The sequence below is a fragment of the Zea mays genome, chromosome 8 (assembly GCF_902167145.1).
Source record: "Zea mays cultivar B73 chromosome 8, Zm-B73-REFERENCE-NAM-5.0, whole genome shotgun sequence".
NCBI lineage: Eukaryota > Viridiplantae > Streptophyta > Magnoliopsida > Poales > Poaceae > Zea > Zea mays.
In genome coordinates, this window is record NC_050103.1 from 156007164 (window position 1) to 156079048 (window position 71885).

The 71885-nt window shown below is 47.9% G+C and overlaps 4 protein-coding genes and 1 pseudogene across 4 annotated transcripts in view; 3 read left to right on the plus strand and 2 right to left on the minus strand.

Annotated features, from left to right (window-relative positions):
* Positions 1–33312: 33312 nt before the first annotated feature.
* LOC109941927 (uncharacterized) lies at positions 33313–45188 on the plus strand (annotated as a pseudogene).
* A 112-nt stretch (positions 45189–45300) lies between these two features.
* On the plus strand, positions 45301–56218 carry LOC103636195 (LEAF RUST 10 DISEASE-RESISTANCE LOCUS RECEPTOR-LIKE PROTEIN KINASE-like 2.3). The gene is made up of 3 exons (XM_008658546.2): positions 45301–46313; positions 54648–54677; positions 54972–56218. Exons 1-3 carry the CDS (start codon positions 45440–45442, stop codon positions 56018–56020), a joined length of 1953 nt encoding a protein of 650 aa, XP_008656768.1. The 5' UTR covers positions 45301–45439; the 3' UTR covers positions 56021–56218.
* Positions 56219–68952: 12734 nt separating this feature from the next.
* On the minus strand, positions 68953–69628 carry LOC100273085 (nonspecific lipid-transfer protein AKCS9). The gene has a single exon (NM_001147534.1). It carries the CDS (start codon positions 69543–69545, stop codon positions 69243–69245), a length of 303 nt encoding a protein of 100 aa, NP_001141006.1. The 5' UTR covers positions 69546–69628; the 3' UTR covers positions 68953–69242.
* Positions 69629–69915: 287 nt separating this feature from the next.
* Positions 69916–71885, plus strand: part of LOC100279514 (Reticulon-like protein B9) — a 2626-nt gene continuing 656 nt past the window's right edge. The window contains exons 1-3 of the mRNA NM_001152513.1: positions 69916–70418; positions 70545–70725; positions 71604–71745. Of these exons, the coding sequence (NP_001145985.1) occupies positions 70313–70418; positions 70545–70725; positions 71604–71745 (429 nt within the window). The 5' untranslated portion in view covers positions 69916–70312. The remainder of the gene's footprint in view (positions 70419–70544; positions 70726–71603; positions 71746–71885) is intronic.
* The window catches only part of LOC100194310 (uncharacterized), a 13504-nt gene continuing 11841 nt past the window's right edge, over positions 70223–71885 (minus strand). The window contains exons 13-14 of the mRNA XM_023300731.2: positions 71588–71742; positions 70223–70738 (exon numbers count right to left, since the gene is read on the minus strand). The gene's annotated coding sequence lies outside the window, so the exon portion shown is untranslated. The remainder of the gene's footprint in view (positions 70739–71587; positions 71743–71885) is intronic.

The following is a 71885-nucleotide window of genomic DNA, read 5'->3' on the forward strand; positions in this document are numbered from 1 at the left end:
CCGTAGATCATGAAGCAGTCGTGGACCTCGGGGAACTCTTCTGCCTTGTGGCCCTCCTTCTTGTCGTTGTTGTGGGCTGTGCCACCTTCCGCTGGGGGCCCGGCCTTGTGGAAGTAGCGCCGAAGCATGACACACTCCTCAAGGGTGTGCTTGACGGGACCTTGATGATAGGGGCACGACTCCTTGAGCATCTTGTCGAACAAGTTGGCGCCTCCGGGAGGCTTCCGAGGGTTCCTGCGCTCAGCGGCGGCGACAAGATCTGCGTCGGTGGCGTCGCGTTTCGCTTGCGACTTCTTCTTGCCCTTCTTCTTGGTGCCGCGCTGAGCGGACGCCTCGGGGACATCTTCCGGTTGGCGCCCCTGAGGCTGCTTGTCCTTCCGGAAGATGGCCTCGACCGCCTCCTGACCAGAGGCGAACTTGGTGGCGATGTCCATCAGCTCGCTCACCCTGGTGGGAGTCTTGCGACCTAGCTTGCTCACCAGGTCGCAGCAAGTGGTGCCGGCGAGGAACGCGCCGATGACATCCGAGTCGGTGATGTTGGGCAGCTCGGTGCGCTGCTTCGAAAATCGCTGGATGTAGTCCCGGAGGGATTCTCCCGGCTGCTGGCGGCAGCTTCGGAGATCCCAGGAGTTCCCAGGGCGCACGTATGTGCCCTGGAAGTTGCCGGTGAAGGCTTTGACCATGTCATCCCAGTTGGAGATCTGCGCAAGAGGCAGATGCTCCAGCCAGGCTCGGGCGACGTCAGAGAGGAACAGGGGGAGGTTGCGGATGATGAGATTGTCATCGTCCATTCCACCCAGCTAGCAGGCCAGCCGGTAGTCCGTGAGCCACAGTTCCAGCCTTGTCTCCCCCGAGTACTTGGTGATGCTAGTCGAGGTTCGGAACTGGGTCGGGAACGGCGCCCGTCGTATGGCCCGGCTGAAGGCTTGCGGACCGGGTGGTTCGGGCGAGGGGCTCCGATCCTCCCCGCTGTCGTAGCGTCCCCCACGCCTGGGGTGGTAACCTCGGCGCACCTTATCGTCGAGGTGGGCTCAACGGTCGCGGCGGTGGTGCTCGTTGCCGAGGCGACCCGGGGCCGTAGGTGCCGTGTTCCGCGTGCGCCCGGTGTGGACCGAGGCTTCCCGCATGAATCGGGAAGTCGCGGCGCGATGCTCCGGGGGTACCCCTGCCTTCGGGAGGTAGAGCTTTCGGCCCATCGGACCGCGGCATCCTCCAGGAGATTCTTGAGCTCTCCCTAGATACGCCGCCCCTCGGTGGTGGATGGTTCCGGCATCGCTCGGAGTAGTATTGCTGCTGCAGCCAGGTTCTGGCCGACCCCACTGGAAGCCGGGGGCAGCCTTGCCCTGGCATCATTGACGATGCGGTGCTGGACGTCCTGGGCTAGATGACGCGCTTCTCCGGCTGGTGCTCGGCCTGCCCCCTCCTGCCCGATAGTCTGCCAGAGCTGCACAAGTTGTCCTGCTTCCTCGTCGAGCCTGGCCTGCATCTCGCGGATTTGCTCGAGCTGTGCGTCCTGACCCCCTGCAGGGATTGGGACCACAGCTAGCTCCCGGAGGATGTCAATGCGAGGCGTAGGCCTAGGGGGATCGCCGTCCTCCGGCATACCAAGGTGGTTGCCTTCGTCGAGACCCCCTAGATCGACGTGGAAACATTCGCGACTTGGGCCACAGTCCTCGTCGCCGAGGCTGTGGCTACTATCGGAGCAATCAGAGAGGCAGTAGTCACATGCGGTCATGAAGTCCCGCATGGCACTGGGGTTATCGAGCCCGGAGAAATCCCAACCAGAGTCGGGCTCGTCATCTTCCTCGGAACCCAGGGGACCGTAGGTCGAGACGGCCGTCAGTCGGTCCCAGGTTGACCGCATATGATACCCCGGAAGGTTCGGATATGCCTTTATGAAAGCATCCACCGAAGCGGGGTCGCTTGGTGGGTCGAAGCTAAATCTAAAAGGCACAGGATGGGAAACGGACGGTACCTCTTGAACGACGGATGGTGACGAAGTCGCGTCGGGGACGGACTGCACCGTTATCTCAGGTACGAGGCTAACACCCAGCAAGTCCTTTGCGAGCGTGCTGGCGTCGTCCGTCTGCTTGGGGTTGGCGTGTTGCGGGGAAACGGCGCTCGTCTTTGTCTCAGACGCGAGGTCAACGCCCGACGTGTCCCCCGTTGGAGCGCTAGCGCCATCGACTCGCTCGACAGCCGACGAAGTGCCACCTCCTGCTTGGCCATGCCTGCCCCGCCTCCTCCTCCGTCGGCGGGGAAGGTGACGGGACAAACCCGGATGTTGCTCTTCCGCCACGTGGGGAAGATGTCGTCGATTCCGCCGCTGACAGGCGGGCTGATGGCCGCCATTGTCGTTGTCGCGCGGCGGAGGAAGGAGTATCATGTCGTAGCTGCCGTCGAGGGACATGAACTCAAGGCTCCCGAAACGGAGCACCATCCCAGGCTGGAGAGGTTGCTGGAGACTACCCATCTGGAGCTTGACGGGAAGCTGTTCGTCAACACGCAGCAGGCCCCTACCTGGCACGCCAACTTTCGGCGTTTCGACCTCGGGGGGTCCCTGGACCGACGAGTAAATTGTTGATGCGTGTCCCAGCCCAGATGGATCGGCGCGAGATGGAACACAAGGGGGGAAAACAGTAAGGGGAAACCGTGGCCTCGTGTTGTCTTGCGCCCAGGGTGGATGCGCTTGCAGTAGGGGTTACAAGCGTTCGCGAGGGAGAGAGAGAGAGAGACTGTCTGCCAGCCCGTTCTCCCGCGCGGCCACCTTCTCGTACGAGAGCCCTGGACCTTCCTTTTATAGATGTAAGGAGAGGGCCCAGGTGTACAAATGGGGGGTGTAGCAATGTGCTAACGTGTCTAGCAAAGGGGAGCCAGAGCCCTATGTACATGCCGTCGTGGCTGTCGGAGAGGTGTTGCTGCCCTGTTCATGTGATGTCGTGGCTGTCGGAGGAGCGCTTGAGCTCTGTGGAAGTACAGTTGTCGGGGCTGTCAGAGCCTTGCTGATGTCTCCTTGCTTCCGTAGGGGGTTGAGAACCGCCATCGTCATGGAGCACGCGGGGTGCCATCATTACATGTTTTACCGGGGCGAGCCAGATGGGACACCGGTCTTGTTCCCCGTAGCCTGAGCTAGCTAGGGGTAGGGTAATGATGGCCCCCCTATGATGTGGTCGGTCCGAGCCCGAGGTCGGGCGAGGTGGTGGCTCCTCCGAGGTCGAGGCTGAGTCCGAGCCCTAAGGTCGGGCGAGGCGGAGACCGTCTTCCAGAGTTGAGGCTGAGTCCGAGCCTTGTGGTCGGGCGAGGCAGAGACCGTCGTCCGAGGTCGAGGTTGAGTCCGAACCCTGGGGTCGGGCGAGGCGGAGACCGTCGTTCGAGGTCGAGGTTGAGTCTGAGCCCTGGGGTCGGGCGAGGCGGAGACCGTCTTCCGGCGTCGAGGTTGAGTTCGAGCCCTGAGGTCGGGCGAGGCGGAGACCGTCTTCCGGCATTGAGGTTGAGTCCGAGCCCTGGGGTCGGGCGAGGCGGAGTCCGTCTTCCGAAGTCGAGGCTGAGTCCGAGCCCTAGGGTCGGGCGAGGTGGAGTCCGTCTTCCGAGGTCGAGGTTGAGTCCGAGCCCTGGGGTCGGGCGAGGCGGAGCTTCCTATGGCGCCCAAGGCTGGACTTAGCTATTGTCGGCCTCACTCTGGCGAGTGGCACAGCAGTCGGAGCAGGGCAGGCGATGCTGTTTTCCTGTCAGGTCAGTCAATGGAGTGGCGAAGTGACTGCGGTCACTACGGCCTTATCGACGGAGGAGCGTGCGTCAGGATAAGGTGTCAGGCGATCCTTGCATTGATTGCTCCTGCGATACGGTCGGTTGGCGTGACGATCTGGCCAAAGTTGCTTCTCCGCGAAGCCTGCCCGAGCTGGGCCTCGGGCGAGTCGAAGGTGCGCCCGTTGCTTGAGGATACCCTCGGGCGAGGCGTGAATCTGCCTTGGTCTACTGTCCCTGCCCGAGGCTGGGCTCGGTCGAGACGAGATCGTGTCCCTTGAGTGGACGGAGCCTTGACCGGAATCGCCCCCATCAGGCCTTTGCAGCTTTGTGCTGATGGGGTTTACCAGCTGAGATTAGGAGTCTTGGGGGTACCCCTAATTATGGTCCCCGACAGAATCCAACGGTTTGGTGACATGGCAGGCGCACCGGACTGTCCGGTGCGCCATGCGACAGCAGCCTTCACCAAACGGCTAGTTTGGTGGTTGGGGCTATAAATACCCCCAACCACCCACCATTCATTGCATCCAAGTTTTCTGACTTCCCACACCTTACAAGAGCTATAGCATTCAATACAAGACACACCAAAGAGATCAAACCCTCTCCCAAGTCCATAGATCATTCCAAATCAAATAGTGACTAGTGAGAGAGTGACTTGTGTTTATTTGAGCTCTTGCGCTTGGATTGCTTCTTTTTCTCATTCTTTTTTGTGATAAACTCAATTGTAACCGAGGCAAGAGACACCAATTGTGTGGTGGTCCTTGCGGGGACTTTGTGTCCCATTTGATTGAGAAGAGAAGCTCACTCGGTCTAAGTGACCGTTTGAGAGAGGGAAAGGGTTGAAAGAGACCCGGTCTTTGTGACCACCTCAACGGGGAGTAGGTTTGCAAGAACCGAACCTCGGTAAAACAAATCCTTGTGTCTCACTCCTTATTTGCTTGGAATTTGTTTTTGCCCTCTCTCTTGGACTCGTTCATATTTCTAACGATAACCCGGCTTGTAGTTGTGCTTAAGTTTATAAATTTCAGATTCGCCCTATTCACCCCCCTCTAGGCGACTTTCAATTGGTATCAGAGCCCGATGCTTCATTAGAGCCTAACCGCTCGAAGTGATGTCGGGAGATCACGCCAAGAAGATGGTGATCGGCGGTGAGAAGTCCACTACAAGCCACGAGAAGGCTCCATCAAGGGAGTCTGCCAACAAGAAGAAGGATGGATCCCCTTCACGCATTAGATCGCACAAGAGTGGCGAGAAGAAGAAGAAAATGAAGAAAGTGGTCTACTACGAGACCGACTCTTCCTCGCCCTCTACATCCGGATCCGACGCCGCGTTCGTCACTTCTAAGCTCCAAGAGCGCAAGAAGTATAGTAAGATCACCCTACGCTATCCTCGCATTCCTAAGCATACTCCATTACTTTCTGTCCCATTAGGCAAACCACCGACGTTTGACGGTGAAGATTATTCTAGGTGGAGTGATATGATGAGATATCACCTAACCTCACTCCACAAAAGCATATGGGATGTTGTTGAGTTTGTTGTACAGGTACCATCCGTAGGGGATGAAGATTATGATAAGGACGAGGTGGCCCAAATCGTGCACTTCAACTCCCAAGCCACCACTATACTCCTCACCTCTCTAAGTCGAGAGGAGTATAACAAGGTGCAAGGATTGAAGAGCGCCAAGGAGTTTTGGGACGTACTCAAGACCGCGCACGAAGGAGACGAGGTGACCAAGATCACCAAGCGGGAGACGATCGAGGGGGAGCTTGGTCGCTTTCGGCTTCGCCAAGGGGAGGAGCCACAAGAGATGTACAACCGTCTCAAGACCTTGGTGAATCAAGTGCGCAACCTCGGGAGCAAAAAATGGGATGACCATGAAATGGTCAAGGTTATTCTTAGATCACTCGTTTTTCTTAACCCTACGCAAGTACAATTAATACGTGGTGATCCTAGATACACACTAATGTCTCTCGAGGAAGTAATAGGAAAATTTGTGAGCTTTGAATTGATGATCAAAGGCTCAAAGAAAATCATCGAGCAAGACGGCCCCTCCACGCCCGAAGCACAACTGGTCGCATTCAAGGCGACGGAGGAGAAGAAGGAAGAGTCTACATCAAGTAGACTCCCCATCGACGCCTCCAAGCTCGACAACGAGGAAATGGCGCTCATCATCAAGAGCTTCCGCCAAATCCTCAAGCAAAGGAGAGGGAAGGACTACAAGTCCCGCTCCAAGAAAGTGTGCTACAAGTGTGGTAAGCCCGATCACTTTATTGCAAAATGTCCAATATCAAGTGACAGTGACAGGAGCGATGACAAGAAGGGAAAGAGGAGAGAAAATAAGAGATACTACAAGAAGAAGGGCGGCGATGCCCATGTGTGCCGCGAATGGAACTCCGACGAGAGCTCCTCCGACTCCTCCTCTGACGAGGACGCCACCAACATCACCGTCACCAAAGGACTCCTCTTCCCCAACGTCGGCCACAAGTGCCTCATGGCAAAGGATGGCAAAAGGACGAAGGTAAAATCAAGATCCTCCACTAAATATGCATCCTCTAGTGATGAAGATGATTCTAGTGATGAGGAAGATAATCAAGGACTGGACATCATCTAATGTTAGTTTACTTGCTAAGATTAAAGAATTGAATGTCTCTCTTGCTAGCCTTAGAAATGAGAATGAAAAATTAATTGCTAAGGCTAAAGACTTAGATGTTTGCAACGTTAACATTTCCAATCTTAGAAGTGAAAATGACATTCTACATGCTAAGATTGTTGAACTAAAATCTTGCAAACCCTCTACATCTACTGTTGAGCATGTTTCCATTTGCACTAGATGTAGAGATATTAATGTTGATGTTATTCATGATCACCTAGCTTTAATTAAGAAACAAAATGATCACATAGCTCAACTTAATGCCAAAATTAATGAGCATGACTTAGAAAATGAAAATTTTAAATTTGCTAGAAGCATGCTCTATAGTGGGAGACGCCCTGGCATCAAGGATGCATTGGCTTCCAAAAGGGGGACAATGTCAAAATTAATGCCCCTCCTAAAAGATTGTCTAATTTTGTTAAGGGCAAGGCTCCCATGCCTCAGGATAACGAGGGTTACATTTTGTACCCTGTCGGTTATCCCGAGCATAAAATTAGGAGAATTCACTCTAGGAAGTCTCACTCTGGCCCTAATCATGCTTTTATGTATAAGGGTGAGACATCTAGCTCTAGGCAATCAACCCATGCTAAATTGCATAAGAAGAGAACTCCTATTGCATCAAATGATTCTAACATTTCATTTAAAACTCTTGATGCATCATATGTTTCAACTAACAAATCCGGCAAGGTAGTTGCCAAGTATGTTGGGGGCAAACACAAGGGATCAAAGACTTGTGTTTGGGTACCCAAAGTTCTTGTATCTAATGTCAAAGGACCCAAAACCGTTTGGGTACCTAAAATCAAGAACTAAATTTGTTTTGTAGGTTTATGCATCCGGGGGCTCAAGTTGGATCATCTACAGCGGGTGCACAAACCACATGACAGGGGAGAAGAAAATGTTCACCTCCTATGAGAAAAACCAAGATCCCCAAAGAGCGATCACATTCGGGGATGGAAATCAAGGTTTGGTCAAAGGATTGGGTAAAATTGCTATATCACCTGACCATTCCATTTCAAATGTTTTTCTTGTAGATTCTTTAGATTACAACTTGCTTTCAGTTTCGCAATTATGTAAAATGGGTTACAACTGTCTTTTTACGGATATAGGTGTTACTGTCTTTAGAAGAAGTGATGATTCAGTAGCATTTAAGGGAGTGTTAGAGGGTCAGCTATACTTAGTAGATTTTGATAGAGCTGAACTCGACACTTGCTTAATTGCTAAGACTAACATGGGCTAGCTCTGGCATCGCCGACTAGCACATGTTGGAATGAAGAATCTTGACAAACTTCTAAAGGGAGAACACATTTTGGGACTAACAAATGTTCATTTTGAGAAAGACAAGATTTGTAGCGCATGTCAGGCAGGGAAGCAAGTTGGTGTTCATCATCCACACAAGAACATCATGACGACTGACAGGCCACTCGAGCTCCTACACATGGATCTTTTCGGCCCGATTGCTTACATAAGCATTGGCGGGAGTAAGTACTGTCTAGTTATTATGGATGACTATTCTCGCTTCACTTGGGTGTTCTTTTTGCAGGAAAAATCTCATACCTAAGAAACCTTAAAGGGATTCTTGAGACGAGCTCAAAATGAGTTCGGCTTAAGGATCAAGAAGATAAGAAGCGATAATGGGACAGAGTTCAAGAACTCACAAATCGAAGGTTTTCTTGAGGAGGAGGGCATCAAGCATGAGTTCTCTTCTCCCTACACGCCACAACAAAATGATGTATTGGAGAGGAAGAATAGAACTCTATTGGACATGACAAGAACCATGCTTGATGAGTACAAGACTTCGGATCGGTTTTGGGCCGAGGCGGTCAATACCACCTGCTATGCCATCAACCGGTTGTATCTACACCGAATCCTCAAGAAGACATCATACGAACTCCTAACCGGTAAAAAGCCCAATGTTTCATATTTTAGAGTCTTTGGTAGCAAATGTTTTATTCTTGTTAAAAGAGGTAGAAAATCTAAATTTGCTCCTAAGGTTGTAGAAGGCTTTTTACTAGGATATGATTCAAACACAAGGGCATATAGAGTCTTTAACAAGTCCTCTGGACTAGTTGAAGTTTCTTGTGACATTGTGTTTGATGAGACTAACGGCTCTCAAGTAGAGCAAGTTGATCCTGATGAGCTAGATGATGAAGAGGCTCTGTGCGTCGCGCTAAGGAACATGTCCATTGGGGATGTGTGCCCTAAGGAATCCGAAGAGCCTCCACAAGCACAAGATCAACCATCTTCCTCCATGCAAGCATCTCCACCAACTCAAGATGAGGATGAAGCTCAAAATGATGAAGGAGAAGATCAAGAAGTTGAGCCACCTCAAGAGGAGAGCAATGATCAAGGGGGAGATGCCCATGATCAAGATGAGGAAGATGAACAAGTTCCAAGACCGTCACACCCAAGAGTCCACCAAGCAATCCAACGAGATCACCCCGTGAACACCATCCTCAGCGATATTCAAAAGGGGGTAACAACTCGATCTCGTGTTGCTCATTTTTGTGAACATTACTCTTTTGTTTCCTCTATTGAGCCACACAAGGTAGAGGAAGCACTTCAAGATTCGGATTGGGTGGTGGCGATGCAAGAGGAGCTCAACAACTTCACTAGAAATGAGGTATGGCATTTAGTTCCACGTCCTAACCAAAATGTTGTAGGAACCAAGTGGGTTTTCCGCAACGAGCAAGACAAACATGGTGTGGTGACAAGGAACAAAGCCCGACTTGTGGCCAATGGATACTCACAAGTCGAAGGTTTGGATTTCGGTGAAACCTATGCACCTGTAGCTAGGCTTGAGTCAATTCGCGTTTTACTTTCCTATGCTACTTACCATGGCTTTAAGCTTTACCAAATGGATGTGAAGAGTGCCTTCCTCAGTGGACCAATCAAGGAGGAGGTCTATGTTGAGCAACCTCCCGGCTTTGAAGATAGTGAGTACCCTAACTATGTATATAAACTCTCTAAGGCGCTTTATGGGCTCAAGCAAGCCCCAAGAGCATGGTATGAATGCCTAATAGATTTCCTTATCACTAATGGCTTCAAAGTCGGAAAGGCTGATCCTACTTTATTTACTAAAACTCTTGAAAATGATTTGTTTGTATGCCAAATTTATGTTGATGATATTATATTTGGGTCTACTAACGAATCTACATGTGAGGAATTTAGTAGGATCATGACACAGAAATTCGAGATGTCTATGATGGGGAAGTTGAAGTACTTCTTGGGATTTCAAATAAAGCAACTCCATGAGGGCACCTTCATTAGCCAAACGAAGTATATTCAAGACATTCTAACCAAGTTTGGGATGAAGGACGCCAAGCCCATCAAGACACCCATGGGAACCAATGGGCATCTCGACCTCGACATGGGAGGTAAATCTGTAGATCAAAAGGTATACCGGTCGATGATAGGTTCTTTACTCTATTTATGTGCTTCACGACCGGATATAATGCTTTCTGTATGCATGTGTGCAAGATTCCAAGCCGACCCTAAGGAAGCTCACCTTAGGGCCGTAAAACGAATCTTGAGATATTTAGTTTATACTCCTAAGTTTGGGCTTTCGTACCCTAGGGGATCCACATTTGATTTAATTGGTTATTCGGATGCCGATTGGGCGGGGTGTAAAATTAATAGAAAGAGCACATCGGGGACTTGCCAGTTCTTGGGAAGGTCTCTGGTGTCTTGGGCCTAAAGAAGCAAAATTCTGTAGCTCTTTCTACCGCCGAAGCCGAGTATATTGCCACAGGCCATTGTTGTGCGCAATTACTTTGGATGAGGCAAACCCTTAGGACTATAGTTACAAATTAACCAAAGTTCCTCTTCTATGTGATAATGAGAGTGCAATCCGCATGGCGGATAATCCCGTTGAACATAGCCGCACTAAACACATAGCCATTCAGTATCATTTTCTAAGGGATCACCAACAAAAGGGGGATATCGAGATTGCATATATTAACACCAAAGAACAATTAGCCGATATATTTACCAAGCCACTAGATGAACAAACATTTAACAAACTTAGGCATGAGCTAAATATTCTTGATTCTCGGAATTTCTTTTGATGTTTTGCACACATAGCTCATTGATATACCTTTGATCATATCTCTTTCATATGCTATGACTAATGTGTTTTCAAGTGTATTTCAAACTAAGACATAGATTGAAAGGGAAATTGGAGTCTTCGGCGAAGACAAAGGCTTCCACTCCACTTCATCGAAATTATTCATCCTTCGCCGTCGCTCCGCAACACTCTCCAACTTTGGTATAATCTTCACTCATATATTATTTACCATAGGGAGAGAAAGTAATAAGGGCTCATATTTCACTCTAGTATCCGTTTTTGGCGATTCATGCCAAGGGGGAGAAAGTATTAGCCCAAAGCAAAAGGACCGCACCACCACCAATTTTGAAAAATTTGAGTTAAGAAAAGATTCTTCAATTGGTGATTTTTCAATCGGTATCTTATTTTTGATAGAATTTCAAATTGGAACAACCTCTTCAAAACTAATATCAAAAACCCTCTTGAACACTAAGAGTAGGATTTAATTGAGGGGGAGTTTTGTTTAGTCAAAGGGAAAAGCATTTGAAACAGGGGGAGAAAATTTCAAATCTTGAAAATGCTTTTCGAAATCTTATTCATTTACCTTTGACTATTTGCAAAAAGGACTTTGAAAAGAATTTACAAAAGAATTTGCAAAAACAAAACATGTGGTGCAAGCATGGTCCAAAATGTTAAAAATAAAGAAACAATCCATGCATATCTTATGAGAATTTATATTGGTTCAATTCTAAGTAACCTTTGCACTTACATTATGCAAACTAGTTCAATTATGTACTTCTATATTTGCTTTGGTTTGTGTTGGCATCAATCACCAAAAAGGGGGAGATTGAAAGGGAAATAGGCTTACACCTTTTCCTAAATTGATTTTGGTGGTTGAATTGCCCAACATAAATAATTAGACTAACTAGTTTGCTATAGATTATGAGTTCTACAGGTGCCAAAGGTTCACAACAAACCAATAAAAAGACCGAGAAAGGATTCAAAAATAGAGAGCTAAAGTCAGCCGAAGTGTGCCCTGGTATGGCGCACCGGACTCTCTGGTGTGCCACCGGACAGCGTCCGGTGCACCAGGGACTCCAACTCCGAACTACTCACCTTCGGGAATTATGGAGGCCGCTCCGCTATAATTCACTGGACTGTCTGGTGTAGCACCGGACAGTGTCCGGTGGCGCACCGGACTGTCCGGTGTGCTAGCGGAGCAACGGCTACTTCGCGCCAACGGTCGTCTGCAGAAGGCATTAAATGCGCTACAGTGCGCGCCAGAGTCAGAGCAGAGCCAGATGGCGCACCGGACACTGAACAGTGCCTGTCCGGTGCACCACCGGACTGTCCGGTGGCCCAGAAGACAGAAGCTCCAACGGTCGGAATCCAATGGTTTGGTGACGTGGCAGGCGCACCGGACAGTGTCCGGTGGCGCACCGGACTGTCCGGTGCGCCATGCGACAGCAGCCTTCACCAAACGGCTAGTTTGGTGGTTGGGGCTATAAATACCCCAACCACCCACCATTCATTGCATCCAAGTTTTCTGACTTCCCACACCTTACAAGAGCTATAACATTCAATACAAGACACACCAAAGAGATCAAACTCTCTCCCAAGTCCATAGATCATTCCAAATCAAATAGTGACTAGTGAAAGAGTGACTTGTGTTCATTTGAGCTCTTGCGCTTGGATTGCTTCTTTTTCTCATTCTTTCTTGTGATAAACTCAATTATAACCGAGGCAAGAGACACCAATTGTGTGGTGGTCCTTGCGGGGACTTTGTGTCCCGTTTGATTGAGAAGAGAAGCTCACTCGGTCTAAGTGACCGTTTGAGAGAGGGAAAGGGTTGAAAGAGACCCAGTCTTTGTGACCACCTCAACAGGGAGTAGGTTTGCAAGAACCGAACCTCGGTAAAACAAATCCTTGTGTCTCACTCCTTATTTGCTTGGAATTTGTTTTTGCCCTCTCTCTTGGACTCGTTCATATTTCTAACGCTAACCCGGCTTGTAGTTGTGCTTAAGTTTATAAATTTCAGATTCGCCCTATTCACCCCCCCCTCTAGGCGACTTTCAATGAATATGATGTTCCGACGGCTGCAATGTGCGCGATGGCGATAGGTGATGTGCGACCACAGGAACAACAAGAGTAAGATCAGCCATCTTCCTCCACAATGGTGCATCCCCCAACTCAAGACGATGAACATGTACCTCAAGAAGAGGGACAGGATCAAGGGGGAGCACAAGAAGAACAAGTGATGGAGGAAGAAGCACCACGGGTTCCTCCAACTCAAATCCGAGCAACGATCCAAAGAAATCACCCCGTCGATCAGATTCTGGGTGACATAAGCAAGGGAGTAACAACTCGCTCACGTTTAGCTAATTTTTGTGAGCATTACTCGTTTGTCTCTTCTATTGAGCCTTTCAAGGTAGAAGAGGCCTTGCAGGATCCGGACTGGGTGTTGGCCATGCAGGAAGAGCTCAACAACTTCAAGAGAAATGAAGTTTGGAGCCTGGTGCCACGTCCAAAGCAAAATGTTGTGGGAACCAAGTGGGTGTTCCGCAACAAGCAAGACGAGCACGGGGTGGTGACAAGAAACAAGGCTCGACTTGTGGCAAAAGGTTATGCCCAAGTCGCAGGTTTGGATTTCGAGGAGACTTTTGCTCCTGTGGCTAAGCTAGAGTCAATTCGAATTTTATTAGCCTATGCCGCTCACCACTCTTTCAGGTTGTTTCAAATGGATGTAAAGAGCGCTTTCCTCAACGGGCCAATCAAGGAGGAAGTATACGTGGAACAACCCCCTGGCTTTGAGGATGACAGGTACCCCGACCATGTGTTCAAGCTCTCTAAGGTGCTCTATGGACTTATACAAGCCCCAAGAGCATGGTATGAATGCCTTGGAGATTTCTTAATTGCTAATGCTTTCAAGGTTGGGAAAGTCGATCCCACTCTTTTTACTAAGACTTGTGATGGTGATCTTTTTGTGTGCCAAATTTATGTCGATGACATAATATTTGGTTCTACTAATCAAAAGTCTTGTGAGTAGTTTAGCAGGGTGATGACACAAGTGTTCGAGATGTCGATGATGGGCGAGTTGATGACATAATCTTTGGCTCGACAAATGACTATCATTGCAAGGAATTTGGTGAGTTGATGTCGAAGGAGTTCGAGATGTCAATGATTGGTGAGCTGACGTACTTCCTCGGCTTTCAAGTCAAGCAAATGAAAGATGGTAACTTTCTCTCACAAGATAAGTATACCAAAGACTTGTTGAAAAGGTTCAACATGGAGAAGTGCAAACCAATCAAGACACCTATGCCAACAAATGGACATCTCGACCTAGATGAGGGAGGTAACCCGGTTAATCAAACTCTCTACCGCTCTATGATTGGTAGTTTATTGTATCTTACCGCATCTAGGCCCGATATCATGTTTAGTGTCTGCATGTGTGCTAGATTTCAATCTAATCCTAAGAAAGCTCATATTCGCGCTGTTAAAAGAATTCTTAAGTATCTCAGGCACACCCCAAGCGTTGGTATGTGGTATCCCAAAGGAGCTACTTTTGACTTAATTGGCTATTCCGATTTGGATTATGCCGGTTGCAAAATTGATAGAAAAAGTACTTCTGGGGGATGCCATCTGCTTGGGAGATTGAAAGGGAAATGTGCCCTTAGGCTATTTCTATAATGTTTTGGTGATTAAGTGTCCAACACATAGTAAGTGAGTTGTTATGTGCCAAACAAGCAAAAAGTGCAAATCATATAACAAGGTATGTTTCTAGACTTAGTAATTGGTTTTTGTATACTAATGTATTTGTCTAAGTGTTAGAAACAGAGCAGAGAAGAAAAGAAGCGAATTGCAAAAGACTTGGCTGTGTGCAGCCGAAGTCCAGCTCGGCCTGGCACACCGGACTGTCCGGTGGTGCACCGGACAGTGTCCGGTGCGCCAGGCTGGTCTCCAGCGAAATGGCCGCTCTCGGGACTCGACGGCGGCGTATGGCTAAAAATCACCAGACCGACCAGTGGTGCACCGAACTGTCCGGTGAGTCATCCGCGGCGAACCCGTCACCCTCGGGAAAAGCAAAGGGGCGACGTGGCTATAATTCACCGGACTGTCCGGTGAGCCAACGGTCGGACGCGCAATCTTCGCACGACATGTGGACTGCTCCAACGGTCGGCTGGTGCACCGGACTGTGTCCGGTGCGCCAATCAGCCCAGTGGAGCAACAGTCGGATATGCCAAATTTGGAAGGAGATCAAGCACTGGACCATCTACAGGACCTATCCGGTGGCGCACCGGACTGTCCGTTGCACCACTCGATAGAAGGCAAGGATGGCCTTCCAAGTTTGTCTTCAACGGCTCCTAGCTGCCTTGGGGCTATAAAAGGGACCCCTAGGCGCATGGAGGAGTCACTCAAGCATTCACTAAGCATCCTAAGACTCCAAGACTGCAACTTCACGCATTCGATTCCCTGTGTTAGTGATTTGAGCTCCATTTGAATTGTGAACTCTGTGTGTTGTGTTTCAAGCTCAAGTCGTGACTTGTGTGCGTGGTTGTGCTGCGTATTTGAGTCTTGTGTGTGTTGCTCTTCCCAACCTTACTCTTGTGTGTTCTTTGTGATCAATATTGTAAGGGCGAGAGGCTCCAACTTGTGGAGATTCCTCGCAAATGGGAAGAAGACTATAAGGAAGAAAGTCGTGGTATTCAAGTTGATCATTGGATCACTTGAAAGGGGTTGAGTGCAACCCTCGTCCATTGGGACGCCACAACATGGAAGTAGGCAAGTGTTACTTGGCCGAACCACGGGATAAAATTGCGTGTCTCTTGTATTGCTTTCTCTATGATTGTTTTGTTCACAAGAACTCGCCTCAAAGCTACTTAGTCGCACTAACTCTTTCATAACTAAGTTTTGTGGCTATTTAGTGTTTGATTTTACAGGATCACCTATTCATCCCCCCTCTAGGTGCTCTCAGAGATCACTATTATCATGGACATCCAAAAAGCAAAATAGTGTTGCCTTGTCAATCGCCGAAGCGGAATACATTGTCGTGGGTGCTTGTTGCACACAAATTTTATATATGAAACAAACTCTTCTAGACTATGGCGTAGTTCTAGAAAAGGTACCTTTGTTGTGTGACAATGAGAGTGTTGTTAAAATTGCCAATAATCCTGTACAACACTCTCGCACCAAGCACATTGATATCCGTCATCACTTCCTTAGAGATCATGTTGCGAAAGGAGATATCATTTTAGAAGGAGTGAGGTCGGAAGATCAATTAGCGGATATTTTCACTAAGCCACTTGATAAGACCCGCTTTTGCATGTTGAGGAATGAATTAAATATACTTGATCTCAGAAATTTTATTTAAGATGTCAAATGGTGTTGTCAAGCTTGCATTGCATATTTAAATTTCTTGTATTGCATCTAGGGCTTGTCTAACCTAGTTGAGATAACCGCCAACAAAGCGAGTGAAAAAGCTTAACTCGGGCTCAAACTTGACAAGTCTTAGTTTTAAGCTTTTAGTACTTGAATTCTTACTTACTATGCAGTTGTTGGTTCTTGAGATATGCATGAGGCACTACACTTAGGGGGAGTATTCAAAACTCAAATATCTCATGAAAACCCCTAGTACAACGCCAAAATACAAATCTCATCATTTGCCTATTTTCTCTAAAAATTATCTAGCCTATGGCAAAATATTTTGAAAATTATGAGAAAATATATGAGGGTGTCAATACCTGTCCCAACAAGTGTTATTTTGTGTGATTATAAGTTGGGATTTGGTTTGGTTGAAAACTAGATAGAAAATTTGAAAAATTTCAAAATTTCCCTCTGTCTGGCTCACCGGACAATCCGGTGTGCACCAGACACTGCACTGTGCACTGTCCAGTGCATCGGCAGCCGCACGCGCAGATCCCCTTCTCCTGTGCGCTGTCCGGTGTGCACCGGACAGGCACTGTAGATTGTCCGGTGCGCCCATAATCGATTTTTAAAAATCTTTTCCCTGCCCGAGCCCGAGGCCAGGCTCACTCTTCTTTGCTCTGCTCACTCTGTCTGTCTCTGGCGATCCAGTCTCCTCTCCAGCGACTTCCTCTCGCCGGCGGCGATCCTCCAGCGATCTCTAGCTTCTGCTCTTCCTCTGGTGAGCAGCCCTAGCTCCTCCCCTTCCCTTTCCTCTGTCTCTCAAATTTAGTGGAGCTCCTGCCCTTTCAAGCCCACCCCTTGTTGCTCAATCCAAATTCTTTATATTCCTATGAATCCAAGTGGTGGGATGTGTTCTTTTGTGTCTCTTGAACATCTCTGCAGGTTCCTAGCTCCTTCGGGAGGGTTTCCCCACCTCCAATAGCCATTTCATTCAAAACCTAAATCCCCGCACATCACATGTTCGATGAAATGCACCAACCACTCAAAATTGCTCCGATTGAACCCAAACTTTTCAGGCACCATCACAACACCTCCAGTAACATATTCCTGACGATGATGATGATGATGATGATGATGATGATGATGATGACTTTGGGGTTCCACCTCTGTTTCCGCCTCCTATGCTTCCACGCACTCATGATCATGAGGCTAGGAGTTCCAGTGGTGCTGCCCCTGCTGCCCCTCCTGCCATTGACCCTGCTCTTGTTGTGATCCTCCAGACTCTTACTCAGCAGCAGGCTCACTTGGCAGCGGTCCAGCAACAGATGTCCGAGAGAATGCTCTCGATGTTTCAGACGATTCAGGACAGGCAGGATACTCTGCAGTAGCAACTTCTCTAGGACCGGGCTGAGAATAGGGCATTCATGACTCTCATGCTTCAGCATACCGGTGTTCCAATTCCCCCAGTGCAGTCAGCACCGCCTCCACCACTTCAGGCTCCTATTGTGCTAGCTATTCAGCTAGGACCCTCTCTTCCTACAGCTAGTCCTTCTTCCTCTCCGCTCCGGTCGGTCACCCTGATTTTCACGTCACTGGTCATCAGCTCTGTCAGCCCTCAATCGCTAGTGCCACCAGCTCCTGCTGTTACCACTGCTGATGTGGCAGTGTCTGTGACTTCTTCAGCTCCGGCAGCTCCTGCAGTGCAGCCTCCGCCTGAGTCAGTACCAGCTCCAGCTTCTACGGCAGATCCTGGATCCGAGACTGACTCTGACCCATAGCTGGCATTCGCTCTACTGCCACGACCGCGACCGGATGCGCCCCCGCCACCTCCTCCCTCTTCTGATGTGTAGGTTCGGGTTCCCTTTTGCTGTTTGACGCCAAAGGGGGAGAGATATGAGTTGTGAGAGCTAGGGGGAGTTAGAGAGTTAGTAGAGAGTCATTTTGATGTAATATATGTGCTTGTTACTCTATATACTAGCTCCACTTTTGTATGGTGCTTTTGGCTCACAAACTCTATTATATACTCTCGATGCTTATGTTGACTGTGTGTGTATTATGTTTTCACCTTATATGTTATCACCAGTCTTCCAGTTCTTGTTCATCGATTTGATTTTACTTTTATATGAACTAGAAACTTACAATGTGTATGCGCTCATTCTTATTATTATGGTACACACTCTCTCTGTCAAAGATTACTGAGTATAACTAACCATCTTCTCTATTGACAGAAATATCAAACAAACTACTCTCACAAATCATGTAGGGTTGTCATCAATCACCAAAAAGGGGGAGATTGAAAGCATCTAGGCCCCTGGTTGGTTTTAGTGATTAATGACAACATAATGTTATATGTGACTAACATGTGTTTTGCAGAGACAAATGGTAAGTTAGGTCGCATTACAGGTAGAAGTACTACAATGGTGAAAACAATCCTGAAGATAAGAACTCGAAGCGACGGCTAAAACGACGAAACAAAAATGAAGGACTACGTAGTCCGAGTGTCAAGGAGTTGTGGACACTCGTGATTTAGTTAGGTCTTTTATTTTGTTTTAGCCATACTATAAAGAGGGGTTGTCGATGAGTAGTTTGACCAAGAGAGTTCTAGTGTAGTGTTGGTGCATATTCACACTCATATATAGTGCTAGGTGACACTCCAGAACATACTCACAAGTTAGAACGAAAACCGATTTGAAAAACAGCAGAAAATAGAAAATAGGGTTTCTGACTTTGGGGCACCGGACTGTCCGGTGTGCACCGGACTGTCCGGTGCGCCCTCTGCCAGGTGGGGACCAGGCTGGCCCAGGGGAAGGGTTTCCCCACGCAGAAACCCGAGAGCGCAAGGTTCCCGAGTGAAATTTTAGTGGCGCACCGGACAGCGCACCGGACAGTGCACCGGACTGTCCGGTGTGCCATCAGCCCAATGGCTAGCTATCAGAACTAGCCGTTGGAGTCGACCGTTGGCGCACCGGTGGCGCACCGGTGGCACACCGGACTGTCCGGTGCGCCCATGCGTAGAACAGTGCTGATAACGACTAGTTGGTGGGTGAGGGCTATTTATACCCCCTCCACCCGCCATATTCAATGTCTTGCTGCCCACATTAATTCCTGCACATTGGTAGAGCATTGCAAGCACCAAAAGCCTAGTGAGGAGATTAGAGAATCTTAATCTCGCATTTGGACCTCATTAGCGCTAGCGAGAGGCACCTAGAGCACACACCACTTGCATTAGGCTTCTCTTGGTCAAGCGAAAGTCTACGGCTTGTTACTCTTGGTGATCGGCGTCACCTAGATGGCTTGGTGGCGTTGGGAGCTTGGTGATCACCATGAAGATCTTGTTGGTGACCCGACTCAAGTTTGTAAGCGGCCGTGAGGGATCCACCGCGCCGAAGTGGCAAAGGATCATCTCGTAGTGAGCACTTGGTTCTTGCGAGGACTAAGTGGGAGCGATACCCTTGCGCGGGTGCTCCAACGAGGACTAGTGGAGAGTGCCAACTCTTCGATACCTCGGGAAAAATTGGAGGAGTCTTCTAACCCTTGCTTTACATTCCGCACTTAATTCAAGAATTTTACATTGTGTATTTGTTTAGCAAGTATTTGAAGTATTGTCTTAGCATTGTTGTATTTATAGTATTATTCTCTTAGTGCTAATTGTTGGGGTGAAGTTGGGCTCTTGCTTAGGTTTTAGTTAGTGTTGATTTTTAGAAAAGCCCAATTCACCCCCCCTCTTGGGCATCGTGATCCTTTCAACTACTCAAGTTCATCCAAAATTGCAAATAGAAGCAGCCTCGATACTGTGATGTGGTGACAAATACAAACCTAGGTCGACCTTACTGAATTTCTCTTATCTTGATTTATATTTTAGCACAGTGTTGGGGCGAAGGCGAAGACGCCACCCTTCGCTCGATGCCTTCGCCGTAGTCGTTGGTCCAACGGAGACAAGACAACGGGCAGGGACACCCTTCGCCCCACACGACATCGGACGAAGACCCGTGACGAGGTCGTCCCACCTTGCGACCTCGTCCAGCATGGAGGCCCACGTGTAATCCGGCCCATTGTAATAGGCCCTGCGTGGCCGCTGCGCGTTACGGGCCTAATTTGTAAAGGCATCCCTGTAATTACAGTCTGTAACCCCGCTTTATGGGAATATTCCGGGGATAACCTAGGTGTCTGAGGGCACATGCGTCCTTAACACAGGACGCTGGGCACTCAGATACTATAAATACCCCCGCACAGTGCCCTTGAGAGGCTAGATTAACAGAGCTTTTGCCATCTCGTGCGAGAACCCTGTTTACGTCAACTTTCACCCCCGTTGGATCCCCTTGCACCTGGTAGCAAGTTCCAACATTTGGCGCCCATCGTTCGTGCTACGAAAAAACCACCAGCGATGGCACCCAAGAAAGCTAACTCGAAGGCTGACGAGGCTGCGAAGGCAGCACTGCTTGCCGCAGAAAAGGGCAAGGCCCTCGCCCTCACCCACTCCACCCACCAAGAGGCTACTCAAGACGATGTTCTCCACACATGCGAAGACGACGCTCTCCGCACCTGCGGCCTTGAAGGACAATCGCAGCCTCCCCAAGGCTTCGCCCCACCGGAGGGCGCGGACCTCACCGAGGACGGTGAAGTCCTCGGCGTCTCAGCGGAAGAACAACTACAGTTGCGCGCCCTGCGCCTCAAGAACCGCAATCTCCAGAGGCAAAAAAAGATACTGGAGGCCAAGCGCCAGCGCGTGTCCACACTAGCCAAGGTGCGACAAATGATACGCGACGAAGAGCAGAAGTCCCAGGACCTCGAGCGGGAGATCGCGCTGATGCAGCGCGAAGGCCACCTCGGCCTGCAGCACGGGCCACCCCTGCAGCAGCGCGCACAACTGGAAGACATGCGTGAAGGCCACCTCGGCCTGCAGCACGGGCCACCCCTGCGGCAGCGCGCGCAAATGGAAGACCCACACTTCCCCCAGCGCGACCATGCCTTCCCACACGTCGTGCCATTCCAAGGGGTCAACTACCTCGACGAGCGAAGTCCCCTGGCACTGCACCTGCAAGTGACACCCTGGCCTGCCAACTTCCGGGCAGGGACCTATCCCAAGTACAACGGCAGCACGGACCCAGCAAAGTACATCATGAGCTACCAGGTCGCCGTTGCATCTTTCGGAGGGGACGACGCCACGATGGCCAAGTCTTTCATCATCGCCCTCGAAGGCCCAGCTCTCACCTGGTTCACCAGGTTGCCCCCGTTGTCCATTGACTCCTGGAGAAGCCTCCGGGACAAATTCCTGCTCAACTTCCAAGGGTACCGCCCAGACACCGATGCCTTGGTCGAACTCTCACTCTGCAAGCAGCTGGAAAAAGAGACTCTGCGGGAGTATTACCGCAAGTTTCTAACACTCAAGTCACAACTGCCCTCAGTTGACGACCAGATCGCTATCCACTACGCCATCAGTGGCCTTCGCGCCGGCGTCCTTTACAGCCATTGTATCAGGGACCCGCCCAAGAACCTCCAGGAATTATATCAGCTCTTTGAAAAATATGCCAAATCCGAAGAGCTCCACCAGCGCAAGGTTGAGTCTCAGAGGAAACCCAAAGATGCTCCACAGTCCAGTCGCACGTGGACGAGGACTCCGCAGCCAGACTCCAGTCGAGACGACCGCAATCAGCAGCAAGTGCACAACATCGCCAACCAGCACCCCGCTGCTGACGCCCCTCGCCGCCAGGAGTATCCCCCCAGGGCCGCGGAAACGGAACTCGCGGTAGGGGTCGGGGGCGTGCGCAGCCGCCGCGCCGATTCTACTGTCTTTTTCATGGCGAAGACTGCGCCCACCAAACCAGAGATTGCCCAGAAACGAAGGCCACCAAAGACAGGATGGCACGGGCACAGCCAGCCGACAACCCCAGAGTTGTCGCGCACACTTATCAGCAACCCCCTCCACCATACATCCACGCTCCCGCCCCGCATCCACCGCACCACGCATACCAACACCACCAGGAAGTACAAATCGTACCTCCCCCACCCCCACCTCCACACCAGCAACATCATAACATCCCCCACCCCCATGCCCCAAAACAAGAAGACTTCGCCGATCAGCCGTATCACGGAGTCATTCATATGATCACTGGGGGGTCCAGCACCGACTTCGACACAAAGCGGCAGAAGCGGGACCACTACCGCAGCATCAACCACGTCGCCATCACCGGCTCAGTCGTGCAGACGAAGTGGTCCCACGTACCGCTAACCTTCGACGCACGAGACGTCGACCTGCGTAGCGCCCCCCACATCGACGCCATGGTTATCAATTGCAGCGTGGCAGGCTGGGACCTGCACAAAGTCCTCGTCGACAATGGCAGTCAAGCAGTCATCATTTTCCTCCATGCCTTCGACCACATGGGCATAAGCCACAGCCTGCTCAAGCCTTCGGACAACCCATTGTATGGTTTTGGCGGCAAGGGCACTTTTCCTGTCGGCAAAATAGAGCTGCATCTCTCCTTCGGTGTAGCACCCAATGCCCGAAGTGAGCAAATAACCTTTGATATCGTCGATATGGTGTATCCGTATAACGCCATCATGGGTCGGGGCTCTATCAACAAGTTTGAGGCAGCCATTCACGGATTGTACCTGTGCATGAAGATACTAGGTCCGTTAGGTGCCATTGCGGTCTACGGCAATCAACAGACTGCGCGCAACATAGAGCGGGACTTCGTCCCCGGACAAAGAAACGTGCACTGACTCACGGCCCAGCGCGAGGTCCTTGCGTCCGTCAGCCCAACCGACAAAGAGCACGACAAGGCACAGCTGCAGAGCAACGACAGGACCAAGACTGTTCCCCTCGACCAGGCCACGCCCAAGCAGACAGTCACTATCAGCGAAGACCTCACTTCGCATGAAGAGGAGAAACTCCTCTGCTGCTTGTCCAAGAACAAAGATGTCTTCGCCTGGTCAGCCCTCGACCTGGTCGGGGTCAGCCAATCCATAATTGAGCACAGCTTGGGAATCGACCCTTCGGTGAGACCAAAAAACAGCGGCTTCGCAAAATGTCCGACGAGAAGACAGAGGCCACCAAGGCAGAGGTACACCGCCTCCTGGAAGCCAAATTCATCGAGCCGGTGGCTTACCCCACGTGGCTCTCCAACGTTGTGATGGTGCAGAAAAAGAGCGGCAAGTGGCGAATGTGCATCGACTTCACCAGTCTCAACAAGGCCTGCCCAAAGGACAACTTCCCGTTGCCGCGGATCGACAAAATAGTCGATAGCGCGGCCGGATGCTGTCACACCCGGTTTTGGAAGGTAAACCGAATGCGAACTATGTACGTGCCAGGATCAGAACTCACGTACACAGCGATTACATAAATGAACATCATCGCACAGTGCTCGAATAATAACATAAAAGAGTGTTAACTTATTACATCACAGAGTCATATACATCCACATAGTCATCGACTTAACAGGTAAATCAAAGTGCTAGCGAAACGTAGTAAGGATAAGGCTTTCACAGGCAGCTGACTGGGGGTTGCCGCCAACCCACACCTAGAATTCGTCGTAGTCTTGGAACTCCTGGAAGTCTCCTTCCACGACTTCGTCTTCTCCTGAGCGATGGTTGCAATGTGGACAACCTGGTGTTTTGTGGTAAAGCAAGGATGAGTACACATCAACGTACTCAGCAAATGTCCCGTTTGGCTGAAGTGGACTAGCTTTATGTGGGGTTAGGCTCAAGCAGTTGCTTTTAGTTGGTCAAGTATTTATCATTAGTAGAAGCCAGATTTTAGCATTAACCAACCCGTAAACCATTTCCTCATCGAGGAACATCATCATCATAGTCGAACCAAAACCATATCATAATCATTGTATCTCGAACCATCTGTATCTCTAATCAAAGAGGATCCCAAGGCTGCTCTTAACCGTGAGCACGGCTGATATATCAGTTTCTAATCCTCTGCAGAGGTTGCACACTTTACCCATGAGCCGTGATTCCCTCTCTAGCCCGGGCTTGCAAGACCCTTATTCACTCCCAAGGTGAATGGCCAGGGATTCACTACGAAGCCTTTACAAAGATTCCCTAGAGGTCATAGCTGCCCATTAGGTTTCTCCAGTTTGATAAACACAGTACCTCTCCCCGCAGGAGGGCGACTAAAAAGCAAAACGAAAGAACCTCGGCACCCAGCCTCGGCAGAGCAAGCACTGTGCCTGGACCCCATTGACGGCACGACGGCGAAGCAACTACACTTCTAGTTCCTCTAATTAATTAGCTAAGGGCACCCCATTCCACCCTCATGGTTGCACTGTTATCTCGGGTGGTCTCTCAACGAATAGGTCCTTACGGAGAGGTACTCAGGAAACAGCCTGAGCCCCCTAGAGTATCACAAGATCATCAACATCATCAGGATAACAGTATCATAAATAGTCTCATCATGTTCATTGATTAAGTTTAAGCAATAGCAGAATGCTAACCATGATAACCCAGAGGTAAACAAGGATGAGATAAATAGAAAGCTAGTCAATCCTTAGGTTTCAATTGAGTAATGCGGGACAATAAATTATAAGTGAATGGGACATAATAGGTCAGAGGACACTTGCCTTCACCAAACAGATGCTCAGGGTCTTCAATCTTGTAGAACTCGAAGAGCTATATCACTTGGTCGCCAACGCTTGATCTTCGATTCCTTGAGGCTTGGAGATGGATCGCATTCTTATCACAACGCGAAGCGAAGACAAACAGACACAAGCAAACAAACACATATATGCATAAGAACATTACACCATACAAATACAAACATAATAAAACATGCAAAACGGAATAGAGCGCGTTACTACGGTCACGCGAGGAAAAAGAAATGCGACGGTCGAGACTACGGTCGAGAAGTTAACATGTTAACGTTAAACAAGTATTAATCATAACATTTAGTTTAATCTGATTATATTAATCAATATTTATTTAAAATGAAACTAGAGCTATCGCACAGTTTTAATTAGCTGACCACACTAACAATTCTCAGTTAACTAAGAAATTTAAATAACAACAACGACTCTAAGCGGGACGAATTAGCAGAGCAAGACGAAATACGTAACGCATGAAACAGCACGACCGCACGCGACCTAGCACGCGCACCACGCGCGACACGCGCAGACAACGTGACGATGGCGAACCCAACACGGCAGCGTGCAAACGACCCGCTGACACACGCGAAATAGCATGCTGACGACACACGAAAACAGCACGTGCGACGAGCGTGAACGGCGCGCGAACCAGCACGATAGCATGCAAACGACGCGCGGACACGCGCGACATAGCACGCTAACGACACACGAAAATAGCGCGCGCGAATGCACACGAACCAGCACGCGACCACGAGCCCATCACGCACGAACAACGCGCAGACAGCACGTGAACGACGCGCGAAGCAGCACGCAACCGGGACGAGTATAAATGGGCTTACGACACATTATGTAACAAATAACTGGCCATCTGCGGCTAACAAACGACGCGGCCAACGAATACTACTAGATTGTGATTAAACGCACAAAACTATATTTCTAAGTAGATTTTAGTTCATATAAATTATCTGTGCAAGGTATTTTATATAAATTGAATTATCAATTAGTCAACGACTAATCAAGAATTAATTAATGAGCATGAACGATTATAATGAAACAATTAACCAATGAGCACGGACAGCGTGCGATACACGCAAACGACATACGACATTGCACGCGACAAATACGACTTAGCACGCGGACAACATGCGGCGATGCGCAAGATCCGCATGCGCAACACATGAAGACAACATGTGGTGACATGCGCGACAGCGCACAAACGACGCGTGATCCAGCACGCCAACGCGCGGAACAGCATGTGCGACATACGAGAAATACCTAAATATATGCCGCGCATACACTAAGCGAGTATTAATTTAAAATATTTGAGTTAGCATTAATCAAATTAACGCGTATTTTGTAAAGCGCAAGTTAGAAATATAAATTAGTTTTAATTGGAAAGTCGTTCTTTAACCACTATCGAATGGACAACTAATTAATTATTTAAGACATGCGACATACCAAAATAACGTTACTAACACGAAATTGATGTTGTTACGAAGTTAATGCAACTGGAACGAGTCGTGATGGGTTTACAACGCAAATTATATTGAATAAATAGCGTCGCTCGAATTTAAACTACGTGGCGCGATTCTATTAGTTAAAAGTTGACCACACGATGGACCACATGGGTCATAGCCACAAAGGATCAAGGGGAGGTGGGATCAGGTGTGGCCTCAACCTCCACCCACATCTCACGCACGCAGGAATGGAGAGCTGGCCATGGGGTTTTCCACCATGAGATCGAATCGGAGAGAATGGAGGAAGGGTAGAAGAGGATTGGCCATGGGATCCTCGGCCACGACGGTCTCCACGCCTGGGAGGGGTTGGGCTCGGTTTCTCTGCAGGGGAGAGCTGGGCACCATGGCCGCGCTGTTGTACTGCGTGGGGCGGGAGCGCGAGCAGGGGGTCGCCGTCTTGGAGTCCGCAGGGGCGGTGCCGCACGAGCAGGGGGTCGCCGTCTTGGAGTCCGCAGGGGCGCGTGTCCACTGGCTGCCGCGGGGGCGCGCGTCCACTGGCTGCCGCGGGGCGCGTTCATGTCGTGCCTGGTGAAGACCACGGCCGCCGATGGCCAGGGCTAGGGGCTGGGCGGTAGGGGAGGCTCGGCACGTGCAGTTGCGATGGTCGCGTCGGCCATGGGAGGAGAGAGGGGATACGCGCAGGGCGAAGCGCTCGCTCTACAAATAGCGACGGGAAAAGGCTAGGGGAGAAAGGGAGGGAGTAGAGAATTTCTTACTTGGGGAGAAGACTCGTCGGAGGAAGACGCTCGCGGTGAGTTCTGCGCAGCGAGGAATGGTGTCCAACGAGGAAGAGGAGAGGGAATGGTAACCGTGCGGAGGGCGCCTGTTGTGTGATTTGGATCTGGGAGGAGGTGCATATCCGTACCAAGAGTTATGTGACGGTAGGGGTAGATATATATAAAAAATATAGTGCGGATGGAGGTTACCAAATTCACCGCGGATCACGTCTAAGTCAGACGCGCGTGCAAACGGGCAACAATTTGAGAAGAGAAGAAACTGACACGCGGGCGTGCGCCCAGGATGACAGTGAGAGGGACGAGTGAGAGAAACAGGTGGATCCGTGCATGGCGCATGAGACATTTGCACGACGAAACATGGCAAGCTGGGGTGGATAGGGGTAGATGAAGTTAGATGTCGGGGGTAGACAAGGTTAGACGGAGGGGTAGATGCTGAGGAGTAGACAAAGGGTAGACTGGGTTAACAGATATGAGTGGTATGTCGTTCGCGAGGAGAGGCGATGGTCGGTCTCGCAAAAAGGAAACGAGTTCTGGAACGAGCTCGACGAGAGAAAGAAAGAAGTATATATATATATATATATACTATCGGATTTTCAGAATATTTTGGTTTCCGCAAACATTAAGTTTTTGAAATAAAGAAAATAACAGAAAGGCTGAAGCTCACATTTAACACTCGAAAATCTTTCCAAAGGTTTTCAGAAGTTCACGAAAATATTTCTTGAGATAATTCAACATGTTTCGAGAAATCTTAGCACTCATAAACACTATGCAATGGCATGAATGCAACAATCGAAGCTTCTCTAGGATTTTATTTACTAAGCTTAAAACTTATATATAAAAATAATTCTCCATTTTTAGGAAAAGGGAAGGAAAGCGAAGAACTGAGAGAGTAACACCTGAATTTGGTGGATATTGGAAAAGAAATTTTATACCCCCAAATTCAGGGTGTTACAAATCTAACCCCCTTAACAGAATCTCGCCCTCGAGATTCAAGAAGAGGCTAGCAAGGAAAACAGGGTTGGTTCATCGGTTGTTCACGGTTTCATTAAGTTGACTTTGAATCTGCAAGCTTATCTTGTGGACTGGTTGCTTTGACCTTCAGATGCTTGAGACTGATTGATGCAATTCTTGAGGATCCCTTGGACCTGTGGGTTAGGACCCACACACGCTTCCGCTGCTTCACTTTGATCTTGTTGGTTGATGTTGATCGCATTGTCTTCATTGGGGTTAGCGACTAACCCCCTTAACAAGAGCGCTGATATGCACTTGGTGAAGATGCCGACGACTCTGATCTTGAGTGATGGTTGTAGGATGCCAACTTGACAGGTGCAAGAGGAAAGGGTATAGATAAAAAAGGTAAGCATAGATGGATCAAAGAGAGAAAAGGGAGAGCACCCAGCTACCCAACTCTATGGCAATCAACTAGTAAACGGATGCCATTGCGGACCAAGGGCCACAACACATCAACACTCATCACGAAGAAGCAAATCAATCATCACACAAAGACAAGCATACAACAACAAACATCTCGTTGCTATATGTTCCTTTTAATTAAATGGTGATCTTCCTTGAAAAGGGAATAACTACTCTCTATGGTTTGTTGAAGGACAAGGAGAAGAATAAGACGTGTAGGATAGGGACACAAGCACAATAAGGGATGGAGTTAAAACAAGCAGTGTAAGCGACCAGGAAAAGGATACGACCAAGAGCATAATGGGTAGAACACCACTCTCTAACCGAAATGGGAAAGGAGGTTTAAAAATGAAGGTGTAGGATAAGCATCAAGGTAAAAGATCGAGGGATGACAAGGGTTAAGGTGATAACGGACAATAATGTAAGAGGGGAGGTAAATGGGCATAAGAACAAGTGATATAAGTACCAAAAAGGATGGAGTTAAGACAGGACCTGCAAACGGAAAGGGAGAGGGTACGTCAATGGGTTAGATAGGTAAAATTGCCACTCTCAAATTGAGGTGGAAGAGATGAATTTTTTTAAAGAGCAAGCATAAAGATAAGTATGAATGTAAGATTGATGGATGGCAAAGTAATGGTGATAGCAAATAAAAACACAACAGAGGATAGAATTAGACAAGGCTTGTAAGGTGACAAGGGGGGAAAAGAAATCAAGGGAGAGATAGGTAACTCACGGCTCTCAAACTAGGTTGAAAGAGAGGGGATGCTTTTAAAGGATAAGTTCAAGGTAAGCATTCAGATAGAAGACACCAATATTCCAAGGGTCAAAGGCGATAACAGACAAGGGTATGAGAGAAAAGACGAAGGTATTGAAGAGCTAGCGGTATGAGTACAACAAAGAATGGAGTCACGTTCAAGCTTACACGTGGTAAAGAAGAGGATATAGCCAAGGGTGAGATAAGTAAAACACCGCTCCCAATTTGGGATAGGAGATTGGAGATTCTAGATAACAGACATAACGTCATCACCAAGGTATGGTCGAGGGATGGGAAATGTAAAGGTAATAACAAACACAAGTAGGCAAGGAATGGGGTTAAAAACTCACAAGTGACAAAGAAGAGGATACGACCAAGGAAAAGTAGGTACAGTACAATGCTCAGATTGAGATAGAAAAGAGGTTATTTTAAAGACCGGTATAAGATAAACATCAAGGTAAGATGTAAAGGTGATAAGGATAAAGGTGATAATGGTGAAAAACATAATCCATGGATAGAGTTAAGGTAAGAATCGCAAAGTAACGAAGTGGAGAAAACAGACAAGGATAAGATAAGTGAGGTTCCGACAGAAGAGTTGAAGTAAAAAAAATTCATTACCAAAGGAAGTTACAAGGAATTAACGAGATTGCCAAGGATGTGCAAAATAAAATGACCGCTCATGGATCGTCAAGAAACAAGGGTGGTCAAGGACAAGTAAAATAAAATATCTTAACCAGACCTTGGGATATAAAGGTAGGCATAAAAAATGAGAGTATGAGAGATTTCAAGGAGATGAGCATACCGATACCAAGAGACAAGAAATTGCCGGAAGATAGCGACTTAACAATAGAAGAGGAAAGGGTCTCAAAGACAGGAAGGTCATGGACAAATAAACTGAAATGTTTAAGTAGGTAGTAGAAACTTAGAGGCAAGTATTTGAAACAAGAGTATTAAAGAATTCAGAGATATGAGTATGTTAATACCAAAGGACTAGAGTTCGCCAGATGGTAGCAACTTAATGATGGAAGAGGAAAGAATCCCAAAAGACAAAAAAAATCTATGGTCAGGGTCATCTACAAATATGTCGCAAGCATAAGTGAGATCAGATCTAATGGATTGAGAGAAGTATAGACCATACTAGAATAAAATACTTTTGGCAAGGGGGCATATAGAAGCACAACATAGAATTAGTCGGTATGACTAATATTTTGAAGCAGAATCAAGGATGAGGTGAAGTAATAATCAATAAGTCCTTAAAACGGCCAATGCTACTCTAGGTCAGCGGTCCTACAGTCAGCATGGCTTTGATACCACTTATGTCACACCCGGTTTTGGAAGGTAAACCGAATGCGAACTATGTACGTGCCAGGATCAGAACTCACGTACACAGCGATTACATAAATGAACATCATCGCACAGTGCTCGAATAATAACATAAAAGAGTGTTAACTTATTACATCACAGAGTCATAGACATCCACATAGTCATCGACTTAACAGGTAAATCAAAGTGCTAGCGAAACGCAGTAAGGATAAGGCTTTCACAGGCAGCTGACTGGGGGTTGCCGCCAACCCACACCTAGAATTCGTCGTAGTCTTGGAACTCCTGGAAGTCTCCTTCCACGACTTCGTCTTCTCCTGAGCGATGGTTGCAATGTGGACAACCTGGTGTTTTGTGGTAAAGCAAGGATGAGTACACATCAACGTACTCAGCAAATGTCCCGTTTGGCTGAAGTGGACTAGCTTTATGTGGGGTTAGGCTCAAGCAGTTGCTTTTAGTTGGTCAAGTATTTATCATTAGTAGAAGCCAGATTTTAGCATTAACCAACCCGTAAACCATTTCCTCATCGAGGAACATCATCATCATAGTCGAACCAAAACCATATCATAATCATTGTATCTCAAACCATCTGTATCTCTAATCAAAGAGGATCCCAAGGCTGCTCTTAACCGTGAGCACGGCTGATATATCAGTTTCTAATCCTCTGCAGAGGTTGCACACTTTACCCATGAGCCGTGATTCCCTCTCTAGCCCGGGCTTGCAAGACCCTTATTCACTCCCAAGGTGAATGGCCAGGGATTCACTACGAAGCCTTTACAAAGATTCCCTAGAGGTCATAGCTGCCCATTAGGTTTCTCCAGTTTGATAAACACAGTACCTCTCCCCGCAGGAGGGCGACTAAAAAGCAAAACGAAAGAACCTCGGCACCCAGCCTCGGCAGAGCAAGCACTGTGCCTGGACCCCATTGACGGCACGACGGCGAAGCAACTACACTTCTAGTTCCTCTAATTAATTAGCTAAGGGCACCCCATTCCACCCTCATGGTTGCACTGTTATCCCGGGTGGTCTCTCAACGAACAGGTCCTTACGGAGAGGTACTCAGGAAACAGCCTGAGCCCCCTAGAGTATCACAAGATCATCAACATCATCAGGATAACAGTATCATAAATAGTCTCATCATGTTCATTGATTAAGTTTAAGCAATAGCAGAATGCTAACCATGATAACCCAGAGGTAAACAAGGATGAGATAAATAGAAAGCTAGTCAATCCTTAGGTTTCAATTGAGTAATGCGGGACAATAAATTATAAGTGAATGGGACATAATAGGTCAGAGGACACTTGCCTTCACCAAACAGATGCTCAGGGTCTTCAACCTTGTAGAACTCGAAGAGCTATATCACTTGGTCGCCAACGCTTGATCTTCGATTCCTTGAGGCTTGGAGATGGATCGCATTCTTATCGCAACGCGAAGCGAAGACAAACAGACACAAGCAAACAAACACATATATGCATAAGAACATTACACCATACAAATACAAACATAATAAAACATGCAAAACGGAATAGAGCGCGTTACTACGGTCACGCGAGGAAAAAGAAATGCGACGGTCGAGACTACGGTCGAGAAGTTAACATGTTAACGTTAAACAAGTATTAATCATAACATTTAGTTTAATCTGATTATATTAATCAATATTTATTTAAAATGAAACTAGAGCTATCGCACAGTTTTAATTAGCTGACCACACTAACAATTCTCAGTTAACTAAGAAATTTAAATAACAACAACGACTCTAAGCGGGACGAATTAGTAGAGCAAGACGAAATACGTAACGCATGAAACAGCACGACCGCACGCGACCTAGCACGCGCACCACGCGCGACACGCGCAGACAACGTGACGATGGCGAACCCAACACGGCAGCGTGCAAACGACCCGCTGACACACGCGAAATAGCATGCTGACGACACACGAAAACAGCACGTGCGACGAGCGTGAACGGCGCGCGAACCAGCACGATAGCATGCAAACGACGCGCGGACACGCGCGACATAGCACGCTAACGACACACGAAAATAGCGCGCGCGAATGCGCACGAACCAGCACGCGACCACGAGCCCATCACGCACGAACAACGCGCAGACAGCACGTGAACGACGCGCGAAGCAGCACGCAACCGGGACGAGTATAAATGGGCTTACGACACATTATGTAACAAATAACTGGCCATCTGCGGCTAACAAACGACGCGGCCAACGAATACTACTAGATTGTGATTAAACGCACAAAACTATATTTCTAAGTAGATTTTAGTTCATATAAATTATCTGTGCAAGGTATTTTATATAAATTGAATTATCAATTAGTCAACGACTAATCAAGAATTAATTAATGAGCATGAACGATTATAATGAAACAATTAACCAATGAGCACGGACAGCGTGCGATACACGCAAACGACATACGACATTGCACGCGACAAATACGACTTAGCACGCGGACAACATGCGGCGATGCGCAAGATCCGCATGCGCAACACATGAAGACAACATGTGGTGACATGCGCGACAGCGCACAAACGACGCGTGATCCAGCACGCCAACGCGCGGAACAGCATGTGCGACATACGAGAAATACCTAAATAGATGCCGCGCATACACTAAGCGAGTATTAATTTAAAATATTTGAGTTAGCATTAATCAAATTAACGCGTATTTTGTAAAGCGCAAGTTAGAAATATAAATTAGTTTTAATTGGAAAGTCGTTCTTTAACCACTATCGAATGGACAACTAATTAATTATTTAAGACATGCGACATACCAAAATAACGTTACTAACACGAAATTGATGTTGTTACGAAGTTAATGCAACTGGAACGAGTCGTGATGGGTTTACAACGCAAATTATATTGAATAAATAGCGTCGCTCGAATTTAAACTACGTGGCGCGATTCTATTAGTTAAAAGTTGACCACACGATGGACCACATGGGTCATAGCCACAAAGGATCAAGGGGAGGTGGGATCAGGTGTGGCCTCAACCTCCACCCACATCTCACGCACGCAGGAATGGAGAGCTGGCCATGGGGTTTTCCACCATGAGATCGAATCGGAGAGAATGGAGGAAGGGTAGAAGAGGATTGGCCATGGGATCCTCGGCCACGACGGTCTCCACGCCTGGGAGGGGTTGGGCTCGGTTTCTCTGCAGGGGAGAGCTGGGCACCATGGCCGCGCTGTTGTACTGCGTGGGGCGGGAGCGCGAGCAGGGGGTCGCCGTCTTGGAGTCCGCAGGGGCGGTGCCGCACGAGCAGGGGGTCGCCGTCTTGGAGTCCGCAGGGGCGCGTGTCCACTGGCTGCCGCGGGGGCGCGCGTCCACTGGCTGCCGCGGGGCGCGTTCATGTCGTGCCTGGTGAAGACCACGGCCGCCGATGGCCAGGGCTAGGGGCTGGGCGGTAGGGGAGGCTCGGCACGTGCAGTTGTGATGGTCGCGTCGGCCATGGGAGGAGAGAGGGGATACGCGCAGGGCGAAGCGCTCGCTCTACAAATAGCGACGGGAAAAGGCTAGGGGAGAAAGGGAGGGAGTAGAGAATTTCTTACTTGGGGAGAAGACTCGTCGGAGGAAGACGCTCGCGGTGAGTTCTGCGCAGCGAGGAATGGTGTCCAACGAGGAAGAGGAGAGGGAATGGTAACCGTGCGGAGGGCGCCTGTTGTGTGATTTGGATCTGGGAGGAGGTGCATATCCGTACCAAGAGTTATGTGACGGTAGGGGTAGATATATATAAAAAATATAGTGCGGATGGAGGTTACCAAATTCACCGCGGATCACGTCTAAGTCAGACGCGCGTGCAAACGGGCAACAATTTGAGAAGAGAAGAAACTGACACGCGGGCGTGCGCCCAGGATGACAGTGAGAGGGACGAGTGAGAGAAACAGGTGGATCCATGCATGGCGCATGAGACATTTGCATGACGAAACATGGCAAGCTGGGGTGGATAGGGGTAGATGAAGTTAGATGTCGGGGGTAGACAAGGTTAGACGGAGGGGTAGATGCTGAGGAGTAGACAAAGGGTAGACTGGGTTAACAGATATGAGTGGTATGTCGTTCGCGAGGAGAGGCGATGGTCGGTCTCGCAAAAAGGAAACGAGTTCTGGAACGAGCTCGATGAGAGAAAGAAAGAAGTATATATATATATATATATATATATATATATATATATATATATATATACTATCGGATTTTCAGAATATTTTGGTTTCCGCAAACATTAAGTTTTTGAAATAAAGAAAATAACAGAAAGGCTGAAGCTCACATTTAATACTCGAAAATCTTTCCAAAGGTTTTCAGAAGTTCACGAAAATATTTCTTGAGATAATTCAACATGTTTCGAGAAATCTTAGCACTCATAAACACTATGCAATGGCATGAATGCAACAATCGAAGCTTCTCTAGGATTTTATTTACTAAGCTTAAAACTTATATATAAAAATAATTCTCCATTTTTAGGAAAAGGGAAGGAAAGCGAAGAACTGAGAGAGTAACACCTGAATTTGGTGGATATTGGAAAAGAAATTTTATACCCCCAAATTCAGGGTGTTACAGATGCGAAGTCATGTCACTCCTCGACTGCTTCTCCGGTTACCACCAGATATACATGAAGGAGGAAGACAAGGCTAGCACCATCTTTATAACACCCTTCGGCACATATTGCTTCATCAGAATGCCGGAGGGACTCAAGAACGCCGGGTCCACCTTTTCCCGGCTTACCAAAACAGTGCTCGAAGGGCAAGTTGGCAGGAACATATTCACATATGTGGACGACATCGTCGTCGCCAGCAAGAGCAAGGAGGACCATCTCGCTGACCTCGCCGACACATTCGCGAACATGCGAGACGCACGACTTCGCCTGAACCCGGAAAAGTGCGTCTTCGGCGTTCGCCAAGGGAAAATATTGGGCTACCTGGTATCACACCGCGGCATCGAGGCCAACCCAACCAAAATTCAGGCCATCATCAACATGACGCCTCTGCAGTCCGCCAGAGATGTCCAGCGCCTGACGGGCAGGTTGGCTGCCCTCAACAGATTCATCTCCAAATCCGCCGAGCGAAGTCTCCCTTTCCTCAAAACTCTTCGTGGCGCAAAAGACTTCGCTTGGGGACCAGAGCAGGCAGCGGCCTTCGCCTCATTAAAACAGTACCTGTCGGAGTTGGCAGTCCTTACAAGCCCCGACTCTTCGCTACCCCTGTTGCTCTATGTTGCGGCTTCGCCGCATGCGGTCAGCGCGGCACTGGTGCAAGAGCAGACAATTGAGGGCGTGATCAGGCAGTGCCCAGTTTATTACGTCTCCGAAGTGCTGACACCGTCCAAATGTAACATGACAGAACTGGAGAAGATTGCCTACGCGGTTGTTATGTCTTCGCACAAATTGCGCCATTATTTTGAAGCATTCAAGGTACGAGTCACCTCAGACAGGGGACTTGGTGAATTGTTCAGAAACCCGGAGACATCGGTGAGGATTTCCAAGTGGGCGACCAAACTCTCCGGCTACCACATCAATTTCGAGCCTAGGACAGCCATCAAGTCACAAGTCCTGGCAGACTTCGTCGTCGACTGGACTGGGCCAATAACACAGACGGACCCGTCCGCAGAGAAGGTTTGGACGATCCACTGCGACGGGGCGTGGTGCCATGCGGGGGCAGGCGCCGCTGCAGTCATCACCTCACCCGCCGGGGTCAAGCACAGATACGCAGCACGCCTCAGCTTCGCTCTGGAATCTGACAGATGCACAAATAACATAGCAGAATACGAAGCAGTCATCCTCGGCCTCCGCAAGCTAAGGGCCCTTGGGGTCACCACCTGCATCATCAGAACAGACTCCAAGGTAGTTGCCGGCCAAGTCGAGAAAGACTATGCAGCAAAGGACCCCGCACTTATGCAATAACTCGCGGCCATCCAAAGTCTCGAGACACAATTCAAGGGATTCACCTTGCAGCATGTGGACCGGGCCAAGAATGAAGAGGCCGACGCACTGGCCAAGGCTGCCGCCAGAGGCGAGTCCCTGCCCTCTGACGTGTTCTACCATGTCATCGGCACGCCAGCCGTCCGGAGCCCCGAAGGACTCCAAATAACCAATGACAGCGAGGGCCACCGCATAGTCAACCATATTATGACTGAAGACTGGCGGGCACCAATAACCCTGTTCCTACAGGGGTATTACCACCCAACCGACATTAATGAGGCCAAGCGCCTCAAACATCGAAGCCGGGACTTCGCACTGATTGAGGGCCAACTCTACAAGAAAGGGGTCAGTCAGCCAATGCTTAAATGTGTCACCGAGACCGAAGGCGTCCAAATCCTGCGTGAAGTCCACAGTGGTACTTGCGGCTCTCACGCAGGGCCAAGGGCCCTAGCCGCAAAGGTGATCCGCCAAGGTTTCTACTGGCCCGCAATGATCTGCGCCGCAAATCGGGTTGCAAGGTCTTGCGAAGCCTACCAGAAGTTTTCTCCTCGGTCAGGCAGCCCCTCGCAATTCACAAAACTGATCGCCCACACATGGCCTCTACAGCACTGGGGCCTGGACATCGTCGCGCCCCTGCCCACGGCTCAGGGGAACCTTAAGTTCGCCTTCGTCGCTGTCGAATACTTTACCAAATGGATCGAGGCGAGGGTTGTTTCCACAATAACATCAAAGACCGCACAGAAATTCTTTTGGCAAAACATTGTTTGCCGCTTCGGAGTACCGTCCGAACTAACAGTCGACAACGGCAAGCAATTCGATAGCCAAGACTTCAAGGATTTTTGTTTCTCCATCGGCACCAAGCTGGCCTTCGCCTCAGTATATCACCCGCAGTCCAACAGAGTTGTGGAACGCGCCAATGGAAAAATTTTCACAGCTGTCAAAAAAATGCTCCTCGACGAAAAAAAGGGCAAGTGGGCCGATTTGCTACCTGAGGCGGTCTGGGCGCTAAACACGACTGAGTGCAGGGCGACCGGGTTCACCCCTTTTCGCTTTCTATATGGATCGGAGGCCATGACCCCACAAGAAATAAAACATGGGTCCCCGTGAATAGTTCCGTCAGCCGTCCCCGACGTGGACGAGCCCAATTCGAATGATCTCATCGATGGAGACCGAGTCTTCGCCCTACAGGCTCTAAATAAATACCAAGCCCAGACAAAAGCATGGCGCGACCACGCAGTCATCCCGAGGGAATTCAGCGAAGGGGACCTCGTACTCGTCCGAACAGCCCGGACAGTGTCCAGGGGGAAGCTGGAGCCCAAGTGGGAGGGCCCTTTCATCGTCAAGACGAAGGCTTCCCCCAGCGCTTACAGGCTCGCAACGCCAAACGGCGAAGACCTGGAGCACTCCTGGAACATCGACAATCTCCGCAAATTTTTTGTTTGACTCATCAGGGCCGATTCGCCCTTGTAATTCGCAAAAACAATTTTATTCTGGCCCGCACTCTTTTCCTCCCGGGGGGTGAGGTTTTTAACGAGGCGGAGTCATGTAATATACAAGCGAAAAATCCCCCGCAAAAACCTGCGTTGAAAAAAGACCGCGCCGACGGTCTTCGACATTCGACCAATACAAAGTCACCGCGAGGCTCAGCGCTGGCCACCCTCGCGTGCGACAAATCCGTGCAGAAGTCGCCTAAGGGTGCAGCCGGACTAGCACAACAAGTGCGAAAAATCGTAGTCTTCCGCGAAGACTATCCGTGCAGAAGTAGCCTAAGGGTGCAGCCGGACTAGCACAACAAGTGCGAAAAATCATAGTCTTCCGCGAAGACTATCCATGCAGAAGTCGCCTAAGGGTGCAGCCGGGCTAGCGCAACAAGCGCGAAAAATCGAAGTCTTCCGCGAAGACTATCCATGCAGAAGTCGCCTAAGGGTGCAGCTGGGCTAGCGCAACAAGCGCGAAAAATCGAAGTCTTTTGCGCCGGACGAAGCTTAACAAGTGCGAAAACGACTACGCCAAACTGTCCGCACAAAGACCGACTGCATCCGCACCAGACCAACATAACAAATACACCAGACCAAGTACGTAACGCCTTCGCGAACATAGCCGAATGTGCGAAGGCACACAACCTCATCATACAAGCCATTACACATGTACAAGCGAGGGCATCACACTCTACATCGGCTCAACCTTCGGAATAATTCTCATCTCCCTATAATTAAATAACATTATCCTAAGCTCCTACCCGCAAAAAGACTTCGCAGCTCCCCCTCACCTGCACTCACAGCGGCCGGCAAGGACAACAGCTCCTGCCTGCCAGCCCTACTCACCCGAAGCCGACCGCCGTCCGCCCCACTCACTCTACGCTTGGCAACCGCCCTTCGCCGCCTACGCCCAGTACTCGGACCAGGCACAACTTCAGCATCCGCAGCATGCGGCGAAGCCTCCACCGCCGCCGCGTCCAAGGCCGCGAAGTAGTCCAAATCCTCATCTGACAACTCCTCAGTCCACTCAACCGAACTCTCAGAGTCACCAAAATCAGAAAACTTAGATGCAGACCCATCCGATTTATTACCATCATCCACGGTCGAAGCCGCCAAAAAATTAGTAGTAGCGGTTGCGTGCGCAGGCCCAAAATCTTGAACCTGCGCAGCAACCAAGATTCAGCAACATATCCAAAATTCCCTAACTACCCACACCCACTAAGCCACCTGCGAAGACCTATCCGTCGCGGGATCCTCAGCCCTCGGCGCGGCAGTTGGCGACGGGCCTCCGCCGGCTGCAGTGGCTGCGGGGGCATCAGGAACGCCTTCGGCGGTTTCCGGGGGCGGCTCCAGGGCGGCCTCGGACATAGCCGCCGTCGGGTTCGGCTCCGGGTCAGGCAGCGCACTGTTCAAAGCCCCGAAGTCATCCACCCTCTCGCCACGCGCCGCCTGAGACACAACACACAGATTCAGCAAACCCACATATAGCCCACATTCAACAAACACCAAACAAAAGCCAAACATTACCTGACCCCTCGCCGTCTCGGCCCGCTCCCTGACCACCTCCTGTCCGTGGGGGCCCCACATCCGGTCGTAGAGGGCTCCCGCGAATTCCTTCACCACAGGGTCCTCAACCTTGTAGATATTGCGCTCGAAATCCTCATCAGCTTGGTCGAAGACCTCATAGTGCCGGCACCCTTCGCGAGAGAGCGCGTTCATCGCCCCCTCGCAGGTGACCAGGGAGGCATAGGACATAAACCCCTCCACGATGGCGGGAAGCGCCAGCAACTCCTCCTGTATCCACTCGAGGCAGCGAAGTCCGGGCTCTCGGTCCGGCACTTCGAAGTCAGCGGTCCGCGCGCCTAGCTCATGGTATGAATCCATAAGCTGTTTGCGTGTCCGCTCAGCCTCCGAGCGCGTCGAGGCCTCGACCCTCTCCACATGGCTCTGCAGGGCACTGAGCCGCTCCTCCAACTGCTCGGCGCGCTGCCTGGCAAGACTGCCCTCCGCCCGCGCCACATTGGCCTCCGCCTACGCAGCCTGCGCCTTGGCGAGGGCCTCATTAGCTTCCTTCCTTTCCTCCGCTAGTTGGCGCCGGAGGTCAGTTTTCTCACCCTCCAGCGCGGCCACCTTATCCGCCAGCTTGCGGCACTTACTGTCGGCGGCCGACTTTTCCCGGACGGCGTCAGCATGTTGCGTCCGAAGTCTCTCGACTTCGGCAGACACAACCGCCGTCAGGGCCCCCGACGCCGCGTGGTCTGCGAAGTCAGACGCCTACAAGACACACATAAGACCACAGCCCCAGCGAAGCCGGTAAAAAACCGAAGTCTAGCTCAACGCACCTGACTTAGTGCCTCCTGCATCTCCTTCAGCCGGCGGGACACAGCACCCGCCTCGTCCCTGACGGCAGTGAGTGCCGGTATCTCGCCGCCGGCACTAAGAGCACTGCCCTTCGCCCTGGGCACCACGGCAGCCGCCACTGTCGCCACGGCAGGCGGAGCAACAACAAGTTGGCCTTCGTCCGACCCTGCGACGTATCAACAGATTAAAAAAAACTCGAGCCAACGACTTACCAACAAGATAATCTTCCACACTAATGTCGGTGGCGAAGTCGGCGACGCGCTTGCCCGGCGGCAATTCTCGGGCCGCCTTCGCAGCCTCCAGCGCCCTGCTAGACGCAGGGGCGGCCTTCACAGACTTCGAACCACCGGCGGCAGCCGCCTTCGCAGCCTCCGGCGCCCTGCTGGATGCAGGGACGGCCGACTTTGCCGCCAGCGACAGCTGGCCTCCGCCGGGGGCAGCAGCCTTCGCAGCCCCCCGTTGCCTCTTCGGCCGGGCCTCATGAAGCCTGACGACCGCCTGGCGCTTCTGCGCAGCTCCCTGACGATCCTCGTCCATCACTGCCGACACAACAGCAGCGATATTCCGCCCGTAAGGAAACACTTTCCAATCACGAACCATGCGAGATGTAAAAAAGTCTTCGCCGGCCGCGCGGGGGATGGGAACATTCTTAGGCCACCAACCCCCGGTAACCCTCAGCATCCGCGCCGAAGACTCCCGGAGCTCGGGCGAAGACATCCTTTCCCCCGGGGCCGCGCATGTCCTCATCAACTCCCTAGCAAAACCATCAGAAACCCCCAGACCTCCCATAGCAATACCTAGTTTCCTCTTCTTAGACGACGGGGCAGCCGCCGGCGCGGGGTCGTCTCCAGTCTCTACCACCGGTTTCTTCCCGCGACGATCCACATCGTCTTGGCCGGGATAACCGCCATACGGCAGACGGTTCAACTCAAAAACCCTGTTCAAGCGGTCATTGGACCCGCGAATATCCCAGCTACGCTGGCCCTCTGTCTTCGGCACGTACCGACCGACGATCCGCACCGCCCCATCCTCTGCCTCACGAACGAAGGCGGCCGGATCGCGGCTATGCAGATCCAGCGCGAAGGCAGGACTTCGCACAGGCTTCCCACCATGGGAAGGCATCTGGCGAGGGCATACTTCACCCAACGCCCAGCCATGTGCCAAAGGCCATACCCCGTACGCCACAAACTCCTCAACCAAATCGCGCCCGCTGCTCAGGCCGGCGGCGCACCGAAGGGCCCCTTCGTCTGCATCCTCCTCCGCCACTTCAAACGGTGGGTATGTTGAGTAATAATGCGAGCACATCTCGGACACGGGGAGCCCCGGATGGTCTTCGACTGTGCCCTCCGCGACGTAGAACCAAAACTCATGCCAGTTGCCCCACTTGTTGCGGGCGCAAGGAACTAACTCGACTACCTCCATCGAGGTCTTGCCGGTCTTCGGCGTAAATGTACAGGACCCAAACTGGGCAACTTCATTTCCGATCATCCTCTTCTGCCAGTGCAGGCAATAGTACTTCGCAAAGACTTCGACTGATGGTTGTCCGTCGTACGAAGTCGTCGCCCAGACATACTTCGACAGAGCCACCACGGCATTCGGAGTCAGCTGATGGATCTGAACGTTAAATCTGCGCAGGACTTCTCCCACAAACCGGTGCGCAGGCAGGCGAAGACCAGCGGCAAAGAACGCCTCGAACACAACCAACTCGCCTTCCGGCTCGGGGACTTCCTCCGTCCACGGGACACGAGCGACTCCGCTGCCAAAGTAACCAAGCCGCTGCATATCTTGCACGCGGACCGACGACATCCGCGACACACCGAAATCGACCGTATCGCCGGCGCGCAACTCCTCCGCCGCCACAGTACTCAGCGTTTCCTCAGACGACGCGTCGGCCGGCGGCGTAGCGGCAGTAGAAGAAGAAGAGGTCGGCATCGCTACGTATCGTCGGCGGCGGCGGGCGGTCTGCTTCACTCGGGCCATATCTCCGGCGAACAAGAACAAGGAGGGCAGACGAGCAGCAAGATGGTGGAAAAGGCGGCTAGGGTTTTCACGGAGCGCGGAAAGATAAAGTTCAAAACGCGCCGCCCCCGCCCCCTTTTATACACAGGGCGCGGCGCTTCGGGAAACCCGCAGTCCAACAGTACGGTGTCAATCAACGGTCATGTCAAAAACCCCCGCGGAACCACTTCAAGCGAGGGCAGCGTCTCCGCCATCTAGCGACGTCTTCGGCACCAGATGACTTAGTCGAACTGGTCCCTCGGAGGGCAAATGTTGGGGCGAAGGCGAAGACGCCACCCTTCGCTCGATGCCTTCGCCGTAGTCGTTGGTCCAACGGAGACAAGACAACGGGCAGGGACACCCTTCGCCCCACACGACATCGGACGAAGACCCGTGACGAGGTCGTCCCACCTTGCGACCTCGTCCAGCATGGAGGCCCACGTGTAATCCGGCCCATTGTAACAGGCCATGCGTGGCCGCTGCGGGTTACGGGCCTAATTTGTAAAGGCATCCCTGTAATTACAGTCTGTAACCCCGCTTTATGGGAATATTCAGGGGATAACCTAGGTGTCTGAGGGCACATGCGTCCTTAACACAGGACGCTGGGCACTCAGATACCTATAAATATCCCCGCACAGTGCCCTTGAGAGGCTAGATTAACAGAGCTTTTGCCATCTCGTGCGAGAACCCTGTTTACGTCAACTTTCACCCCCGTTGGATCCCCTTGCACCTGGTAGCAAGTTCCAACACATAGACTTAATGAATCAAGACATTGAATGACTTAAGGCATGAGACATAGCCACCTAGCATACTAGTGACAGCAAAAACATGCTAATAGTCAAGATCTCAACACATCCTACACATGCTAATAGACATTGAATGACTTAAGATCTCAACACATCCTACACATGCTAGGTGCTGATCTCAACGGTGAACAATTTTTGGATTTAGCAAGTAATAGTCAAGTTCACAATTATAAAAGCAGGTTTAGCTCAACAACATTGTATCAACATGAGCAAAAGGAGTCTGAGCATGCCATAACATCATCATGTACACAGAGGACATACTACTAAGAGCATAGTTACATTCTAACAGTTATATAGATGAAGCTCAAAATGATACATGAGATGCAAATACAGATATGATACAGAAATAAAAAAGCAAAAGGGCTATAAACTACATGAAAAGTAGAAGAAAGAAAAAACAAAAGAGAGCCCTCGATCAAAAAGGGAAGCAAACACCCAATTACTCTCGCAAATGAGCAAATGTAGACTGATCAAGGGGTTTAGTCAAAATGTCAGCAAGCTGTCTATGTGTATCAACGTGGTATATATCGATGTCGCTTATCTTATAATGTTCTGAAAGAAAGTGAAAGCAAACAATAATGTTCTTGATCTTCGAATGCAGCACATGATTCTTGAGAACACTTATGAACTCGTGCTATCGCAAAGTAAGGGCACCTGATGAAAATACAAGCCAAAATCCCATAAAGTAGCCATCATCCAAATCAGCTGCGAGCAATAGTTAGCGGCAACGACATACTCGGCTAGATAGTGGCAACAACAACTAGCGACTTGATGTTGATCTGCCCTTTTAGATCTGGTTTGGTGATAGGAGAATTAGAGGGAATCTATGGGAAAGGAAATCTCTTGGTACTCAATTTTAAATAGTAAGGGATTTACTCTCCATAGTTTCCCTCTAAATCAGTTGTCTCCCAACCAACAAGTCCCAAAGATATGTAGTGTCCAACATCAACTATAAGACTGTATCCAGCAGTTTACGCATATGGTCACTCAAATTATTGTTTTGTACTGTAAATTGTACTGTTCTGCACTTTTCGCAGAGTGAGGTTTGAATGTGTGTATGTGGATGGGCAAGATGCTAGAGCTAGGCCAAGGCGCATATCATACTAGTCTCCGACGTTGACATCGTTAACGAGTAAGCGGTCGCAATCGGCTGCCCGCGCCTCCACGTGAACCTCACCTTCGACATCGTCTGGCTACGGCTTGCACCCTCCAGCTCCAACATCACATTCCTCTACAATTGCAAGAAGAACATTAGACCATCTCCAACAGGTCGTGTAAATACCCGTGCAAAATACAATTTTGTATTATGGATTACACTGTTTGCAGAGTAAAGTTTAAGATAAAGAGTTGGATAAGGAATCAGCTGAACATATTACCCTACCCTCTGTCGTGGAACTGAGTGGGTGCCCACAACAACAAGAAGATAGAAGTAGGCCGTGGATGGCGGGATCATGGGTGCTGAGGCGTACGTATACATGTCCAAATAGGCAGGTCGAGCCGACCTGGCCCGAGCCTGGCTAGGCTCGGCACGGATTGGGATCATGTTGGCCTGACCCGGATTAGTAAGCGGGTCGTGTCGTGCCTGTCCACGGGTCTCGAACGAGGCTCAGACACAACATGCTAAGATATTAACCGTGTCGGGTCGGCCCACGGCCCGACAGGCCTAACAAGTCTATAATAGTATATGGCATTTAAATGATAAAACATATGTTAAAATATACATATATGAAAGTTTAAACCATAGTTATTAGCTCTAACACCTATTTACACCCACATAACCAACAAAACAAATATTTTTACTGTATTTTATACTATATATTCAAGTATAATGTATGTATTTGTATTAAAAAATAGGAAAAAAATTAAAAACGGGTCATGTCTAGCCTGTCGTGCCGCGTCTTAGACCCAGACACGACTTAGTCACCAGGCCGAGCCAACCAGTGCCTGAGTTTCGGACCGCCCGACCCGCCTGGACATCTATTGGCGTACAAGCACGGGTGCGAGGGCGTGGTGGTGGCGCTGCCTGTGCTGGATGTACCCAAGAAGGGCTTGTTCGGTTCTACCTTCCATATGGATTGAGGGGGATTGAGGGGTTTCAACTCTAGTAAGTCAAAAACTCTTCTAATCCATATCAATCTCCTCTATCTATATGGATTGAAAATAGGCACCACTGGCGGTCCGCCTCCGGAACGGGTCGCTCCGTCGGTTGCTGCAGGACGGGTTCGAGCTGAACTACAACACTCACTCCGAGCAGTGCGACCGATGCGAGGGCTCCGCCGGATGGTGTGTGGCTACCAGCGCGAGGAGACGCCCGCCGGCGGGATGACATTCGCCTGTTTCTGCGACGGCGGCCAGACCACGGGCCGATGCGGTGCCGGTATGTCTCTGTTTTTTTTTCTTCGAACAAGGTTTGGCATGTGTTCTACCGTTTCAACTAGTAAATGATTACATTGAGCTAGCCACACATTTTCTTGAATGATTTTCTTTGATTAAACTGATGTTTTCTTTCATGACGTGAACAACGGGCCTGCAAGCTGCCACATACCTAGGGAGACTATTTCGTGACCTTCTTTACACGTCTTCTCTACTCGCCACTGGGAGTTGACGCCGCTCGGTCGTCCCACTTTGTGACGTTCAACCAGAGTCTAGAGATGTAATTCTCTGCGAATACAGGACTAGTTGGAGCTAACAACGCAGCTTGACGAGGGTGAACCCAGCTCCACACCTCGTCTACCACGTCTTCTCCTCGCCATGGCTGCTCACCTACCACGCCTCCCCGTCCTCCTCCTCGTCCTCCTCGCTGCCCATGTCGTCTCCACCTCCACCCGTGCCGAGCCTCTTCTTCCCAGCACTTACAACGTCTCCATGTGCTCGGAATCGTTCTGGTGCGGCGGCGTCGAGATCCGCTACCCGTTCTATCTTGCCAACGCAACCGCCGACTACAGCGGGAGCTACTACTCCTGCGGCTACACCGACTTGAGCGTTTCCTGCGAACTCGAGGTCGAGGGGCCGCCGACGACCTGGACCCCTACCATCCGTCTCGGCGGCGACAACTACACCGTCAAGAACATCTTGTACGACTATCATACCATCTCACTGGCGGACAGCGATGTGCTCGGAGGCGGCGAGTGCCCCGTCGTCCGCCACAACGTCAGCTTCGACGAGACGTGGCTGCACAACGCCAGCGCCTTCAACAACCTCACCTTCTTCTTCGGATGCCACTGGGGGCCACGCGATACACTGCCTGAATTTGCCGGCTATAACATCAGCTGCGACGGGTTCAGTACTCCAACTATCAGCGGTGGAGGCTCCTTCGTGTTCAAGACTGAAGATCTTGACGAACAAGAGGAGCAGGATTTCGCTTCACACTGCGACGAGGTTTTCTCCGTGCCAGTGGGAAGCGAGGCTCTGCGGGCGACCGACACCTTCAGCCTCTCAAGGTACGGGTACGGCGAGCTGCTTAGGCAGGGGTTCGAGTTGGAATGGAATCGGACATCGGAGGATCAGTGTGGCCAGTGCGAGGGATCGAGCTCCGGCGGACGGTGCGCCTACAACCAGAAGAGAGAATTCCTGGGCTGCTTGTGCAGCGGAGGGAAGGCGGGCAACCCGTTCTGCAAACCCTCAAGTAAAGTCCTGAACCGAGCCTCCCTTATTTTTTTTTCATTTTTTGCAATCACCAGAGAGCACGCATCGGTTGCGTCAGTAGCTTGCAACCTCGTAGCTAGCCCCGCAGTGTCCCCTGTGTGCGAGTACCGCGCTGCTCCAGCTTGCCTCCTGCTAACGCCTAACGGTGAATGCTTCATGCTTGACATGATCTAGCTAGTCTACACTTTGCTTGGGGTTTGCCTGGGAGCTGGAAATTCTGTGGCTCCTGTTTGCATCACTCGACAAGGACGCTTTCAGACTTGCGAGTCTCGTTCTGCTTTTGCACCAAATCCGTGTTTTTTCATTTCGTGATCGAGATTAATCCAGCATAGAGATGACAATAGGTATCCGAAACTCAAAACTCAATAGGTTTTTACTCTATTATGGTACAAGTTTGAGTCAATTTTCATATCATAGATTTGTTAATAGGCACAAATCTATATCCAACAGGTTCATAGATACGGGTTTGTTCCTACAATAATCAAATCCGTAAACCCATGAGTTTTTTAGACCCGACCAAACCTAGTGCATATTGTCATTTTATTTTATAAACGAACAATATTATCTCTCTATTTACTTTCTATTTTTTATCGGTTGGTGAATGTATAAGTAGTTGGTGAGAGTGTTGCTTGCTTGCTATTATAATATTTAGTTATTTACTAGTGTTATATATGTGGTGATGGATAACTTAGTGCAAGGTCACTTGATTATACAACTTATTATTTGTATTCATTCTTTCTACTAATAATTTTTATACCAAATCATGAACTCGGTGTTTATCATATAAATTTTGGACCATGATCTCATTAATCATCACGATAGTTATTGATTATGAGAAAAACAAACATATTGGAGATAAAATCCTCGGCTAACCCGTTAACCCGATGGGTACGGGTTTGAACAGAATTTCAAACCCATTATGAATATAAGTTTTTTAACAAATATAGATATGTTTCACGGATAGAGTTTGAGATGACAAAATCCAACGGATTTGTTGCCATCTCTATCCGGCGGCCCTTACCGTGCTCCACGAGCAGAGGTCGTATCCCTCTTCCCGTGTCGCCTGCTTCGCGTTGCCGAACGGAGACGTTTGGTAGCGTTGGCCGGCTCTAGCAGTCGGGTCAATTTTTTTTGTTGTTGTTTTCGATGTTGTTGGATTTTTGTTCCGTATAAGCCATGTTTTAGTAATTTATTTAGTCCAGCCGAATCCGAGACGTGTTTGCTGGGTTGGAGACTTGGAGTTGCTAGTCATGATATGCTTTCTACTCGGTTTGATTTCAACCCAGTTAGGCTATATTTGATACTCCAGTATTTATTCCAATATAAATGGTTTGAAAGGGATTAAGGTATAAATTAGTTTAATTTATATCTTTAATTCCTCTCAACCCATATGTATTGGGCTGAATACTAAGTATCCAAACAAACCCTTATTTAAGATGCATTTCCTTTAGGTCTCGTTTGTTTCGTTGGAATTGAATTCTATTTTAATAATTATAATATATTTATATATGAAATATATTTGAATATTATCCTAAATCATATGAGAGAGATAGTTATATACTACATTTATGTTATATCGAAGCAAGTAAAAGAGTGTGATATAAGTTGTGCATCGGAAAAATAGTATGTAAATCTATAAAATCAATTTCCATCTCTCACCCAATGAATTTGAGATAGGATAATATGATAACTTTGTAAAGTGGTGGAATATCACATTCTAAAAAAATAGTCTATTCCATTAGTAAGATTCCAATTCCTCAAAATGAAAGGGAAACAAACGGGACCATAGTTACACGTGGCCACTGTTGTGTGGGGGTGGGGGTGAGGGGGGACAGGCCAATCCTACTCGTCAGTGCTCATTCGAGAGCAAAGATACCGAAGGAGATTAGAGAGACTAAAAACTTTTTACTATTTAAAATTAGATAATAAGACGATTTAATCCCGTTCCATATCTTTGCTCTAAACAAACCCTCAATGATCATATATCTCGAAAGATCCGGCCGGCTGTTCTTTATTTATCAAGTGATGACTGCTGACCGCTTATAGAATATATATTTTAAAGCAAAATTTCTTCTACAGCAGTAAAAGGACTAGACGAAACAATGATGCATTTCTCTAACAAAAGAAAGTAGAATTATCAAGCGGAGAGCCAAGACCAAAAGCCTTGCATCTATGGGCGTCAACCAATGATACCGCGACGGAACCACCCCAGCTGGTCTATACTGTCTGTCACGACCCAGCGAGTAACCGTGTGGCTACGCTGTTAGCTTAGGACTCGACGAAATGCTCGATTCATTAACAAACCAGCTCACGAGTTAAATGATTTATTATATAACGAAATTATATGCATATTATTTACCAGTGTGACGACAGAGGGCATAGGTGGGCAATATTCAGCTCCTCTAATTCTATAGGGATTGTTAATTTCTTTAGCTAATTATCATGTAAACGATATAAAAAATGTTTCTAACAGCACCTCGGTCCACCCTAATCTTAGACCCTAGCTTCGCCCATGTCATTTACGTAACAATTGGTAAATATGTTATACATGTGTAGTGTCTATGTCCTATGAATTAAACTAATGATTGATGAATTGTGCTTATATATTAAATTGGTCTATGCGAATATAACTATGTGTTAAACTGATGAATATGTGTGTGAATTGTGAATTGATAAGTGACGAGTTGTGTCTAATTTAGTGTTATATTGATGTGTTTTATGAAACTATGAGTATAATTAATATTTTCTATAATTAAATTTGTTTGAAATTAACTAGAAATTGATTATTATATATATATATTGTTTTCTGCTCTAATTCGCAAGCTAAACAAGCAAGCTCAAGCTCGTAAACGAGCCGAACCGAGCTGACTCTGTGGCTCATTAACTTAACAACCCGAGCCGGGCCAACTTGTTAGCTTAACGAGCCAGCTCGAATACGGACGAGTTGAGCCGAGCTGGCATGATATCCAGCCTTAATTAGGCTCGTACCAGTGCAACATATCCCTCTCGCCTTTGTCACGTCCAGACATGTCAATGGGCCCCGATTCCCGCAAGGAATTCCTCTATTAAGAGATGAGGATGAGAAAGTTTCTCCCCACGGAAAAATTCTCTCCTGACGCATAAACGGGGACAACACTCCACATCCCCATTCCTCGTGGGGACCTATTAAACTTACATATGGTGATGTTTTCATGTAAAAGTTAATGATAAAAATAAATAATTACGTTGTCAAGATATCACTTTTTGTACAAATGTGCTCATTCTGATGTAGGCATATTTTTTCTTACATCTAACAATGTGTATAAGTGAGAATGTTTTGTATTAATAACAAAGTAAGTATGTCCTAATTATAATTTAAGCGGGGCCGGGTATCCCCGATGGGGATTTATACCCTTGGGAAACGAAGATGGGGAAGAAATGTCCTACACAAGTTTTCATGGCGATCCTCGCGGGGAACTTTTTCGTCGTGGGGATAGGGATGGGGAGCTAAAACCCGATGAGGAATTCCTCGTTGCCATCCCCAGTCACATCAACTCTCGACTCCACTATTGTCTATGCTGCATAGTCTATGGTAGACTATAGCCTCAGCCTATAGCACATCAGCTTTTCTATTTCAGAATTAAGTAATTCATGCAGTTTTATTTCAACGCTCGAAAATTACACAACATAATATTTTTTATTGAATTAAAAATTATAAAGTGCATACAAATCAAAATAAAAAAATATTATAATTAAAACATATATAAATCTAATCGGAGACCTCGATCTTATCCTCGTCTTCCACCACCTCTTTCCGTTTTGCTTCTGGTTCCTCTTCTTCGTCATCAACCAGACCACGTCCTTTTTTCGAACATCTTTATGGCCTTGGCATGGGTTTATCTTTCGGCTAGGTCCATATCCCTGGTTGAATGGCTCTTTAGAATATTCCGTTGCTTTAAAAGCTTGGTCTTCACTAATCCACCCCACAAGTTCTTCATTTTAAATGCTTCACTTGTTGACCGTTGCTTGTGGCTTCCTTCCCTTTCCCCTTCACCTTCATCTTTAACGCAGCCGCCTTTGCCCTATCACGCCCTACTGATCGGGGCACTTCCTTCTTGGTATCTTTAGTGCCTCCAGAACTATATTCACTAGAGACTCCGAGTCGGGTTATCTTATTCGTAGTCCCATTTTATCCTAGAACCTCGTCATTGCTGCCTCCATGACCATTGCCTCGTCTGCTCCGCTCTGATGCAACTTTTCTTCTCGAAGGTAGTATCCATTAAACTTGGTCACCTCCTGGTTGTAGGTGCCCTAATGATTTTTAAGTTGCTTGGCGGTTTGAGGATATCAAGGGTCGGAGGTGGAGTTATATGTTGTCGCTATTTGACTCCAAAAACATGATCCAAACTTATTATTGACGGGGGTTGAATTATTAGAATGCATATTCCAAGAATTAACCTATAATATAAGTAAACTACAAATATAAATATTAAATAAATGAGAAATGATTCACTCACCAACTTTTCCTCATCGTCATTCATCCATTCTAGCCTCTTTGGACGCTTTTCTTTCGGCCCAGGATTTTCCTCAGCTTGGTTTTCAAATCCAACATATTGGACATGTATGTGAAATTGGAGGAGGTGGTCCATACAGAGGTGGAGCATATGCAGGAGGGGCATACGGAGGTACTGAGAAAGAAGTTTGACTTCCATCCGCAGCAGGTGGAGGGGCATACAGACGTACCGAGGAAAAAGCTTGAATTCTGGCTTGGGAAGTTGGAGGTTGACCATATGAAGGCGGCGAGTATGAATACAGATGATAGGAAAAGGTTATGGTAGTGGTGGACGCGCAACTGAAAATAGTGCATGGGGACTGAAGCTGAAGCATCAGAGCGACAATGTAGTGGAGAGACTCATCAAACGGAGGGGTTTGTGACCCATCGGACTACAAGAGATCTATGAAGGTGTTCAAATCTAGGGACCAACCCGACATTGTGTGAACAGAGGGGAGTTTGGAAGAGAGAAACGAAATGAAATGGTGTGTGGAATGAGATCAACCCAAGTAGAGGTACTTACAAAGGGATTGGGATGAAATTTGTGATTTTTTTGCAATTTTTTATTTTTTGGATTCCAAACGATCAAAAACAACTAGTTGCAATAGCTAGCACACGTGAACCAATTGAAAGCCCCCACCTTGCTCTCGTTCGCGCCAGCGCGTCACCCACCCACTGCGCCCTCTCATCCTCCTTGCCCGAGAACGTGCTTCAGAGCAGGCGAGAGTGGGGCGATATCGCCCACTCTCATTGGGCACGGGCGGTATCGCCCGAGGGATGCATCTCTCCCTCCTCTCACCCCGGGCCAGGCTACAACAGCCCCCTACTGCCCAACCACTCGCCCTCGTTGGCACCAACCATACTACCACAACACTCCAATGCACAGTTTTTAATGTTAGCCTATAGTCACCTTAGCATCACATCATATTTCTTCTACAAAATCATATTTAGAACGAAACATGATGTTTTGCTTGGAATTTTTTCGGTGGAGTAGAAAAAATATAATCCAAAAAAATTACGTAAAATACGTAAAATAAAAAATATAGCTCCTAAAAGTTAAAATTACTCATCATTATCACCCTCCTCGTTTTCTTCCTCGTCTAGTTTTAATTGCGTGATCAATTTTTCAGAACCAACCTAGACCCTCCTCATACCAGTGGTGGATTGTTTCAGTAACTTGGTGAACTGGTCGTACAATTTTTTGATTGATTTCTCGTGTCACTAACCTTGAATAACTGCTTTGTTATGGTTTTCTTCTGGACAAGGGACTCATTGGTACTCATTCATGGTCCCTAACCCTTGTTTTGTGCTCTTGCCCAATCACGACCAATAGGGTGTGGTGGTTTGGCACTATCAGACGATGTAGAGTTATAATCACCCTCCACGTTGAGGCAAGATCATTTGCTCTCATTGCTAGAGTTTGAATCACCATGTCACGTGCACCACTTGAATTGATGATGAAGAGCACACCATTAGTTTCATCGAGCCTGTTGTGGAAGAGTAGCATCACATTATTTGATCTGCTTGGTAGGTTATACGTGGTCGATATTTGGCACCAAAAGGTCAAACATTTTTGTTGTTTCCCTCAAACCTTTTTTGGCCTCAAAAAGGTCAAACCTTTTTTGGCTTTCCATCCCTGTCCCCACGAACAGTCACGAGTAACTTTTTATCCCATCCACGTTCGCGTGGGGGAATTTATCCCCATGGGAAATCTATCCCTGTTAGAGAATGTAATATTTTCGAGGCAAGGTCAAATTGATAAACCAATATAAATTGAACAAATAAGATTTAAAATTACAAGAGAAATCTACTTTAGAGTTGAGCTTGCTATTTTATAAAAGGCTATGTGTTGAATTTTTATTATAACTTTAACATATCAATGGATTGATTTTAGATTAAGAGAAGTTCGTGGGGGCGGATATGCGAGGAACAGGGATGGGGAATGGTTCACCATTCTCGTCCCACGAACCCGGCAAGGACTAAATTTTTCTCGTTTCAATCTCCGTGGGGACTAAATTACACCTATTCCCGTCCACTAATAAAGGGATACCCCGCGGGGAATTAGGGATCACGTCCCCATTTCACATTTTTAGACTTCTCACATTGAGCAACAACAAAACATTTTATGAATTTGTAGCCATTTTACTTATCTAAAACAATTACTATTGAATCTTAATCATTTTGTGCAAAATAAAGAATGAACTAAATTTTGGGTCGGGTGTGGGTCACCCGTAGGTTGAAATAAAAACTCGCACCCACAACGTGAAACTTTGGGTCAGATGCGGGTTACACCCGCGGATTAAAATCTCTACCCATACCCACACCCGTCAGATCGAGTACCCAAAGATTTTGGGTTTGCGGGTTAAATTGTCATCCCTAGACACGAGCGTGATGGAGGATTTGGAAGTTTCGCAATGCGTACTTACCAAGTGTTTGGTTCTATGGATTAAACTTTAGCATGTGTCGCATTAGATGATTGAATGCCTATTATGAGTATTAAATATTGTCTAATTATTAATCAAATTACACAAGTGAAGGCTAAACAACTAGACAAATTTATTAAGCCTGATTAATTTATGATTAGCAAATATTTATAGTAGCAGCATCTTAGTGAATCATGAACTAATTAGGTTTAATAGGTTCGTCTTAACGTTTAGTTCTTATCTATGTAATTAGTTTTATAAGTAAACTATATTTAATATTCCTAATTAGCCTCCAAACATCCGATATAACATAGACTAAAATTTAGTGGTGGTGCTGCTGGCTCCTTTTCATTTCATCCGACATAATGTTTTCCTCCCAATTTATTGTGTTGTTTTGTTTGTGCTTTAAAAATGACTTGTCCTCTGCTTGCTGTATCAAGGTCGTGATGTGTGCTTAACTTATTCCCTTCCTTGCTAGCTGCCCTTAGCATTTATATAGGGGTATTTGGTTACAGGGACTAAAGTTTAGTTTAGTCCGTATCCAATTATAAAACTAATTACATAATTAAATACTAAAATACCAAAATACGAGAAAAATTATTAAACCTAATTAATTTATTATTTGGCAAATGTTTATTGTAACATCACATAAGAAAAGCATAGACTAATTTAGTTTAATAGGTTCGTCTTATCATTTAGTCTTGATCTGTATAATTAGTTTTGTAATTAGACTATATTTACTATTTTTAACTAGTATCCAAACACATTAAATGTGACATGGATTAAAATTTAGTTAGTGACCTTAGGCTTTTAGAGTTGAGTTAGTTGTAGCTTGGTTTAGTTACTTGTTTGTTCTCTTACGTTTATTTAGGACCTCTCTATAATGTTTTATCACCTTCTTAATACAAATTAAAATACGCAGCTCTTGCGTATTGCAGGCGTGTGTGTTCCTATATTTTTTAGCTCAATTATGAAGGAAATTATTCTCAGCGAGCATATAACCGTTTTCGAGGTAAAATGAACTAAAAGCATATGGGCCTGCCTGTTCGCATAAGTACACCCTCCGTCTAAAAAGAATAAAAATCTCATTTCTTGATGAGTCAAAGAAGTTCAAATTTAAGAAAATATATGTTACGACACGAATATTTATAATGCGTAATAAGTACTGCTAGATTAATTTTAAAATAAAATTTTCATAATAAACCTATTTGAAGATACAAGTATTGGTACTATTTCTAATAAATCTAATCAAACTGGTGTTATATCTTTTGTAACAAATTTGTGCTTTATGTTTCTGGTTGACGTGAATCAGCTTAATCTTGCTGAAATCTAACATTGTCTTTTGTTCGTTGGCATACAGGATCAAAAAGGAATGAAGGACCTATTGTTGGTAAGAGCCTATAGCCAATACCCATGTTCATTTCGTCTAAAAGAGCAGAAGAAAAGCATATGATGAATTATTGCCATGTCTTGTTTAAAATACAGAATTCTCAAAAACAAAAACAAAAAAAAACTTGGAATCCACTAACCACTGATAGCATTGTAGAAAATTTCATCCTCCCTTTGGGCAATACACTGATGAGTTTACATGCTGACTAGTGGTGCATTTGTTCTTTGCCAATTGAGTTTTTAGAATGCTTTGCAGCTGAATTCACTTGTGGTGTTTTTTTTTTGTGTGATGCAGGTGCTGTTGTTGCCGTTGCATTCCTGTGTCTAGTCATTCTCACATGCTTCTTGGCTTGTAGACATGGTTCGCTGCCCTTCAAATCGAAGAACAAACCAGGGACAAGGATTGAGTCCTTCCTACAGAAGAACGAGAGTAGTATACATCCGAAAAGATACACCTACGCGGACGTGAAAAGAATGACAAAATCCTTCGCTGTGAAGCTAGGCCAAGGTGGGTTTGGTGCTGTATACAAAGGCAGCCTCCACGGCCGACAGGTAGCAGTCAAGATGCTGAAGGACACCCAAGGTGACGGCGAGGAATTCATGAACGAGGTGGCTAGCATCAGCAGGACTTCTCATGTCAACGTCGTGACACTTCTAGGGTTTTGCTTGCAAGGGTCGAAAAGAGCACTGATCTACGAGTACATGCCCAATGGTTCGCTCGAAAGGTATGCCTTCACCGGTGACATGAACAGTGAGAATTTGCTAAGCTGGGAAAGACTATTTGACATAGCGATTGGCACGGCCAGAGGGCTCGAATACCTACACCGGGGATGCAACACTCGGATCGTGCATTTTGACATCAAGCCACACAACATCCTGTTAGACCAGGATTTCTGCCCTAAGATCTCTGACTTTGGACTGGCCAAGCTATGTCTGAACAAAGAGAGCGCTATCTCCATTGTTGGCGCAAGAGGGACGATAGGGTATATCGCCCCGGAGGTCTACTCAAAGCAATTTGGAACGATAAGCAGCAAGTCTGATGTCTATAGCTATGGGATGATGGTCCTTGAGATGGTTGGAGCAAGGGACAGGAATACAAGCGCAGATAGTGACCATAGCAGCCAATATTTCCCTCAGTGGCTTTATGAACATTTGGACGACTATTGTGTTGGTGCTTCCGAGATTAATGGTGAGACCACAGAGCTCGTGAGGAAGATGATAGTTGTAGGTCTGTGGTGCATACAAGTGATTCCGACTGATCGGCCAACAATGACGAGAGTCGTCGAGATGTTGGAAGGGAGCACAAGTAATCTAGAGTTGCCACCCAGAGTTCTCTTGAGCTGACAAAGCGTAGATATTTTTCCTATCAAATGCTGCTTCCAGGTCACACAAATGCAAATATTTGTGGAGACGAGTGCCCAGTAACCTCATACACTGTATCTGTATGACAAAAGTCCCACGACTCACTGGACACGGAAATGTCGCTTGACTACGCCAATTTTCTAAAAAGATTGGCACAATTAATGGGGCTTATAGCGGTAACTTTGGTTCGCATTAGTCTAGGATTAGGGTTGAATATTGATCAAACTCGACGCAGCTTGGTCGAGCTCAAGCTAGCTCCGCTCAGCTTATTAAAGAATCCAGCTAGAGAATCAACCCAGGTCGTTTACGAGTTAATTTGCTGGCTCGTTTAGGTCGTAAATCACAACAAAAACAATATACACATATATACAATAATATAATTAATACTAGTTAATTCTAGACTAGTTTAACACTAGAAAAGAGTAATGATACTCATAATTTCACATACAATGTCAATCCAACACCAAATTAATACACTTCATCACTTATTAGTTCATCTAACCAAGTGTAAGCTTTGATTTACTAACAAATGGTGGGTGCTTTTCTTCCACTTATTCAGAAAATTGAGAAAAGACTTGCGTCAACCTCTGTCTTCTTATCCTAGGCTGGCAGATTGCAAATGGTTAATGCAATCTTCTCCTCACTACCAACATATTACATGTGCACCCTCGAGCTCCCAAAAACGGTGATCAAGCATATTGACAAATTGAGAAGACACTGCCTTTGGAGAGAAGCACATATAAATGCAAAGAAACCTCCTCAAGTAGCCTGGAAAACAGTTTGCAAGCCAAAAATTCAGGGGGGATTGGGTGTGATAAATTTAGAGCTACAAAACAAAGCCCTTATGAAGAATCTGCACAAGTTCTACAACAGAGCTGACATCCCATGGATTAACATCATCTGGGCCAATCATTATAGCCATTCACTGCCCTCGGATAAACCAGTTGGCTCTTTCTGGTGTAGAGACGTCCTTAAAACTCTAGAATTTTTCAAAGGAATTGCTCGGGTGGAGATCGGAGATGGAAAAACAACTTTTTTGTGGCATGACAATTGGGATGGTATGCGCAAATCGGTACGATACCCAGAACTTTGGTCTTTCGCCTCAAGCAAAGACATCACCATCCATCAAGCAAGAATGGCAGCCTCACATGAGATGTTTCACACTCCTCTGTCGACGGAGGCCTTTGAGCAGTTTCAAGCTTTGCATGATCTTTTGGTTAATCTTCCGCATAATGATCAGAGAGACAAATGGCTCTGCAATGGCTCCTCTAGCCTTTTTTCATCGCAAAAGGCCTATTCTCATATGACGGGCAACCAGTGGACCCACCCCATCTTCACTTGGCTGTGGAAATCAAAATGCCAACCTAAACACAAGGTCTTCTTCTGGCTTCTGCTTAATGAGAGCACCTAGAGGGGGGTGAATAGGTGATCCTGTGAAACTTAAACTTATAGCCACAAAAACTTGTTAAGTGTTAGCACAATAATCGCCAAGTGGCTAGAGAGGAGTCTCAACAAAACACAATACCACAAGAGATCAAACACAGAGATGACACAGTGGTTTATCCCGTGGTTCGGCCAAGACCAACGCTTGCCTACTCCACGTTGTGGCGTCCCAACGGACGAGGGTTGCAATCAACCCCTCTCAAGCGGTCCAAAGACCAACTTGAATACCACAGTGTTTTGCTTTGCCTTTCAATATCCCGTTTGCGAGGAATCTCCACAACTTGGAGCCTCTCGCCCTTACACTTGAGATTCACAAAGAAATACGGAGTAAGGGAGGGACTAGCAACGCACACAAGACTCAAAATCAGAGCAACAGCACGCACACAAGTCGCAACAAGAGCTCGCAACACAACTCAATGAGTTCACAACTCAACAAGAGCTCTAGATGCTATCACAATGAACCAAATGCGCGGAATCGATGTCTTGGTGCTTAGGAATGTTGTAGGAATGCTTGGTGTATCCTCCATGCGCCTAGGGGTCCCTTTTATAGCCCCAAGGCAGCTAGGAGCCGTTGAGCGCAAATCTGGAAGGCCATCCTTGCCTTCTGTCGTCGGGTGCACCGGACAGTCCGGTGCACACCGAACACTGTCCGGTGCCCGATTTCCTTCCTAAAATGGTGCAGCCGACCGTTGCAGATCTGGGAGCCGTTGGCGCACCGGACATGTCCGGTGCACACCGGACAGTCCGGTGCCCCCTTCCGACCGTTGGCCCGGCCACGTGTCGCGCGCAGATTCCGCGGCCGACCGTTGGCCCGACCGACCGTTGGCTCACCGGACAGTCCGGTGCACACCGGACAGTCCGGTGAATTTTAGCCGTACGCCGTCGGTGAATTCCCGAGAGCGGCCACTTCACGCCGAGTCAGCCTGGCGCACCGGACACTGTCCGGTGCACCACCGGACAGTCCGGTGACCCACCAGACAGTCCGGTGCTCCCAGACTCAGCAGATTCTTGGCTGCTCGAGCCAAGACATTTCCAATTGGATTTTTCCTGTTTCCAGCACTTAGACACAATACATTAGTCCATAAAACAATGTACTAAGTCTGAGAAACATACCTTAATTCTTGATTTGTACTTTGTCCACCTTTTTACACTTAGGCACTTGTGTTGGACACTAAATCACCAAAACACTTAGAAATGGCCCAAAGGCACATTTCCCTTTCAATCTCCCCCTTTTTGGTGATTTATGCCAACACAACATAAAGCAAGTAGAACAAGTACAAAATCAAATCAAATAAGAACTCAAAATTGTTTTGATTCAATTTTGACATATATGGATCACTCTATGCCACCACTTGGTTTGTTTTTGCAAATCCAACTCAAATTTCTATCTCTAAGTCAAACACACATGTTAAGACATAAAGAGAGTCATTCCAAGAGAAATTGATTCAAGATTTCAAAAACTTCCCCTTTTTCCCATAATCAACACTTCTCCCCACAAGAAGCCAACTTTTGACAAGAGAGACAACAAAAGAGTTTTGACAAACCAAAAGCTCTATTCTACTGTTTTCAAAATCTCTCAAGTGGTAGCTGATCCATTTATCGCTTTGGCCTTTATTTTCTCCCCCTTTGGCATCAAGCACCAAAACGGGATCAATCTTGGCCCTTTAACCCCATTGCCTCACCAAAATCTTCAACTAAGAGCAAATAGGCAATAAGAGTATAAAGATGAACTTGGAAGAGTTACTCTTTTCATCGGAGTGCAGTGGAAGTCTTGCATGATCCAAGTCCACCTTTTTCCCTTTCAATTATCCTTGGAGACTAAAACAACCAAACTCAAGTACATGGTTAGTCTCAAAGGGTCAAGTTGTAGCACAGCTCCCCCTAAATATGTGCATCACTTGCAAACAGGACTTGTGAGGTCCAGGGAGTGTTTGTACAACTTGAGCACCATAAGTAAGCAACGAAATGCATAAGGAACATGATCAAGGGCATAAACACATGTATGCTATAAATCAATCCAAGTTCCGCGAATCTAAGACATTTAGCTCACTACGCAACCTGCAAAAGGTCTTCTCATCTAGAGGCTTGGTAAAGATATCGGCTAGCTGGTTCTCGGTGCTAACATGAAACACTTCAATATCTCCCTTTTGCTGGTGGTCTCTCAAAAAGTGATGCCGGATGTCTATGTGCTTTGTGCGGCTGTGTTCAACTGGATTTTCCGCCATGCGGATAGCACTCTCATTGTCACATAGGAGTGGGACTTTGCTCAGATTGTAGCCAAAGTCCCGAAGGGTTTGCCTCATCCAAAGTAGTTGCGCGCAACACTGTCCTGCGGCAACATACTCGGCCTCAGCGGTGGATAGAGCAACGGAGGTTTGTTTCTTAGAGTTCCACGACACCAGGGACCTTCCTAAGAATTGGCACGTCCCTGATGTACTCTTCCTATCGACCTTACATCCAGCATAGTCGGAATCTGAGTATCCAACCAAGTCAAAGGTAGACCCCTTTGGATACCAGAGCCCGAAGCAAGGCGTAGCAACCAAATATCTAAGAATTCGCTTCACCGCCACTAAGTGACACTCCTTAGGATCGGATTGAAATCTAGCACACATGCATACGCTAAGCATAATATCCGGTCTACTAGCACATAAATAAAGTAAAGACCCTATCATTGACCGGTATGCTTTTTGATCAACGGACTTACCTCCTTTGTTGAGGTCGGTGTGTCCGTCGGTTCCCATCGGAGTCTTTGCGGGCTTGGCGTCCTTCATCCCAAACTGCTTCAGCAAGTCTTGCGTGTACTTTGTTTGGGAGATGAAGGTGCCGTCCTTCAGTTGCTTCACTTGGAACCCAAGGAAGTAGTTCAACTCGCCCATCATCGACATCTCAAATTTCTGCGTCATCACCCTGCTAAACTCTTCACAAGACTTTTGATTAGTAGAACCAAATATTATGTCATCGACATAAATTTGGCACACAAAAAGATCACCATTGCAAGTCTTAGTAAAAAGAGTTGGATCGGCTTTCCCAACCTTGAAAGCATTGGCAATTAAAAAGTCTCTAAGGCATTCATACCATGCTCTTGGGGCTTGCTTAAGTCCATAGAGCGCCTTAGAGAGCTTACACACATGGTCGGGGTACCGTTCATCCTCGAAGCCAGGGGGTTGCTCTACGTACACCTCCTCCTTGATCGGCCCGTTGAGGAACGCGCTCTTCACATCCATTTGGTACAACCTGAAAGAATGGTGAGCGGCATATGCTAGCAAGATACGAATTGATTCTAGCCTAGCCACAGGAGCAAAAGTCTCCTCAAAGTCCAAACCTGCGACTTGGGCATAACCTTTTGCCACAAGTCGAGCCTTGTTCCTCGTCACCACCCTGTGCTCGTCCTGTTTGTTGCGGAACACCCACTTGGTTCCCACAACGTTTTGCTTGGGACGAGGCACCAGTGTCCAAACTTCATTGCGCTTGAAGTTGTTGAGTTCCTCCTGCATGGCCAATACCCAATCCGGATCTAGCAAGGCCTCCTCTACCCTGAAAGGCTCAATAGAAGAGACAAAGGAGTAATGCTCACAAAAATTAACTAATCGAGATCGAGTAGTTACTCCCTTACTAATGTCACCCAAAATTTGGTCGACGGGATGATCCCTTTGAATCACCGCTCGAACTTGGGTTGGAGGTGCCGGTCGCGCTTCTTCCTTCATCACGTGATCATCTTGTGCTCCCCCTTGATCACACGCCTCCTTTTGATGAACCTGTTCATCGTCTTGAGTTGGGGGATGCACCGTTGTTGAGGAAGAAGGTTGATCTCGTTCATCTTGTTCCTGTGGCCGCACTTCTCCAATCGCCATGGTTCGTATAGCGGCCGTCGGAACATCTTCTTCATCTACATCATCATAATCAACAACTTGCTCTCTTGGAGAGCCATTAGTCTCATCAAATACAACGTCGCTAGAGACTTCAACCAAACCCGATGATTTGTTGAAAACTCTATACGCCTTTGTATTTGAGTCATAACCTAACAAAAACCCTCTACAGCTTTGGGAGCAAATTTTGAATTTCTACCCTTCTTTACTAGAATGTAGCACCTGCTCCCAAATACACGAAAGTAAGATACATTGGGTTTGTTACCGGTTAGTAGCTCATACGAAGTCTTCTTGAGGAGGCGATGAAGGTAGACCCTGTTGATGGCGTGGCAAGCCGTGTTCACGGCTTCCGACCAAAAACGCTCGGGGGTCTTGAATTCTCCAAGCATCGTCCTCGCCATATCGATTAGCGTCCTGTTCTTCCTCTCTACCACACCATTTTGCTGTGGTGTGTAGGGAGCGGAGAACTCGTGCTTGATCCCTTCCTCCTCAAGGAACTCCTCCACTTGAAGGTTCTTGAACTCGGACCCATTGTCGCTCCTTATCTTCTTCACCTTGAGCTCAAACTCATTTTGAGCTCTCCTGAGGAAGCGCTTGAGGGTCCCTTGGGTTTCAGACTTATCCTGCAAAAAGAACACCCAAGTGAAGCGGGAAAAGTCATCAACAACAACTAAACCATACTTACTTCCTCCTATGCTTAGATAGGCGACGGGTCCGAAGAGGTCCATATGTAGCAGCTCCAGGGGTCTTGATGTGGTCATCACATTCTTGCTGTGATGCGCTCCTCCCACCTGTTTGCCTGCCTGACAAGCTGCACAGGGTCTATCTTTTTCGAATTGTACGTTAGTCAAACCTATCACGTGTTCTCCCTTTAGAAGCTTGTGAAGGTTCTTCATCCCCACATGTGCTAAGCGGCGATGCCACAGCCAGCCCATGCTAGTCTTAGCAATTAAGCATGCATCTAGACCGGCCTCTTCTTTTGCAAAATCAACTAAGTAAAGCTTGCCGTCTAATACACCCTTAAAGGCAAGTGAACCATCACTCCTTCTAAAGACAGATACATCTACATTTGTAAAAAGACAATTATATCCCATATTGCATAGTTGACTAACAGATAGCAAATTGTAACCAAGAGACTCAACTAAAAACACATTGGAGATAGAGTGCTCATTAGAAATTGCAATTTTACCTAACCCTTTTACCTTGCCTTGATTCCCATCACCGAATATAATTGAATCTTGGGAATCCTTATTCTTGACGTAGGAGGTGAACATCTTCTTCTCCCCCGTCATATGGTTTGTGCATCCGCTGTCGATAATCCAGCTTGATCCCCCGGATGCATAAACCTGCAAGGCAAATTTAGGCTTGGGTCTTAGGTACCCAACTCATGTTGGGTCCTACAAGGTTAGTGCAAATATCCTTAGGGACCCAAATGCAAGTTTTGTCTCCCTTGCATCTTGCCCCTAATTTTCTAGCAACTATCTTCCTATCCTTTCTACAAATAGCAAACGAATCATTTAAAGCATGATATATTGTAGAAGGTTCATTAACTTTCCTAGGAGCATTAACAACATTTCTCCTAGGCATATTATGAACATCATTTCTCCTACCAACATTTCTATCATGCACATAAGAAGAACTAGAAGCAAACATGGCATGAGAATCAAAGGCATTATATGCATTACAACTCCTATAACCATTTCTAGATTGTCTCCTATCATAGTACATAAAGGCATGGTTCTTTTGCACACTACTAGCCATAGGGGCCTTCCCTTTCTCCTTGGCGGAGATGGGAGCCTTATGGCTTGTCAAGTTCTTGGCTTCCCTCTTGTAGCCAAGTCCATCCTTAATTGAGGGATGTCTTCCAATTGTGTAGGCATCCCTTGCAAATTTTAACTTATCAAATTCACTTTTGCTAGTCTTAAGTTGGGCATTAAGACTAGCCAATTCATCATTTAGTTTGGAAATTGAGACTAGGTGTTCACTACAAGCATCAATGTCAAAATCTTTACACCTAGTGCAAATCTCAACATGTTCTACACAAGATGTTAATTTACTAGATTTTTCTAGCTTAGCATTTAAATCATCATTAAAACTTTTTAACATAGCAATAGTTTCATGACAAGAAGATAATTCACTAGAGAGCATTTCATTCCTCTTAATTTCTAGAGCAAGAGATTTCTGTGCTTCTACAAATTTATCATGTTCTTCATACAACAAATCCTCTTGTTTTTCTAAAAGCATATTCTTGTCATTCAAGGCATCAATTAATTCATTAATTTTGTCTACCTTGGTTCTATCTAATCCCTTGAATAAGCATGAGTAATCTATCTCATCATCATCACTAGACTCATCCTCACTTGAAGAAGCATAAGTACTAGTATGAGTGCTTACTTTCTTCTCTCTTGCCATGAGGCAAGTGTGACGCTCGTTGGGGAAGAGGGATGACTTGTTGAAGGCGGTGGCGGCGAGTCCTTCATTGTCAGAGTCGGAGGAGGAATAATCTGAATCCCACTCCTTTCCGATATGTGCCTCGCCCTTGGCCTTCTTGTAATGCTTCTTCTCCCTCTTGTTCCCTTGGTCCTGATCACTATCATTGTCGGGACAGTTAGCGATAAAATGACCAAGCTTACCGCATTTGAAGCATGAGCGCTTCCCCTTGGCTTTGGTCTTGCTTGGCTACCCCTTGCGACCTTTAAGCGCCGTCTTGAAGCGCTTAATGATGAGGGCCATCTCCTCATCATTGAGCCCAGCCGCCTCAACTTGCGCCACCTTGCTTGGTAGTGCCTCCTTGCTCCTTGTTGCCTTGAGAGCAATGGGTTGAGGCTCATGAATAGGACCGTTCAACGCGTCGTCCACGTATCTTGCCTCCTTGATCATCATTCGCCCGCTTACGAACTTCCCAAGAACTTCTTCGGGCGACATCTTGGTGTACCTGGGATTTTCACGTATATTGTTCACCAAATGAGGATCAAGAACGGTAAATGACCTTAGCATTAGGCGGACGACGTCGTGGTCCGTCCATCGCGTGCTCCCGTAGCTCCTTATTTTGTTGATAAGGGTCTTGAGCCGGTTGTATGTTTGGGTTGGCTCCTCGCCCCTTATCATCGCGAACCGTCCAAGCTCGCCCTCTACCAACTCCATTTTGGTGAGCAAGGTAACGTCATTTCCCTCATGAGAAATCTTGAGGGTGTCCCAGATCTGCTTGGCGTTATCCAAGCCGCTCACTTTGTTATATTCATCCCTGCACAATGAAGCTAGAAGAACAGTAGTAGCTTGTGCATTCTTATGGATTTGCTCATTAATGAATATAGGACTATCCGAACTATCAAAGTGCATTCCACTATCTACAATCTCCCATATACTAGGATGGAGAGAGAATAGGTGACTACGCATTTTGTGGCTCCAAAATCCGTAGTCCTCTCCATCAAAGTGTGGGGGCTTGCCGAGTGGAATGGAGAGCAAATGTGAATTTGAACTTTGCGGAATACGAGAGTAGTCAAAGGAAAAGTTCGAATTAACCGGTTTCCTTCTCTCGAAGTCGTTGTGGTCGTCGTCCTTTTGGGAAGAAGTAGACTCATCGCTGTCGTCGTAGTAGACGATCTCCTTGATGCGCCTTGTCTTCTTCTTCTTCCCTTCCTTTCGTCTATGACCAGAGTCGGAGTCGATAGGCTTGTCATCTTTGGGCTCGTTGACGAAGGACTCCTTCTCCTTATCGTTGATCACTATCCCCTTGCCCTTAGGATCCATCTCTTCGGGCGGTTAGTCCCTCTTCTTGAAGAGAATGGCTCCGATACCAATTGAGAGCACCTAGAGGGGGGGGGTGAATAGGTGATCCTGTGAAACTTAAACTTATAGCCACAAAAACTTGTTAAGTGTTAGCACAATAATCGCCAAGTGGCTAGAGAGGAGTCTCAACAAAACACAATACCACAAGAGATCAAACACAGAGATGACACAGTGGTTTATCCCGTGGTTCGGCCAAGACCAACGCTTGCCTACTCCACGTTGTGGCGTCCCAACGGACGAGGGTTGCAATCAACCCCTCTCAAGCGGTCCAAAGACCAACTTGAATACCACAGTGTTTTGCTTTGCCTTTCAATATCCCGTTTGCGAGGAATCTCCACAACTTGGAGCCTCTCGCCCTTACACTTGAGATTCACAAAGAAATACGGAGTAAGGGAGGGACTAGCAACGCACACAAGACTCAAAATCAGAGCAACAGCACGCACACAAGTCGCAACAAGAGCTCGCAACACAACTCAATGAGTTCACAACTCAACAAGAGCTCTAGATGCTATCACAATGAACCAAATGCGCGGAATCGATGTCTTGGTGCTTAGGAATGTTGTAGGAATGCTTGGTGTATCCTCCATGCGCCTAGGGGTCCCTTTTATAGCCCCAAGGCAGCTAGGAGCCGTTGAGCGCAAATCTGGAAGGCCATCCTTGCCTTCTGTCGTCGGGTGCACCGGACAGTCCGGTGCACACCGGACACTGTCCGGTGCCCGATTTCCTTCCTAAAATGGTGCAGCCGACCGTTGCAGATCTGGGAGCCGTTGGCGCACCGGACATGTCCGGTGCACACCGGACAGTCCGGTGCCCCCTTCCGACCGTTGGCCCGGCCACGTGTCGCGCGCAGATTCCGCGACCGACCGTTGGCTCACCGGACAGTCCGGTGCACACCGGACAGTCCGGTGAATTTTAGTCGTACGCCGTCGGCGAATTCCCGAGAGCGGCCACTTCACGCCGAGTCAGCCTGGCGCACCGGACACTGTCCGGTGCACCACCGGACAGTGCGGTGACCCACCGGACAGTCCGGTGCTCCCAGACTCAGCAGATTCTTGGCTGCTCGAGCCAAGACATTTCCAATTGGATTTTTCCTGTTTCCAGCACTTAGACACAATACATTAGTCCATAAAACAATGTACTAAGTCTGAGAAACATACCTTAATTCTTGATTTGTACTTTGTCCACCTTTTTACACTTAGGCACTTGTGTTGGACAATAAATCACCAAAACACTTAGAAATGGCCCAAAGGCACATTTCCCTTTCACTTAAAGACAGACTAAATACCCGGGCACTCCTCAGACAGCGAGCTATGCCGCTGGATTCATACACCTGTGACAACTGTATCTTACAAGCCGAAGAGACAGTCCTTCATCTTTTTTTCAGATGCAGCTTTGCTAGGAGATGTTGGCTCTTAATAGGAATCTCCCCGCCAAGAACAACTGACTTAATCAACACCATTTTGAGGATTAGAAGACGATGGTAGGACCCATGGAGACTAGAAACTATCATCCTTTTAACCTGGTGCATTTGGAAAAGCAGAAATAATTGGGTGTTCATTGAGATCCCGCCCATGGTGGATGAATGTCGGGAAATGTTCAAAACAGAAATGAGTCTATTGTGTCACCGAGTCAAACCAGAGATAGGGGATAAAATTAGGACCTGGATTCAGTGCTCTGTATTGTAATTTTCGTTTACTTTCCTGTAATTGTTTTTTTATATATTTTTACTTTGACTAAGCAATAAAAAATAATGTAGGCCCTCCCTATAGTAATTTAAGCTTAAAAAAACAAATAGTTGCTTGTTCGAGCTTGTGAGCTTGCTTGTTAACAAACCGAGTTGAGATGCTAGCTTACCTTGTGATAAAATTAAAATGAGCCGAGTCGAGCCAAGTTGAGCTCACGACGAGTCGAGCAAGCTCACAATACACGAGTATTTTTTTCAGTCCTATCTAAGACTAAACTTTAATCCCAAGACTAAATTTTAATATCTATTTGTTTGGTTCTATAAACTAAACAGGTTTAGAACACATAAAATACACGTTAGAAAACCTGAAATACCCTTCTAAGCCACTTGCTCATAGAAAGGCCGAGCCGAGCCTCTTGCTCGTGCACCAAGCCACACTGGACTACGTCGCATACTCGCATCGCATCTCATGGCATTTGATACAAACGAAAGAGGGGCCGCAAACCTAGCACCTGAATCCCTGGAGACGAACGTGACAAGCGTGTGCAATCCTCTTGCCATCCCGAGTGCTGATGTACCGACGCAGCCCGTGGTTCTTGGTGCACCTGCACAGGCACATCTTCTGCCGCCGGAGCCTGACGGGGCCGCGCGCCCACGCCTTGGATGAACGCCGGAACACACGTGCGTAGCGCCAGCGGGTCGCACCTCGGCGGCGCTGTGCTTAGGGGTGGAAATTTGGCTTGGGCTCGACGAGAGGGCTCGGGCTCGATGAGGCTCGAGCCAGCTCGCGAGCCAAAACGAACCAGTCGATTCGGTTCATCTCGCGAGCCGAACTAACAACATCAAGTATACTATTATACCGTATTATTATTATGTTTGAACTATTTTATTGAATTTTTTTAACTTGATACGTGATACACTTATATTGTAGTCTAAAAATATATTATACATGATTTTTTATCTTATAATATATATATATATATATATATATTATACTCTAAACATGATTTAAACATGATTTAGTGTAAGGCTCGTGAGCCGTTACCGAGCCAAGTCTCTCGGTCAGGCTCGCAACATGACCGAGCCGAGCCAGGGTCAGCTCGTTTCCAGCCCTAGTTGTCCTCAACGTCTCGCACACCATCGTAGCGAACACAGCTAAAAGGAGTAGAAGTTGCACCGCACACCATCGTAGCAAATGTTTGACGAGTATTCTTTGCTGAGTATAACACTCGGCAAAGTCTTTGCCGACTGTAAAATGACCCTTGCCGAGTGTCTGAGACACTCGGCAAAAACGCGAGTCTGGTAGTGCGCGTAAAGCCTCATGGTTGATTCGTTGCTGCCGGGGCAGTGCTGCTTGTGTTGCTGCTATCCCGACTGGAGAATGGGTTGGGTCGTGTTGGCGCCGATCCAGACGCCAATCACTACGATGAGTATCGATGATGGTGCTCTCTGCGGAAGCGCGGACGGTCCGCGATCTGGCACAGAGGCCAGGTTTTATGTCAGACGAGCCGGACGGTCCGCGCCTAGTGGCTGGACATCCACGTCTAGTGGCCGGACGTCCGCGCCGCCGCGCGTGCGCAACAATACCTGGATCTCGCTCCCGAGAGTGACCCTATCAAGGAGGAGATATCATATGGTTTGTATTGTGATCGTCAAGCCACCCAAAACACTTCTAAACGATGTGAAGCCTAAGAGAGGTGAAGATTAGAGGGAGAAATCTATGTTACTATCTACTCGTATGGCAAAATGTAAAGAACTGAAGATATATTGATTGTTTGATCGATTGTTGGTTGTTTAATGGGTCGTACCCCTTCAAATATATAAGTGGGTCTGACCCGTTCCTAGACGTTGTTCAACAGCTACCGCGGGATTAAAGGACTAAACACGCAAGGAGATAAGAGTTTAACCGTCTAATCTGGTCTATTCGCGGACCGTACGTACTTGTGGACGTACCGTCCGGACCTCAAAGCTGGACCGTTCGGCTGTGCTCGGTGTCACAAATAGTGCTTCAACAGGTCGTCAGAAGATAGGGGTGGTAGGGTATTTGAAGGGGTTTAGGGCCCTCGATTCACATGGCAGCTTGGAGTTTCTGAACTCAGAACGGCTTGATGCGCATGACGTCGGTATGTTTTCTTTAGCGACGATGGTGTGGTGATTTTTATTTCGCAATGCATGGAAAATTGGCGACATGAGTTCGAACTTCGAACTAACGCAATCCAACACAAACACACTACCTCCCACGAGCTGGTTTTTTGTGCGAGACAGTGAAGAAGCGAACAAATCTAACCAGCCAAATCCTTGGCCGGACACCACAGACCACGGCGAACAATTCCCCTCTCTCCTCCGTCCATCTTATTTCTTCGCCGTGCGTGGCTGCTTGCGCCGACGGCCGACGGATGAGCTTGGAGGACTAGGAGTACGGCTAGCAACTCGGGACGGGCACCTTGCACGCGGTGAACACCCTGCGCTTGTGCCTGGCGTCGACGAGGCGCTTCAGGCTGGCGTCGTCCTTGTACCGGCACAGGCAGCCGGGCCCGTGGGACAGGAGCTTGGCGCAGCAGGCGGCCGTGGGCGACGCCTTCCCCGCGAACGCGCTCGCGCAGGGGGTCAGCTGCGTCACATCGCACGGCGCCAGGGCCGAGAAGTCGCCCGCGGCGCGGCCGGCGGCGAGGAGGAGGACGACGCTGGCCAGCACCGCGGCGAGGAAGAGCGCGGCCGGCCTCATCGTCCCCGACCGACGATAGATGGTGTCACTGGGATAGGTCGGACCGGGGACCGGACTAGCTGCGACTGCGAGTGGACTGGGTGCAGTGGGAGGCCACGTACGAGCGTCGTCAGGAGGTTTTTTTGTAGGCGCCGGTTAGTTGTGTGCTATGGTATGGATTATTAGCCCGGCGGAAGGTGAGGTGAGTCACGGCGTAAGCATGTCGAGCGAGCCCAGCAGTGTCCGTTAGGTTAGGTGAAGCACGCTGCACGCCCGGTGAAAGGGCTCTCCATTTGATGCTTTCTCATCAGTCATCACTATGATTCTAACAGGGAGGTACGTGCTCATCCTGCGAACGTATTGTTGAGTTTTTTTTTCAGTTCAACACATGGTTACGTCATGATCCTGTACTATTCCCGAATAGGAAGCCAGAGCCAGCAGCTCGATCTTTCTGATTTTGAAGATATCGACACGGTAGATATTATGGCAAACTTCTATAAGAAAAATAAGCATAGCTTCTTGTCCCTAACAACTAGTTCCCCCCATTCCTGAGGCAAAGTATCTGTTGGAGCAACATACACTTGCCAGCCACGGATTCTTCAATTCCTACACATGAAGCTATCCTTTTCTTCACGGCCTATGCCCCCTGAGCGAGATATGATATCGACGATTATGCCACGGCATTTTGGGCGCATATATATAAAGACAGTGCTTTCTGCAACAGACCGATCGATCAGGTGAACCGAGATATATAACAGCTTATACGCCCCCGAACTCACATAGACATCATGCACCCTAATTTTCCAAGCGATCATGGCAACGGACGAGGGGTGGGCGGCGGCGGCGGCCATAGCAGGCGCAAGCCGATTCATCAGCTTCTCGGTGGAGGGCGAGGTACGTACGCTGCTGCTCTCTGCTGTTCTTGTTCTTTCTGGGAAACTATTAGCTAGGCGACGCCATCTGCGTGCGTCATGGCCCGGTTTACTCATGGACCCCCGTTGTTATCTGTGCCTCTCGCAGCCGCGGACATCTTGCTGTGGAAGGACAGGAATTTGTCTGCAGGCCTGCTCGCTGGGGCCACGTTGGTATGGTACCTGTTCGAGGTAGTTGAGTACAGCATTGTACCGCTCGTTTGCCAGATAGCCATCCTGGCCATGCTCGTCGTCTTCATCTGGTCGAATGCTGCGCCCCTCTTGAACATGTACGAGACTTCCCTTTTACACGAGAGAAAAAAAATTACAGGATGCTGCCTAAAACAGGCTCGTTCTTTTATTATTTTATTATCTAAACCAGGCTTGTACTTTGATACTACTCACCAGCAGCACTACCTAAAAACTGGCCTCTCAAATCCATTCTAGCAGAATGATATGTGAGAGCCACAGCCACGTATCATCCTCTCTACTTTTCCGGGAAGAGCCGATGGAGGATAGGAGGGAGGAGACCACCGCAGACTGGGGGGAAGAGCCCACGGGGGACGGGAGAAAGCCGTCAGCACCATCTGACCCCTCAGACCCAGAGATGGTCGTGGAGGAACGGGATAGGGAGAGAAGCCGGGGTACGGCACTGTCGGAGAGGGCCACACACCAGGGAGGGCCACGCACAAGGGAGGGGGCTACGCGCCGGGGAGAGGAGTCACAGTCACCCCATGGAACTTGTGCGAGAGAGCGTCGGAAAGAAACCAGAAGAAATGGCATGGAGAATTTGTTTTGGTAGTCACGTGTTGGTGGAGGGAGAAAAGCAGGGAAAGGGAGAGAAATAGTGTTAAAATTAGCTGAAGACATCTAAATAGTCAAGATAACATTTCAGTTATTAGCTACTTTTAGCAAATTAACTAATAGTTAGCTAGTTAATCCCACTAGCAATTTTTTAACTAACTAACTATTAGCTCTAATGCATTTAAACACCCTCTAATAAATTTGGAAGACCTATTAGGTAGTCTGCTAGGGTATGTTTCTTTCTCTCCACTATCCAAATACTAAATATTCTGTTTAGGTAGTATGCTAGATATGCTCTTAAAGAAATTTCAAATGACACAAAGCCACAAGGAACATAATTCAACTAACCAGTTTTGCGTTGCAGAGCTCCTCCAAGGATCCCAGAAGTGATCATCTCTGAGCATGCCTTCCGACAAATAGCACAGATCATCCATTACAAACTGGCACACACCGTGTCTGCTCTTTATGACATTGCATGCGGGAAGGATCTGAAGAAATTCCTCCTGGTACATTTACTTTGCTACGTTTATGAGAAAATCATGTGGCAATTGTTACAGTGCGAAGATAGAGAACACTGCAAAGATCTGACATGTGTGATTCTTGGAATTTAAGTTAAACTTGAACATCCCAAAGCACTGAACGGCTA

Bases quoted from the DNA above. Each gene is read 5' to 3' on its own strand.
- LOC100273085 (NM_001147534.1), bottom strand. From the start codon at position 69,545: ATGAGGCCGGCCGCGCTCTTCCTCGCCGCGGTGCTGGCCAGCGTCGTC.
- LOC103636195 (XM_008658546.2), top strand. From the start codon at position 45,440: ATGGCTGCTCACCTACCACGCCTCCCCGTCCTCCTCCTCGTCCTCCTC. The intron at 46,314-54,647 runs GTAAAGTCCTGA...GTTGGCATACAG, and splicing joins CCCGTTCTGCAAACCCTCAA to GATCAAAAAGGAATGAAGGA. The intron at 54,678-54,971 runs GTAAGAGCCTAT...TGTGTGATGCAG, and splicing joins GAATGAAGGACCTATTGTTG to GTGCTGTTGTTGCCGTTGCA.